Source organism: Macrosteles quadrilineatus, unplaced genomic scaffold, assembly GCF_028750875.1.
Source record: "Macrosteles quadrilineatus isolate MER2022 unplaced genomic scaffold, UCM_ALF_1.0 Scaffold_1__1_contigs__length_201487025, whole genome shotgun sequence".
Taxonomy (NCBI): Eukaryota; Metazoa; Arthropoda; class Insecta; order Hemiptera; family Cicadellidae; genus Macrosteles; species Macrosteles quadrilineatus.
Genome location: NW_026542594.1, coordinates 149,069,033 through 149,129,980, shown reverse-complemented (window position 1 = coordinate 149,129,980; position 60,948 = coordinate 149,069,033). Strand labels below are relative to the sequence as shown.

General features: G+C 34.5%; 1 protein-coding gene across 3 annotated transcripts; it reads left to right on the top strand.

Annotated features, from left to right (window-relative positions):
• The first annotated feature begins 8,086 nt into the window (after nt 1-8,086).
• LOC128987220 (heterogeneous nuclear ribonucleoprotein A1, A2/B1 homolog) lies at nt 8,087-49,927 on the top strand. Of its 3 annotated transcripts, XR_008490216.1 has the most exons (11): nt 8,087-8,241; nt 21,217-21,362; nt 28,031-28,151; nt 31,235-31,445; nt 32,645-33,079; nt 33,576-33,686; nt 34,361-34,441; nt 35,258-35,315; nt 43,902-44,057; nt 46,550-46,709; nt 49,810-49,927. XR_008490216.1 is itself a non-coding variant. In XM_054407981.1 (9 exons), exons 1-8 carry the CDS (start codon nt 8,218-8,220, stop codon nt 35,293-35,295), a joined length of 1,167 nt encoding a protein of 388 aa, XP_054263956.1. In that variant the 5' UTR covers nt 8,087-8,217; the 3' UTR covers nt 35,296-35,315; nt 43,902-44,067. The 3 variants fall into 3 exon arrangements, 2 of the variants coding, with proteins under 2 accessions (XP_054263956.1, XP_054263947.1); XM_054407981.1 differs by lacking the exons at nt 46,550-46,709; nt 49,810-49,927 and having other exon boundaries at nt 43,902-44,067; XM_054407972.1 differs by lacking the exons at nt 43,902-44,057; nt 46,550-46,709; nt 49,810-49,927 and having other exon boundaries at nt 35,258-35,601.
• The last annotated feature ends 11,021 nt before the right edge of the window (nt 49,928-60,948 follow it).

Genomic DNA, 60,948 nt, shown 5'->3' with positions numbered 1-60,948 from the left:
GGCGTTTAGGTAACGATTAACCTACCGTAACCTATCCTAGATTGCTGAAGTATATTCAGCATCCTAGTTAGCTGTGCAGGCTATCTATCCTTACCCTCTTGGTTGTATAGAGCGCATTTGCGTGGGGTTAGGGTAACGATCGGAGCGTAGCAAGGTTTAGTTTGATCCTATAACCTTTGATACCGATCCTAGTTTGCTCGAAGAACATTCAGCATCCTAACTAGCTGTACAAGCTATCGAACCTAATTCTTGAAATAGACTCTAACGCGAGAATTGAATTAACAGATAACACGACACATAGATTATACACGACAACGTTTTCTCTCGCGTCTGATAGGGTAACGATGATGAGTGAATAGCGACAACTGGTTCGCACATTTCACTGAGTTACCCTATCATTTTCAATAAAGGAATTTGATTGAACACAGACGATGGATACTTTAGATTATTCGAAACGAATTTAATATTGAGTGGAATTTCACATCAACAATATTTTGTTGGTTCACATCGACCCCTGGAAATTTAAACCCAGCATCGCTGAACTATTTTGGCAATAGGATAACGAAATCGACACACACACAGAAATTCCCTCACAACATTACCTACATAGAATAATTAAACCGTTGCAGTTTGCTTGTTTATGAACACATTTGTATGAAATTTGGCAAATAAATTTATTTAGTAATAATCTATTAACATTTTACAAATAAAATTACCCTTCGTTGTAGCAACTCGCGTGATAACTCATTAAACTTAGGTTAGTATTTAACTTCGGAATAAACATGACTATTTAAGGAGATATTTTGATGAAAATCCAATCGAGCAAATAGAAATTCACTTATTCCGCTGGTTTTCTGTGGCTGGGGTGATAAAACATTGATTAAGCAAATAAAATTATCCAACTATTGTAATACAGTGGAACAGTAAAGCGCTACTCATAAAACTCACACAGAAAAATAAAATAATACATTGTCGACTTAAGCGTACAGTGACACTAACGTCTTGAAACAAACATAAAAAATCGTTTTACAATAGGATGAAAAGTCTATAAGCTAATCGGCACAATAAATTCGGACACCTAGACTAAAATCTAAAACTACAAATAAAATTATTTGATCCAGAGGAATCATGGATCAGAGTTTCGGTAAAACATTATTAGATATTATTCTAGTTAGTTGTTTTTTATCTTTATGTTTTCCAACATGTTTTGCTTACGTTTATAGTTTAAGGTTGTGTAAATAGATTATTTTCATACACGATATGTTTATAAAGTAAATAAAATAGCTTATTTAAATTTTTATCTTTTTGAAAAAGCAGTTTCATTTTGTTTCCCTTTCGTTAAGGTTACCTCTCCTCAGATTATACCTCAGATTTCTCCACAGATAATTGACTTGATTGCCTCAATCATATTCATAAATATTATACACTACGATGTATTTTACAATTGGAATAGCTCAAAGTTGTTGTGATGTGCATAGAAAAAATATAATGCATTCTTATTTGTTGCAAGTTCCTATCAACCATATACATTTTGCCATATAACTTGGTAATTTAGAGGACTGCCTCAATCATACTTATACTGATTATTCTACACATTGTATATTACCATTAGAATACCTCAAAGTTGATGTGATGGGCTTAGGAAAAAGATTGTGCACTTTTCCTGACGCAAATTCCTATAAACCATATAGATTTTGCCTTATAGCTTCGTAATTCACTGGACTGCCGCAATCATACTCATACTGATTATTCTAAACATTGTGTATTACCATTAGAATAGCTCAAAGCTGATGTGATGGGCTTGGGAAAAAGATTATGCACTTTTTATGTTCGGAGTTTTAATTGTTCGCGTTATGTTAAGCCTTAGCTACGTATAATGTACAGTACGGTCTCAAATATGCCTTTTAAAATACGTCAATTAATTAGTTTTAACTTGTATACACGTTTTATCAATGTATAATTGACATTATATAAATATAAAAACATCATTTCGCACCGTATTGTCATTGAATTGTGTTTCCGACATCCCTGCAAAACACGTTTGTGGCGTCCGCAGGCGTGCCAATCCACATCTATTACAAACCGAAACTTTTCCTGACGCAAATTCCTATAGATTTTGCCTTATAGCTTTGTAATTCACTGGACTGCAGCAATCATATTTACCCTGAGTATTCTACACATTGTATATTACCATTAGAATACCTCAAAGTTGATGTGATGGGCTCAGGAAAAAGATTGTGCACTTTTCCTGATGCGAGTTCCTATCAACCATATACATTTTGCCATATAACTTCGTAATTTATTGGACTGCCGCAATCATACTCATACTGATTATTCTATACATTGTATATTAGCATTAGAATACCTCAAAGTTGATGTGATGGGCTTAGGAAAAAGATTGTGCTATTTTCCTGACGCAAATTCCTATCAACCATATAGATTTTGCCATACAACTTCATAATTCACTGGACTGCCGCAATCATACTCATACTGATTATTCTATACATTGTATATTAGCATTAGAATACCTCAAAGTTGATGTGATGGGCTTAGGAAAAAGATTGTGCACTTTTCCTGATGCGAGTTCCCATCAACCATATAGATTTTGCCTTATAGCTTCGTAATTCCAGGGCCGAACTTACCTAGGGGCGGACGGGGCGAGCGCCCGGGGCCCCCCGGCCTAGGGGGGCCCCGAAGGGGCCCCTTGCACAGTAGTTTTTATTAATATCTTCGAAAACTAATCAGACACTTACCGAATGATCTTCTTTTTTAACAGCTTTATTGTCGTTATCCTATATTTAAGGTTATTGTTAGATATGAACTTTAAGGTATTACTAGGACCAAAATTCTTGACTCTAAGGGACTTTTCCTCAGGGTTGCACTGGGCCCCGCGCTTAGACCTAGTTTACACGAGCATAGCTGCTAGGCTGTGACGGACCAGTTTGAGTTTCAATGAAGCCGTTCACACAAACCTACGGCCGCGGTGATCAAGTTGAAGGGGGCCCCTTCGCTTGGGGCAAAAAATACAATAAATAATATGAAAACTCTTGTCCTAACGTAGAACGTAACTTGTACAATTGTGTTGGGGTTAAATGGAGATTCAATTGAGATCTAATACGTTTGAAAAATAAAAACATTGTTTGAAAAATATGTTTTATTAGATGTTATTCTTTTACCTCTAAGTATATGCCATTCACGATTTTAAGGGGCAGAAGTATTATTATACCCATTCAATTAAAAGGTTTTATAAAATAGTAATTAAGTTATACGTCGAAATTCGGATCTTCAATTTAGTCGATAGAGTCAAAATCATACAGCGCCAGTAGGATAAAAAATCTATATAGACATTTTATGACAACTAGGGTCGTCTGATGTTAACAAAAATTACATTATTTGGGAGCGGGCGAGCGTTGTCGACTGAAATCGTAAAAAAGCGCTCAACAAGCAGCTGCAACAATAAATGATAATGAGCTGATAAGGGATCCTGTCTAGTCTTGTATGTCTCACGCACGCGCATACACTTACATACAATGCCTTATCGCCAATCCAAAACAATTTAAATCACTTTACTCCCAGTGTGTTTTTGGTTGACATTATCGTAGGCCTACTTTTGTGTTGTATTTTATTATTAATTCTGCAAACACTACAAAGAACAAATTAATGTTGTATTGAATGTTATGTTTGTGTTGTATTAATTTATATTGAATACATTTAAACATCTTTCAGTTTACTCATATAAATGGTTAGCTTGTGATTGGTTATTAGACTTGTATTGTAACATTTTACTCGTCAAGAAAAAACTCAAACTCGTTAAAGTTCTTAATGGTACTTTTCATGCTAGGACTTTTAACATATTATACAAACGAGAATTCCATGCCAAAACCACTATGAAAATAAACATAAGTCATAGTTTATGATTTTATAGTTTTAGTGCAGCCAAGAAATGTAGGAAAAGCAGGAGGTTTTAATTGCCATGCCAACGTGACCAACGTATCAGAGTAGGAAGTGACATTTATTTATAGGGAAAATAACTATGTTCTAAACTTTATAATGATTAATCTATAAAAAGTAAACTTTAAAATTGTTTTGACTTGTATCTTATAAACTTAGTACAGTAAAAGGTTTGTTAGTAAAATTATAGTAAGTTATAAAATATATTAAAGCTTTAAAAGTTTATGCATTATCTCTGACTTACATCACGTGTTTAAATATAACTTATTCCATTAATTAATGTTAGTTATTTTTCATTTGAGTTTTCATTCAAGCACCAAATAGAATGTGTATTACAGTAAAAAAATTAAATTAAACCTTTTACAAGTACGTGTTATTTTATTTTTATTTTATCTATAGTTTTCATTATTTGTTGCAAAGGATATTACATTTTAATGTATTGCAAAAAATGTGTAAGGTACCTGCTAGGTATATTAAAATTTTATAAATACAATTACAACAAGAACAAATCATAAAATAACACCGTACATTGTAGCTATTTTCAGACTTAAAATATTACATACAATTAGTTTATGCAAAATACAGCATTCTAACAGGTTTACATATTAATTCACCTTGAAATTAGCTATTTAAAATTAGTGTGCATGTAAATGCGTTACATTGTGTACCGTATATGTTCTCGTATAATCATACTGGGGGCCCCATCGGGAAATTCGCCCGGGGCCTCTGAAGTCCTAAGTCCGGCCCTGCGTAATTCACTGGACTGCCGCAATCATACTCATACTGATTATTCTACACATTGTATATTACCATTAGAATACATCAAAGTTGATGTGATGGACTAAGGAAAAAGATTGTGCACTTTTCCTGATGCGAGTTCCCATCAACCATATAGATTTTGCCTTATAGCTTCGTTATTCACTAGACTGCCGCAATCATACTCATACTGATTATTCTATACATTGTATATTAGCATTAGAATACCTCAAAGTTGATGTGATGGGCTTAGGAAAAAGATTGTGCACTTTTCCTGATGCGAGTTCCTATCAACCATATACATTTTGCCATATAACTTCGTAATTCACTGGACTGCCTCAATCATATGTATACTGAGTATTCTACACATTGTATATTACCATTAGAATACATCAAAGTTGATGTGATGGACTAAGGAAAATGATTGTGCACTTTTTCCTGATGCGAGCTCCTATCAACCATATAGATTTTGCCTTATAGCTTCGTAATTCACTGGACTGCCGCAATCATACTCATACTGATTATTCTAAACATTGTATATTATCATTAGAATACCTCAAAATTGATGTGATGTTCTTAGGAAAAAGAGTGTGCACTTTTCCTGACGCAAATTCCTATCAACCATATAGATTTTGCCTTATAGCTTCGTAATTCACTGGACTGCCGCAATCATACTCATACTGATTATTCTATACATTGTATATTAGCATTAGAATACATCAAAGTTGATGTGATGGGCTTAGGAAAAAGATTGTGCACTTTTCCCGATGCGAGTTCCTATCAACCATATACATTTTGCCATATAACTTCGTAATTTACAGGACTGCCGCAATCATACTCATACTGATTATTCTAAACATTGTATATTACCATTAGAATACCTCAAAGTTGATGTGATGGGTTCAGGAAAAAGATTGTGCACTTTTCCTGACGCGAGTTCCTATCAACCATATACATTATGCCATATAACTTCGTAATTTAAGGGACTGCCGCAATCATACTCATACTGATTATTCTAAACATTGTATATTACCATAAGAATACCTTTAAAGATGATGTGATGGGCTTAGGAAAAAGATTGTGCACTTTTCCTGACGCAAATTCCTATCAACCATATAGATTTTGCCTTATAGCTTCGTAATTCACTCGACTGCCGCAATCATACTCATACTGATTATTCTATACATTGTATATTAGCATTAGAATACATCAAAGTTGATGTGATGGGCTTAGGAAAAAGATTGTGCACTTTTCCTGATGCGAGTTCCTATCAACCATATACATTTTGCCATATAACTTCGTAATTTACTGGACTGCCGCAATCATACTCATACTGATTATTCTAAGCATTGTATATTACCATTAGAATACCTCAAAGTTGATGTGATGGGCTTAGGAAAAAGATTGTGCACTTTTCCTGACGCAAATTCCTATCAACCATATTGATTTTGCCTTATAGCTTCGTAATTCACGGGACTGCCGCAATCATACTCATACTGATTATTCTATACATTGTATATTAGCATTAGAATACCTCAGAGTTGATGTGATGGGCTTAGGAAAAAGATTGTGCTATTTTCCTGACGCAAATTCCTATCAACCATATAGATTTTGCCATATAACTTCGTAATTCACTGGACTGCCGCAATCATACTCATACCGATTATTCTAAACATTGTATATTACCATTAGAATACCTCAAAATTGATGTGATGGGCTTAGGAATAAGATTGTGCACTTTTCCTGACGCAAATTCCTATCAACCATATAGATTTTGCCTTATAGCTTCGTAATTCACTGGACTGCCGCAATCATACTCATACTGATTATTCTATACATTGTATATTAGCATTAGAATACCTCAAAGTTGATGTGATGGGCTTAGGAACAAGATTGTGCACTTTTCCTGATGCGAGTTCCTATCAACCATATACATTTTGCCATATAACTTCGTAATTCACTGGACTGCCGCAATCATACTTATACTGATTATTCTAAACATTGTATATTACCATTAGAATACCTCAAAGTTGATGTGATGGACTAAGGAAAAAGATTGTGCACTTTTTCCTGATGCGAGTTCCTATCAACCATATAGATTTTGCCTTATAGCTTCGTAATTCACTGGACTGCCTCAATCATATTTATACTGAGTATTCTACACATTGTATATTACCATTAGAATACATCAAAGTTGATGTGATGGACTAAGGAAAAAGATTGTGCACTTTTCCTGATGCGAGTTCCCATCAACCATATAGATTTTGCCTTATAGCTTCGTTATTCACTAGACTGCCGCAATCATACTCATACTGATTATTCTATACATTGTATATTAGCATTAGAATACCTCAAAGTTGATGTGATGGGCTTAGGAAAAAGATTGTGCACTTTTCCTGATGCGAGTTCCTATCAACCATATACATTTTGCCATATAACTTCGTAATTCACTGGACTGCCTCAATCATATGTATACTGAGTATTCTACACATTGTATATTACCATTAGAATACATCAAAGTTGATGTGATGGACTAAGGAAAATGATTGTGCACTTTTTCCTGATGCGAGCTCCTATCAACCATATAGATTTTGCCTTATAGCTTCGTAATTCACTGGACTGCCGCAATCATACTCATACTGATTATTCTAAACATTGTATATTACCATTAGAATACCTCAAAGTTGATGTGATGGGCTTAGGAAAAAGATTGTGCACTTTTCCTGACGCAAATTCTTATCAACCATATAGATTTTGCCTTATAGCTTCGTAATTCACTGGACTGCCTCAATCATATTTATACTGAGTATTCTACACATTGTACATTACCATTAGAATACCTCAAAGTTGATGTGATGGGCTTAGGAAAAAGATTGTACACTTTTTCCTGATACGAGTTACTATCAACCATATAGATTTTGCCTTATAGCTTCGTAATTCACTGGACTGCCTCAATCATATTTATACTGAGTATTCTACACATTGTGTATTACCATTAGAATAGCTCAAAGTTGATGTGATGGGCTTGGGAAAAAGATTATGCACTTTTTATGTTCGGAGTTTTAATTGTTCGCGTTATGTTAAGCCTTAGCTACGTATAATGTACAGTACGGTCTCAAATATGCCTTTTAAAATACGTCAAATAATTAAATTTAACTTGTATACACGTTTTATCAATGTATTATTGACATTATATAAATATAAAAACATCATTTCGCATCGTATTGTCATTGATTTGTGTTTCCGACATCCCTGCAAAACACGTTTGTGGCGTCCGCAGGCGTACCAACCCACATCTATTACAAACCGAAAAAGCGCCGATGAAAAGAGCCGCTAACTTCACGACGGTGAATCAGCCTCAGCCAGTCCATTGCCAGTGCCAGTCAGCGAGTCAGCCATTTTAATATTTTTACGATTGAACTGCAACTAACTCCCCTAGTCCACTGAAATCGTGTTGGTGTCGGTAATATTACTATTTTAGGAATAGGATAGGACATAAAAGTGAAAGCCATGCCGGGAAAGGGTGATAGAGATGTAAGCAATTTCATAATATCCTCCCTTAGGCCCAATTTTATTACAAAATTGTAAATTTATTTATTTTTCTCTGCCTTGCATGGCTTGCAGCATGTAGTTTTCATTTTTTTTATTTTTAGTTGCATGCATTGCTTTGCATGTTTTATATTGATTGAGATCCTGCATGTGTTTATTTCAGCTTTTAATTTAATTTTGTTAGTCAAGAATGCAAGAAGAAGCTTGGCATGTTATTTATTATTTATTGTATTGTTGACGTAGCCTATTGTCTTGTATGAACCGAATGGCCAAATAAATCATTTGAATCATTTAGGCCCTAAGCGAACTAACTTAGTTAAACACAACTTTGGAGGCGTAGGCCCTACCTAGTTATTTTTGGGTTTGGATGAGGCCTACCGGAATAAGTTTTCTATGTTTTTAAAATAGCCTAGTACAATAGGTGTTTATTTTTTCATTCAACCCCTCGGCAATGTCGTTTACAATAAGAACAACAGGAACATATTTACAGTCAGGCTAGGCCTATATAGGCCAACTTACGAAGGTGGCGGCAATGGTAGTAGGCCTAGGCTAAGTTAGCCTATTTGAAAAATAATTTAAGTTACAACTAAAGCCGGGCTTACACTATGCAGCAAAACCTGCTTTATAGCAGATTTGTGTAACATCTAGCAATTAGCCTATAAGTTATATAACTTAGGCAGAGGATACTTACGTGCCCGTTAACCGGATGTGGATTAACTTAGGCGTCTGGCAGTTACTATCATAACCTAACCTAACTACCAAACTTGCTGATGATGAAAAAACCGAATGAAGGTTAAATTATGTTGTATGTTGATAAAATAAAATTATAGGCCTAAAAAAATTATAGGCTCAAATTTGAAAAAAAGATAGGCCTAGGTACTGTTAAAAAGAAATGGCATTAGAAGTAAATTCTTTGACAAGAAGTAAGAAGGCTATTTACCACCGATCCGTGATTCGAACTAAGTTAAGAACCTCTTGAACATCAGCCAGGTAACTTACTCTATCCACTACACCACGAACACCGACGGGCAGTACATCGTATCGTGATAATGGTGTTCTGGGCCCCCACAACCTGGTGACGTCACTGCCGGAAGCGTACCGTACATCCTTTGCGTTAAAAACATTTGGTAGACGTAGAATAAGTAGGCCTACCGGTAACTTAAGTTAACTGTTCGAAAGTGCCATTACTAAGTAATAAGTAATTAATAAAGTAAGTAATTCCCAAAACACACTCGTACGTACTAGTGGTTAGAGCGTGGGACTCCGGTTCCTGGGGTCCTGTGTCCAAATAACGCCGAATCACCAATGGATATTATCTAAATGATAATGCTGTAACCCCTAGGTCTAGCCTGAAGTAATGTGAAAAACAATTCCGGGCTCGTGCCTAGCGTCCTAGGAAAAAAAGAAAAGAAAAAAATAGTAACGGTCCAATATAGGCTACCTACTAAATAATTTGTTGTTTTTTAAGCTCTACCGTACAAAATAGTTAGGAAAGAAATTGTCAACTTTTATGTTTTTTTTTTTTTTAAAGAGGTTGGCGAACTCTTTTAACCTTACATTTGCCCGTCCACATAGACTACAGATCTGTGCGTTGAACGTATTCAGCAAAGCAAGGGGTGAGCCAGTACAGTGACACGTAGGTGAACTGTACTGATAAATTTTAGTGGCAGTGACCAGGATCCGAACCCACAACATCGCTGCCTTGGGCCCAAAGTCCGTGACGCTACCAACTGAGCCACCGACTCACCAGGGTCAGTTTAGGCCAGGGGGGTTTTAGGGTCGAAAATGGGAAACCCCAATTTTTACCCCATAAATCCCCCTTTTCATAGTCCGATCATGCTGGTTAGTGAACTCGTTAGAATGAATGTAGGTTTAGACGCTTAATCACAAAATTTTATTAAAATCGGATCACTTTTGCTCGAGTTATTGTGCCAATGGACACACTTTATTTATATACTAGTGCACCTGTTGCTCGAATTGGAGCAATTGCAAATTATTACAGGCGTTATTTCAGAACAAATAACAGTCATACCGGTGGCTTAAAAGAGAGTCAACTTAAAGATAATGTAATCAATCACTCGACTCCAGTTATCGAAACTGAAAACAAATGCTCTTGTGTGTATCATGTGTTTACTATGAATAGCTGTAAACAAACTATTTGTCTGTTTTAGTATGTTAAACAAAATCTTTTCTTCATAAGAAATAAATTGGGATTTTGATGGCCTATAGGGCAAAGCCCAAGGTTTTTTATTACAGGAATTGGTGATTGGGGCATCTACACAAAACATGCTTAATTTTGACTTGTAAAAATCCGTCCATTATTAACGGAGGATTAGGGTTTCGCAGAAATAGTCCTCATGTGGACTAGTGCACCTGTTGCTCGAATTCGAGCAATTGCTAAGTATTACAGGCGTTATTTCAAAACGAATAATTCCCGATGACTTAAAAGAGTCAACTAAAAGATAATGTTATCAATCACTCCACTTCAGTTATTGAAACTGAAAACGAACTCACTCAAATGAACGCTCTTATTTAGGCCCTACATTATGGGTTTACTATAAACAGCTTTACTATAAAATATTTGTCCATTTAAGTAAACAAAATCTTTTCTTCATAAGAGATACATTGTGATTTTGATGGCCTGTGGGGCCTCAAAACCAAAAAATATGCAACAGTAATCATCTTAAATTAATCGGTCCCGGGTCCAGGTCTTAGCATGAGTACTACGGTAATAGCTTATTCCCTATGGGAAATTTGCTAAAAGCATAGGCCTAGGCTATGCTAATTAAAGCATAGCCTGATATAATAATTTAGCTGAATTAAAGCTAAACTTAAAATTGGCTAATTAACATTAAATAAGAATAAAATATAAGTTAAGTAAATAGGAAAAAGGGGCACAGTCCTGCAGAAGACCTGCGATATATTATCGAATGAATAACTATATTATATCAAAATGTATCCAGTTCGATGTTAATATTTCATGGATTATTTAGAACCATAATAAAAACAATAACAGAAACATTAAAGAAGATTTTTGTGTTTATTATCCTTAATTAATTATATGCTAAGTAATTACAATTAAAAATGGAGAAAACAATTAATTTTATAATCCTATGCAGTTATCATATTAGACCTAACAGTATTAAAAACTGAGTTGGTTTTCTGAAATAGGCTAACAACGTTTGATCCTGTAAAAAGCGAAATCATAGGCTTTTGTCTACAATCATATAGGCCTAGTTTGTGGTTTAAGTTTTTTTTTTAATTTTTCATTAAATATTAGGCCTATTTTTTATGGTAAAACGCTAAATCAGTTTTACTCTTTAATAAAAACTTACGATTTGACTTATGTATGTCCCTCACTCACGGTCGAACAAACAGGTAACACACTGATTCTGTCTCTTACCCATGGTTAACTTGACCAGCCGTTTACGCAAACATACAAGAGACTGAATAAAAAAAAGCACGAGTGCAAGAAATGATTCAGGCTGTTCCTAGAAAGATGTGTGAGGTACGGCAGCGATGAGTAGGCCTACTGCTGAAACCCGTTAAATACAAGTTTTACTAAAATTATTACCAACCCAGTATTTTTTTTAACAACCCATGGTTTAAAGATCCCTTTTTCGGGATAAAAATCCCGCATATGCAGTCAAGGGTCACACAGTACGCCTATTGGATTACTTACATCGATTGCTTCATTGCGTTCCACATTGGTAGTCGCATGGAATGTGAGGCCTGATTGTTATGCTGGCAAGAGGTGTCGGCATTCCGTGTAACTTGTATGACCGCCGAACTGGGAGGCGTGGGGCAGTCAGTCGAGTTAGAAGTGTCAGTCACTCACGGTTACACAATTCTTCTCTCCCCGCGGTTTCCTCGGGGTAGACATATTTTTCAAAATTCTATCAACTTATGTACCGCTAACTAACTTAAGTGATTAGTAGTAAGAAGTAGGCCTAACTTCAATCACTCCAAATTAACTCCTTCCAAATAATAAACCAAGTATTGGCTCAGGTTTCCCTTAACTTATTGAGTTTCCTGCCATCCCTGTGAGTGGTCGTCATAGTTAAGCTAAATCTAAGCGTAGGCTATATGCTAGACTTATGGAATGCTCTCCAATACAACGGGAGTGTTGCACGACGTCCAAGTGCCACGACGTCCAAAACATAATTTTTGAGTTGTTGCACGATGTCCAAGTGCCACGACGTCCAAAAGTACAGTAACTGCCAAAAATATAGTCTTTCTACAAGCTTTGGACGTCGTGGCACTTGGACGTCGTGAAACAGCGCACTGTAGAATTGTAAAGAAGTATCATTTGCACCACGTCCAAAGCCTCTGCCAGTTGCACGACGTCCAAGTGCCACGACGTCCAATCAATATTTGACTGTTGCACGACGTCCAAGTGCCACGACGTCCAAAGTGCCTGCACACTGTGAACACTTTTTGCCGACCTCAGTGCATACATACAGTTCGCATTGCAATTATTGAAGGCAACTAGGCCTAGTCAACTGTTTGAAAGTTGTCAACCGCTTCGTCTTCGATTAATGTTTAAATTATTCAATATTCAATGGTTCTAATAGAACTAATTATTGCATTAGCTTAATTTTTTTATATGTAAAATAAATACTATGTCACCGTAAAATGTAATGATGCAGGATTTCTGTTGTTATGATTGCATAATTGATTTATACAAAATAGAATATTTGAAAATTATTTACCATGGATACCATTATTTAATTATTTAAAATATTATTACCATGGATACCATCAATCAATATTTTAAAATCTCTCACCTCAAATTTTTTAAAGCCCACGGGGCAGAGCCCTAGGACAATAACGAAGAGGGAATAGTTGTATAATATGTATCCTCGGAGCTGTAGCTTCATTTGCGTGCAATTTGAGCCCAGTCGGTTCAGTACTTTTTGAGATTATCTCATACAAACACACAGACACACACACATACACAGACACCACCTCTTCTTTATAATAGTAAGATAGATAGATAGATAGATTACTATTATAGTATTATATATTGTCTGTGCTATAACTAAAATACGCTTTTAATTACTGCATCAGCTAGAGACACTCTCTGAATATCTATTTCAACCATTTGTTGTCAAACATTGATCTCGTAAAATAGTGAAATTATTTTTCGTATGCACTAATAGAGCAAGGTTTGTACTAAAAGAAAACCTTCTTTTAGTTTAAAAAATACATGTTTCACAGGAAAGATTTTTAACCATTGTAGTAACACCATTATAGCTTAAAAAGTTGATAAGTGATAGTTTACATAATATTTAGCACATTTGACGGATAATCCTTTTTTGAATCCGTCATATTATAAGTGTATGAAAATTCCTATATCTGTGTATCAATATCTACTTATCTCATTTCTGTTCAATGGAAGTTATACAATTTCAATGATACCGGTACTTAAATGGGAAGTCTTACAGCTGTTATAAAACTGTGCATACATTTTATATTACGAGTAAATTTGCTACCAATTGATATACGAGTAGTATGACAATTATATTCTACTGCAGTACTTAGAATTCTACCACTACTCACATTAAACCTACCATAATTACTTTTGGGCTAGTGATTAATTTATTGTATTAATCATACAATATAGTGAATAGTGTAGTCATTTATTTATTTCGTTTCTATGACATAGCTCTATTGGCTCTATAGTCTATGACATAACTCCATAGCCGAATTATAAATGTTACAATGCGAGTTCAAGCATTTTGTAACTATATGGGTAAGTTACATAGTATTTTTTAGGCTGCTGCTCAGTGCACTTTAAGAATATATATTTTAGAGATAAATTAAATAGTTTTTGTTGCTGAGTAGTGCTAGTAAACATGTACAACCCATTTCGTTATTCTAATAACATTAAAATGCTCTCTAAGAGTTCAAATTCTTATTTGTATACATATCTATATTATGTGATCACTATGATGAATGAATACTTTATAGCAACCTCTCTGAAAAGTCTGTAGTAAATTGCAGATTTACAGCTTAATGACTTTCTAAATCGTTCACATATTTCTACATAAATATTGTAAAATGTTTTATCCAGTTGCTGTAAACTACATTAATTTAACAAAATATGGACACGGCTCAAATGGACAACGTGCCCTTCTGCACAGGGCCGGATCTAGGAACCGCGAAACCCCGCAATGCGGGGGGGCCCAAGCCCTTAGGGGGCCCAAAGAGGTCGTAAAGATTAAAACTATTTAAATGCATATAAACATAATTGAATAGGACGGCAAGTTTAGTTTTGACAGACAAATAAATAAATATTGTCATCATCAAAACTAAAGTTAGAATTATTAAGTAAATTTATACTTGTGATTTTACTCGTCGACAACTCGGGACCTCGCCCTAGGTAGACATTTCAATCTCGCCACTTTCAGTAAGTCCATACTCAGTCAGCTCAGTCCAGTCAGCACGTCAGCTGCATGGCGAGCTTCACAGATCCACTACAGTCCGATCGGACCGAGCGACGTGGACGACGAAGTGTCAACTAGCACTAGCACTCTCACCTTGTTCATGCTTGTACTAATCTCAATCTGTAATCTTTGTAGCGTTATCTAATGACCTAATTCGAAGGCGTTTGGGACTCCGTCCAAACAGTAGTTTAAACTATTGCCACGACAAGCGCTGGGTGCAGCGAGCGATCTCAATTTTCTCAATCTGTCAACGCAATTATTTAGAGATCAGTCAAAATAGTGAATACTACTGTAGTTTTGTGAGATTATGTTTATCGTGCCGTGCCGCCGGTATTCTATAGTTGTTAAATTAAATAATTAATTAATATACACAGTTGTACCTGTACCTCTGTTTCTTTTCGTTATAAGTGTAGTTAAGTGCGAATTAATGAACAATGAATTAGGTGAAAAACATTTCTACGAAGTATGCCAGTGGTGAGGTTGTAAGTTTTGAACAGAGAGTTGAGTTAAAGCTGCTAGCTAGGCCCGCCAAAACCTGATTTAGTTTATAACCCAATCTCAAAAGTTATGCAAGAGTAGAAAAGGATTTTCTAGAAATTAGACTAAAACTAAAAATTAAAACTAGGTTTAAAAAGTGCAAGTTAAATTATGGAATAGAAACCACAATAGAGGATTAGTTGTTATGTTTTGCAATATCTATTCATATTTTAATATAGGCCTAGTTCTATTAGGATAATAAATCTGATCTATTAAATAAATTGGTAAAAACTATTTAAAAAATATACTTTACTCTGCTGTACTTATGTCTACTTGCTCGTGACAAACAACAGGTGAAATGGGAGTATTTGGACTATTATTGGACACAGTTTTAGGCGTTAAAAATTTCTTTGGAAAGTCACCAAACGGCTATAAAAATGTGAAATTAGCATTAATTCACCCCAGACCCCCTTTTCTCATGGGGGGTGCTCCACACCCCCCAAACCCCCCGGAGCCCCGTACGCAGCTGTAGGGGCCCTTGGAGGAATTTTGCAGGGGGGCCCTTATTTTGTAGATCCGGCCCTGCTTCTGCACTTGTATTTTTTTGTTTTGTATTACACATTCGACTATTTTTCCAATGATTGAAAACATGTATGGCAATAATCTCATGAACCTATGATGATCTGTAGAATAATATGATAAAATATAGGCAAAAGTGGTGAAAAAGGCAGACAACAACCCGTACAACAGATATTAGATAGTTCAATAAGAAATTATTGTAAGAGTTTTGTGATAAAAGGAATTTCCACTGATCTCATAATGAAACGTTATATTTAGGGATGGTCAAGTCTCGAAATTTCGGGAAATTTTCGGGAAATTTTAAATCTCGTTACACGAGACGAGATTTCTTTTTGGCCGAGATTTTTACCGAGACGGGAATAAAAAAAAAAAAAAAAAAATGCCTGCAGAAAGTCAACGCAATACCCGCAATACAGGAGCGTGTTGTAGTTGCGTTTCCTTTGTGAAGGCGTTCTTATTTAATTAATTCTTTAAATGTAAATATTACTTTAATTATTTTAATAATATTACATTAATAACATTTGAGAAGTTTTGTAAAGTGTAAGCAGTGTGAGGAATGTTTTATTACTATAACAAGTCAAAACAAGTAACTATTTTATAAAAATTAATATTGCTTTTATTTTATGATTTATTTTATTTTAGGATAAGTTGAACTCTATCCTAACTGATATCACTATGTTTCCTAATCGTAGGCATTTTTAATAAGTTAGGCGTGATTAATAAAAAAATGTTATGCTGATGTTTTTTAATAAAAGATTGTAAATATTCTTGCCTATTATCATTATTTTTGTATTTAAACAGTCATCTAACAATGTTACAAAATCAGGTAAAAATTTTGAACGTGCATTTCCCGTTGTGTATGAGAAGGGAAATCTCGTCTCGAAATTTTATGAGAAATAAAAAATCTCGTCTCGTCTCGTCTCGAACTAAAAATCCAATCTCGTCCATCCCTAGTTATATTGCAAAATATGACATGATACAGAAGAAAATAAATTTTAAAATCAGAAAATAACATTGCAAATACTTCTTCTGGACAACTCAGTAACTCCCAATAAATGTGTGCTGTTTAAAACACAATTTAAAAATTAACAGCTGTTTCATTAAAAAGTATTATATGGCCAAAATGTAAACAAAGCTGTCGAGGGATCTTTAAAGGCTTCTGGGGCAGAGCCCTAAGCGAATTTACTTCGTTTATCTTTTGATAATTCATCTACAGACCAAGACCTTTCTTTGGACACCTCTATCAAGTTTCTACGCCCAGACGTTCTCTCAAATTAGTGGAGAAAAAGTTTCGAATTCAACACTCCATAGTGTGTATGGGGCAGCAAAGTTTTAATTTTGAACAATAGTCCTGTGTGCCAGACTTTATCAAACGCCTGGGCTACGTCCAAAAAGCAGATGAACAAAAACATTTATTTTCAAGATCTTCCTTGATTACATTCACTATTCTATGCACTTGCTCAATGGTGGAATGCTTTCGGCGGAATCCAAACTGATGGGAAGGCAACAATTCTTTTTCGTCAATTATAATTTGGAGTCTTTTTAAAAAAGTTTTTCAAAAACTTTTGAAACCACAAGAAGAAGAGATATAGGCCAATACGAGGATGCTTGATTTAAAGGTTTACCAGGTTTCGGAATAACAACAATTTGTGAAACCTTCCACTGTATTGGGAAGTATTCGAGGCGTAAAACTGCATTGAAAAGTACTGTAAGGAATACTATTCCTTTTCTAGACAGCTCTTTCAACACTTTACCTGTTATCAGATCATAACCGGAGGCTTTTTTGCCGTTTAAATCTATTTGATTACTTTAGCTACTTCGGATGGTGTAAACAATTTTATCGGTAAATCAAGTTGATTTGGAGAATCGAGGAATTCCAAAATTTCTTGTTCAACATTTGAATTTATATTATATGGTTTGAACACTTCTTTGAAGAATGAAGCAAAGACATCTGCTTTCTCGATGTTGTTTTTGGCCCAAGAACCGTCTTCTTTTAGAATAGGTGGAATGCAAATTTGTGGACGTTTTAAGTTTTTTGTAACTTTCCAAAGGGAGTAGTCACTAGCTTCAGATGGAGAAAAGTTTGATGTGAAATCTTGAAATCTGTCATTGTTTAATTTAAACAGTAACCTTTTTAGTTGTTGAGTGGCCCTTTTTAGATTTCTTTTATCCGTCTGATCTCTAGAGTTTTGCCATATTCTACGGAGTCGGCGTTTTTCGGCAATTTTCCTATTAATTTCAATTGGATAGCTTATTCCTGATTTTATATTAAGTTTATTCTGGTCTGGAGTTGCTCTCCAAGTGGAGTCTTGAACTGTTTTGTTGAAATGTTCAACAGCAAGATTCAAATCTTCTTCGCTCTTCAAACACACAGAAATCTTTAAACTTTGATCCATTAATTCACGAAAATAATTCCAATCTGTATTTTTGTTACATAAATGTGGTGGAATAGGTTTGAATACAACAGTTGAAGCGATCGTTAAAATTACAGGTGAGTGGTCTGAGGAAAGGTCCAGAGATTGCTCGATTGTCACACAATCTCGGGATACACCTTTCGTAACGAAAAAATCAAGAAGGTCTGGTATTTTTTGACGATCAGAGGGCCAATATGTTGGTTCACCTAATTTAAATTTAAAAATGTAAACAACCAGAACTAACTAACTGTCAAATGAATTTTGATTTCACAATTCCACACAGCTGGTTAAAACATATTAAATAATGCACGAATATTAGAACAGAGAGGGTAAGGATTATAAATTTAAAATAATGATGTTACTAGCCCGAATGTAAACATTATTTTACATTACTTAAATGTAGCTGTCAAACCATATGTTAATGTAATTTAATTAGTATATGATATGATTCTTTTAGTTACTTCATTTGTTTATGTTTATGATCTATTATACTGAGTCTGTTCTATTTTTGTGAAATGCTGTAATAATATTTTACAGGGAATAATTTGTTTTAAAAGAAATCATTCATCATGGATATAGGAAATAATTTAGATTCTATAATCGTTGCCCTATCACCCTAGGCCCTTTTCCTGAGTGTTATGAGGTTTATGTTTTGAATTTTGATTTATTTTTGTGTAAACCGTAATATAATCCCCTGCCACATCAAATCTGTAGACTGAATTTCCATTTGCCTGATTATATAATTTCACTAAAATATGTTAGAAAATTACCCTATTTTCCATATTTATTTATATTTTCCTATTTTTCTATTTGTCGGTTTGGAACTATTGTGATAGTTTTATGTTTACAGTGCAAACCATGGATGGATGGATGGATGGATGTTTGTGACAAGCAAACGCGAAAAATACTAAACCGACAAGGTTGAAATTTGGTATGATGATAGATGACATCCCCGATTAACATATTCTTACCTCAAAAATTCTTTCAGTCTCCGCCCCGGTGGCTCTGGCTCTGGACTTTCTCATGTTAACCTTATGAGTATTCATATTTAAAGAAATTAAAGAATTTTGTCAGCCGTTTCAACTGTACAAGTTGGTTCTATGATATTAAACAGCATTAAAAAGTTATGGCTTGCCAAACAGGGTGCAGCACTATTATGTTGTTAGTTTGCATTAATGACCACAGCTAATTTGAACCAACTAGCAAAAAAAAAGTTGTGGTACACAATGAGAACTTTACTTTTTTCTATGGTTTAGGTGCAGTGGTAAGACCGTATAAATTAAAAAGACCAATTTTTTTTAAATCGTGTCCTCTCCCATAACTGCAATAAGCATTTACACTTATATGCCAACCCCGTACGAAGGACGGGCACTCTGCTAGTAACACAATAATACAAATACAGTATACTAATACAATAATACTGTAGGTTTCCGTAGTCTGTGGCCATAGGTTCGTCTGAACAGTCAATCAATTCTGAGAAATTCACAGTTGTAAAATCTTACTAGTCTTTTTCTAAGTTCACGTTGCACTCGCAATTAGTTCGGATATTTTATTTAGGAAAGCAGGTATGCCCTAAGTCATAGCAATTGTAGGTTAAGTATAATAATAACAAACCTGCTTATCGTAGGTTTGTAGGCATACTTGTAAGAATATACCGTAATAGGTTTTGTTTATAAATTATATTTTTGAATTCTTGTCTAATGACAATATTGATTTGTATTTGTGCGAAAATGTTAATTTATTTGTCAAGGGCATGAGCGGCCCTCTAGTCTATGTATGTTACATGAAGCACAACATGAAAAAAAATAAATTAAAGGAAGGTAAAAACGGATCAGTTGCTGAAGGTCTAAATCTCGGAAGGTCTAATCAGACCTTCGACACACATTTTGCAGTTTGTATGTGGTTTGTACTTTATGCTGAGGATCCCATGAATCCTGTACAAAATAAAAAAATGTTTCATTCAAACTACAAGTTTATTACTTTTCCGAGAACCTGCCTTTATCAGGACTTCCGCTCCCACGCTAGTTGGCAACATCAACTGTGCTATATGAAAACAATAAATCTTGAGTAAATATACTGTAATATTGAATTTTGAGGCTGTGTTGTTCCTTCGTAAACACATGCAATTATAATCTAGGATATGTAAATTTATTGTTATACGTTAACTTTATTGATATTCGATTTGCTACAGTACTATTAAAACCTTTAACATTTTCAATTCATGTGCGTTGTATTTTAGAGTTGGGGAAACAAAATAACCCTGTGTACAACTTATTTATATACTTATTCTCATTGGTTGCAATTTAAATTAAATCAATTTAAATTTTGGGGGTTTTTTTGTTGCAGTGGTGTAGCAAAACACAAACACAAAATTTATTGAAATAAAATTAAGTCAATGTTAAGTGAATACTATTAATAAACATATTTGCGGCATAAGAACATTTAATTGAAGCCTAAAAAACAGTTAGAAAAAGACATTCTATTCTTTATACTAGTAAAAATTAAAATGAGGGTATAAAAAATAGTTTTCAAAGATCATGTTGACCAATGTACATTCATCTAGTCTTGAAAAAATAAGTATTTAAAAGCTTACTCCAAACATAATGAAGTTTATCGGTTGTTAACAAAACGTCATCATTTTTCAAACCATGTAAACCTTATAGTTTTCCAACTGTTGCCTTGTTTATTTTTTTCTTTTTATGTTTTTTTTTACTTTATGATGTTTCAATTAATGGTACAAATATTCATAGTATATATATTTCTGAACAAGAACATATACCCATTTATATATAACTAATAAAGGTTCCATAAGCATTTTACACGAGATATAGTCTTTCTACAAGCTTTGGACGTCGTGCAACAACTCAAAAATTATGTTTTGGACGTCGTGGCACTGAATAAATGTTATTGGACGTCGTGGCACTTGGACGTCGTGCAATGCATCCAATACAACTGATGCACATTTATGTTGAATTTGCAGGAATAAGTTAACTAAGGCTAAATTTAGTTAGGTTATTTAAATAAGGTCAATTTGCTTCCAGGACATGGATTTGGAACCTGAACAGGTGCGGAAAATATTTATTGGAGGTTTGGATTATGGCACAACTGAAGAAACCCTTGAAGCCTATTTTGAGCGTTGGGGTGACATTGTTGATTTGGTCGTGATGAAAGATCCCTACACAAACAGGTAACTTATAAGTTAGCCTAATTAGTATTAAAAGCTAGCCTACAGGGTGACTACCAGTCGGGAAATTCAGGAAAAAGTCGGGGATTTCGAAAGGTTGGGAAAAGTCGTGAAAAAGTATATGAATTTCGGCCGAAGGTCGGGAATAAACTAACCTTTCAAAACTAGGGATAAACAGGTCCTAAAACTTTGAAAAAGTTTTCTGGATCGTGTATTTCCGATCATAGGGACGGGATTACATTTGAGGGGTGTGCGATGCATCGAATTCCGATTTGATTCAGTGATGGTCCAAATAATGATTCGAATCATGGGGAGTCAGTATCTATATACGTTATTGAATCCTCTAACCCGTATCTATATGTACGTTATTGAATCCGTATCCATAAACGTTATTGAATCTGTGTCCATATATACGTTATTGAATCAGTATCTATATACGTTATTGAATAAGTATTGAACCAGTATCCATATAAGTTATTGAATCAGTATCCGTATACGTTATTGAACCCGTATCCATATACGTTATTGAATCCGTATCCATCCTACGTTTTTGAATCAGTATCCATCCATACGTTATTCAATCAGTATCTATATATGGTATAGATCACTTTCACTCTGCAAATCAAAGCAGAAAACACCATTGAATTGGGTAAGCTGTGGTTTGAAAGTAATTTTCTTGAAATAAATCATGATAAAACAGAAAAAATTTGTTTTACGTTGCGTAATCTTGAAGCAGACAATGCAGTTTCAGTTAAACTACTTGGAATATCCATAGACTCTAAACTCACTTGGGAATACATATCAATAATATATTTTCAAAATTGTCAAGAGTATGTTGTTTGATAAGAAAACTTAAAAATTGTGTTTCTAAACCATCACTTATAATTGTTTACCACAGTTTATTTCACTCACACTTGCTGTATGGCAATATACTGTGGGGTAATAGCTCAGGAGCTCACCGGGTCTTTACATGGCAAAAGAAGACTCTGAGAATTATGTTTGAAATTCCAGATAGGGTTAGTTGCAAAGCATTTTTTGCTGAAAATAGAATAATGACACTCTAATATTTTCATTTTTAACAATTTAGTTTCCGTTAAAGTGAATCTAAATAAATTCGTTCCTTGCAACTCAATCCATGGGTATATCACCAGACAATCAAAAGATTTATGTACCTATTCCTCAAGCCAGGCTAACAGAATTTATCAAAAGTTACAAATATTTGCAAATAAAACTATTTAATAAACTTCCAATATATTTTAGAAACCAGGAAAGTATGCATTTGTATAGGTCAAAATTATCAGATTGGCTTACAAGTCGTGCTTTTTATTCAGTCGAGGAGTTTTTGCAGAATGTTGATTTTTCCACTCTTAAATGTGATGCCAAGCAGTCTTGATGATTATTTGTTCTTGTTATGGTCTTTTCCCTGTTAATTTGAAAGTTTGTTATTATTACTGATGCTTTATCCTTTTAAGATTATTTTAACTTTATTTTAACATTTTCTGTAGCCTATTTAATATTTTATATAACATATGTAACAAAATATGTTGACCTTGTCTATTGTAATGTTAATATTACCAAATGACTATAAAGATTTATTATTATTATTATTTATTGAATCAGTATTCATATACGTAGTTGAATGTTACATTGATAGGCCTACTGTTACTTTGACTATCAGTATCCATATAACTTATTGACATTATTCAAATTATTGACATTAGGCTAATTATATCAGTTATTCACTGAGACATTGTTTAGTCATACAAGTTATTACCATTCAAGTACATGGCAATCACTGAGACATTGCTTAGCCATACAAGTTATGTATACCTTGTAGTCCTGATTCTATCCTCTTATTTTATCAATGTAAACCAATTGAAAGATTCAGTATAAATCTTACAAAGGTTTTTATTTGTTTAGGCTTACACCAAAACATAATTTTTTGTAAAATCAATAAAATAAAATTGGTAACATGCTTAACAATATGATGCAAGTAAAAATTATGAGATAGGCAAGCAGCTCACTGACATATACAGCAATACTGGTTCTTCTAATATTTTATTGAAAACAAATAATTCACTCCATTGAAAAGTAGGCCTATGAATAGAATTATTCTGTGTTGCTTCGAATTGAAAATTTTTTAAATCGAATCGTTGCTTTGCAAAAATTTGTTTGCTGTTTTGTACACCTCTACATTTGATAAGGGATTTTCTCGGCACGTGATTCATTCCGATCGTTGGTGATTTCGCTGCGTCGCGAATGACAACTTGTTGACGAAGGTACTGTGACCGCGAGACGGAAAAAGGTGTATAGTAACATGGAGAATGGACCAAGTTTTTGGTCGGGATAAAAAAAATAGTAATTTGAAAATTCGGGAGAAAGTCGGGAATTTCATTTGAGAAATCTGGTAGATACCTTGGCCTAAATTTAATAGGCCTATTACTTAAGTTTGCTGCTTTAATGGAGGCAATAAATGTTTTTTCTGTGGAGTATTAGCTTAGTGTAAAATAAGAAACAGGACTTTTCTTTTAAAAACTTTTCCAAATGTAATCAATAAACGTCCATTAACATTCGAACCAAGTTTGTAAATTATTCTCCATATATGAATAACATGACAATATTAAATGTAGTTTTTTTTTGTAATTTTCTCTATAGGCTCTACCAATTAGTTTCAGAAGAATTTTAAAACGGCTTAGTGAGGATTGAAATTGAACAAAACCAAAATTTTTTCAAAGACCTACCTGTTATTTTGTTTTACTCAGATTGTGCTAGTTTGTGAACTCTATTGGAATAATGGTTGGTTTACAAGTTTGTACCAAATTGGATCAGAATTAGATAATTTTTACTCAAGCTAACTATATGAACCTGAAAGTACACAAATACGTCAAATAACACTTGTAATAATGTATTTACACTGATACTGAATACATATGTATACTCACAAGACGGTGAATACATAAAGGATGGTAAGTGGTGATCGATTGGACATTCCAATCATCATCAGACCCAATAGGCGAAATTGATTACCACTTACCATCCTATTATGTATTTATTGTCTTGTGAATAAACAGTAAAAGTGTAAATATATTATTACAAGTGTTATTTGACATATTTTTGTAGGTTCAGGTAATTTAATAACATGTACGATGCTGATCAAGAAGTTATTTAACTATATATCTTAAATATATATCTATATATCTATAAAATCTTTTTACAAATTTCCTGAATATTTACAAATTGTTTAGTTTTGAAGCATTATTTACTTAAGTTTTTTATAAATTTGTGTTAGAGCATTCAATCTTAGAATTTTAAATTTAAATATTAGGCCTGTATGTACAGTTTATGCAACAAAATGTTCAATGCTTCTTAAGATGATATAGATTTAAGCATGATGTCATATTTGTGTCCTGATTTCTAACGTTGTCTATTGTAATTTTATATTGCTGAATGACAATAAAGATTATTATTATTATTATTATTTATATCTTCTAACTCTATGTATGTCTTTAACTATATGTCTTCCTCCACCGTGAGTGTTGTAGTACCGCAGTGGCAGATCCAGGATAGGCTTAAGGGGGGGCTAGGCGTTTGGCGGGGAGGGGGTGAAAATACCGGGGGGGTTTGGGGGGCATGGAATACCCCTTATCAAGGTGGTGCCCCCCCCCCCCCCCCGGAAAGTTGTCAAAATTTAAGTCTAAAATTACACATTTTTAGAACGTTTTTAACTCTTTATTAATCACAGTTTAGTATAAAAATACTATGTTTGACTCAAGAATATTGACAAAGAAATAAAAGGATTTTGAAGCCATTAGAATGTTTCCATTCTATGTTAATGTTAAGTATGGTGGTATGGTACGTTTTGATGCATTAACATATTATCATAAGACCCTTTCACCAAGAATTTGAACGTTGAAAGCTATTACCTTTTTATTTCAAGTATACGAAAATACCTTTATTACTGATATTACTATTTTTCAAATAATTAAGTTTTTAAAATAATTAACCTGTACCTATGTACAATTTTAGTTATTCTAACTTATACAGTAGAACCTTGATAACAAGACTCTCATGGGTATCATAAAATAAGTATGGTTATCAAGGTTGACTTCTTATTGAGGTTTGCAATAGCATGTGTTTGGAGGTAAAATAAATTCAAGGGGATTTTAAAAATACACTTGTTATCAAGAGTGACTTGTTATCTAGGGTCTTCTTATTTAGGTCCTAATGTAATAAGTTTCTATTCTATAATACATTAATGCATTACTTATTACATTTATTATAAAAGGTCTAAAAAGCAGAAGTATTGTATAGGTTTCAGCTAGTTTACTCTTATCCTGAATTTAAAGGGTAACAGTTCAAAACAAAGAAATAAGTTGACTTTTTAAAGGACAGTAATATTGTAACAAAAAACCTATTCAAAAGAAACTTTAATGTTACAACTTTTTTAACAGGACAATGCTTAAGTTATTGAATGGCCCAATTTGACAAACACATTCGTCTTGGTTTTGACTGGCTAAAACTATGTAGTCTAAGACTTTATCTACATCGATTTCCAGTGTTGGGGAAGCTACTTTTAAAATGTAGCTAGCTACAACTACTGCTACATTTCCAAAAAAGTAGCTTAGCTACAGCTACAGCTACAGTTCCGAAAAAGTAGCTAGCTACAACTACAACTACAATGAAATGTAGCTACAGCTACAATTTTAGCTACTTTTCCAAAGACGTTAATTTTTATTCCACGCACATTAGGTAAATGTAAAATTAATTGCAACTACATTTTTATTGAACAAACATTTTAAAAAATGTCAGTATTGTATCTAACATTACTTGGAAAACAAATTATTCCTAGATTGTATTTAATTTGTTGGCATTATAAACCTAACATTACAACAACAGAACCAAATAGTTGGGTGTCCCATCATATTTAGTAATTATTTTTAAATATTGCATTATTTTAAAGCATCTTAAAATGTAATTTTCATTAAGTTCAAAGGACATACAACCAAACTATATTTTAAAAGCTAATTTTATTAATTTAATATAGATTCATTTATAGATGTTTTATATCAACAATTAAGACCAATAAAACTGCAAAAAGATTATTTAAAAATACTTTTTGTGTTACAGAGCCTAGCCTACTGAAATTGGAGTTTATTGCCTTTCTTTACTTTTAATGTTAAAAACAACATTGCTATAGATTTTAAAGTGATAAATTACTTATTCTACGAATAACACTTTTCAATGTCAAGAAATCGTCCTTTATTGTCATTATGCATAGGGCAAATTGTGCTTCAACCTAGTTGGTAGAGAAAACAGTATTCAGCAACTTATCCTGAAATCGGCTTTTAATTTAAACATGATGAAATTTGTAAAGTAAAAATAACATGTAGGCCTACTTGGCTATGTAACAAGTTGGCTATAGTAGGCTTGTTCTTGCAAGGACTAAACAGATATATTCATAATAATTGAACTTGGTATTCGTCTTAAACCATAGCCTCTAGCAGGAGCAAACTATGCTATTTTTTCTATGTAAGTTTCATGTTATATGGAGATTTTTCATTACAATTATCATGTAGTCTAGGCATATCTTAAATCTCATCAGGTAATTTCCTCTTTGCTAATTTAGTAAACCTTTGAAAAATCTTCGTAATCTAACTAAGGAAGGGCTTGTGATGATAAACCACAATCAACAGCTGAAGCAAAGGTTGATAGACCAGCTTTCTCATTATTTCAAGGTGTGTTGGTTTCTATTAAACCCCAAGTTGAAGCATTATCGATATAATAAAGAAACTAAATTGATTACTAATTCCCCTGTCCTGTCAATCACTTGCAAGCATTCAATTCAATAGCTTCTCTTGTCACCGGTACCGTTTAAATGTCGTCTGCATCTAGCGATTTTATTTTATCTGACAGTAATCATAGAGTAGTAAATTAAGGAAATGAGAGCCAACAATGTGGATAACAGTCATTTAATGGCCTCCATGTCCACACAACGTTGTAATAGGGAATGAAACGGCTGCAACCAGCTGTTTGAAGCAAAGAAAGTAGGCCTAATTTTTTTGAAAATCTCAGTTTGAAAGAGGTTGTTTCACGTAAGGTTGAGGTTATGATAAAAATCACTATCTCAAACAAATGTTAATGTAGCGAGAAAAGTAGCTAAAATTCCGCTACAACTACTTTAAAAATGTAGCTAGCTACAGCTAAAGCTACAAAATCTTAAAAGTAGCGTAGCTACAGCTAACGCTACAAAAAAAGTAGTGCGCTACTGTAGCGTCGCTACTTGTAGCGCGCTACTTCCCAACACTGTCAATTTCCCGTTGCCGGTGCAATCCCGATCAATCGGTCTTCTTTCATGGTTGACCTGAGATAAGTTTTTATTCTTCTCAGTAAAGATTACCCATTTTATCTAGTGTAAATTGGAGACCCAAAGGGGGGGGGGGGGCTATAGCCCCTCTCTGGATCCGCCACTGGAGTACCTTAGGGCGTAGGGGGTGGTGTTGGAATTTTCCCTAGACACCAGCACTAGTGCTAGACACCACTTAAGTTTACCATTGAATGTTTCCACTGTACATTACCTTTTTTCTATGTGGGTAAAATTAAATTGTTGTGATAAGCTTTTAACTAAGACTCCATTTTGAATAAATCATGACTCATCCTTTGTTTTATTTTAGGTCAAGAGGTTTTGGCTTTGTAACCTATTCTCACTCGGATATGGTAGATGAAGCTATGTCCCACCGTCCTCACACCATAGATGGACGTGAAGTGGAAACTAAAAGAGCCATTCCTAAAACTGTGAGTTTCAGTTTAGGCCTATATTAATTTTGCTGCTTCCTGACAAAAAAATAATTAAAGATTCCACTTTACTAAATGTAGGCTAGCCTATACATCTACATCATTATCAGTCAAACATTGTATCCAGTCGACCTGGAAACTGGGAATTGTGCGATATATTATCACAGTTATTGCCACGATCGTGAGGAGTAATCAAAGGTGACATGATCAACTGATGTTGCTGTGGTAGATACATGATCATGTGATTGCGAGAGATAATCACGGATTATGCCGCAATCACAACTAATGATGGAATTGCTGTAATTGCAGTGATAATCATCACTAATTTTGCGGCAATTTCTAGATATGTTCACAGATGTCCGATATTGCGAGAAGGCATCACGGATGTTGCCACGATTGGGGGAAATCATCACAAATTTTGCCACGATCGAAAGATATAATCACTGATCTGGCTTCAATTGCATGAAATTTTTACATAAGTTACAGAAGGGGCTTTAATTTACTTCTTGCAGGAATAAATAAATAAGTTTTTTTTTTTAGGGGCAAGTTTTGTTCTGGAAATTTAGATTTTCATCCTTGAAAACCTGGAATTTGTCTTTGAATTGTATTTTGATGGGATGTTCTGTTAAAGTACAGTAACTGACTGCATGTATTTGTTGGTCAAGGTCAGTGGCGTAACAGTTTTTTTCGGGGTCCCCTCCCATGAGTTTTTTTTAGCCCCCTCATACAACAAATCAAATCAACATAATCAAACACCCTCCCCCCTCACTAGGACCTACTGTGTTTTTTGGACCACCGATACAATGATCAAACAGTTAACAGTTAATTGAGTGGTTAATAAATTTATGATGAAACAACTGTTTGATCATTGCATTCTCAGTTAAAGAAATAAAATTTATGATTACTGTAATATTGCCTGACACAAGTGTTCAGTTTTTATATATTACTGATTAAATAATCCGAAAAATAAAAACTAATCCTTAAACATGCAATTTATCAAAAACTTCTTAAAAATAGTGATATGTCGATACCGTACCAACATTTTTGGAATCTCTGTACAGACACCTGAAAAATAGATTTGTAATACTGATAATTTCAATTTTAGCAAATTTTCTGTAATGATTACTACACCAACCCCTGTCTTTACATGTACTTTCATATAGTATGTAATTTTGGAGTTATAGGTTGTTTCTCAAGTGACCTACAAAAATAATTAATGCAAAAATTACAAAAATTTCACGTAGCCAATTTAAATTTTAAACCCTTCTAAACACATATACCACGTTAAAGGTAAATGAAGATATTATAAAATATAAAAAAAAAAACTTTCTAGAAGTGTGTCATTTTGTAATTTTTGGACAAGATAAACACGAGGTTGAATCGTGAACATTTAACACTGTCGTAGGGACACCATCATCGTTTTCTGTGATAACTGAAAAATCCTGAATATCTCACTCAGTAACAGAAACATCACCACTGTCTTTCGTGGTCGTGACAAAATTCTGATATTTTTCAGAGGTAGGCCTAGGTAACGGAAACATTATAATCCTTTTCCGTGGTCACGAAAACGTCATTGTCGTCTCCCGCGGTCACGGAAACGTCATCGTCATCTCCCGCAATCACGGAAACGTCATCGTCTGCTCCCGCGGTCACAGAAACGTCATCGTCTGCTCCCGCAGTCACGAAACGTCATCGCCGTCATGCGTGATCGCAGCAAAATCACTAACAAATCCCAAATCCCACGGATGATTGTGGAACAATCGTCCGGCAATCCACGGGTGGTGGTTGTTTGGACATCATCGTCGTTTCCCGCGGTCACGGAAACGTTTGCCCAATCCACTTGTCCGGATTTCCCAGGTGTCCACCCACCGGGAATATCGGGAATTATGCGTGAATTTTGTATTTTACTGGGAATTTTCAATTTGCCACGATCGCGCATGAAGATAACGTTTCCGTGACCGCAGGAGACGACGATGATGTCCAAACGGCCGTGGGATTTGTTAGTGATTTCGTTGCGATCACGCATGACGACGATGACGTATCCGTGACCACGGGAGACGACGATGACGTTTCCGTGACCGCGGGAGATGACGTTTCCGTGACCGCGGGTGACGACGATGACGTTTCTGTGAACGCGGGAGAGGATTATAATTTTGAAAAAGAAAAAAATGTTCAACAAAAATGATTCTCGGTCCTGGTACTTTTCCCAAGAACCGGTGGAACAGACATTTGACGTTAAGTACCGACCGATCACTAATTTGTAGGCTTTTAGGTATTTTTTTTAACCTCTTTGAACAAATCAAACACCTCGAGCAATGCTCCCCTTGGGCCCCTGTTTCTATTATATGTATACCGGTATCTAATTTTTCTGCTGTGTGGAATTGTGATTTAAAGTGCATTTGACAGTTCTGCTTGTGCCATAGCAAAATGTAAAACATTGTGAGTGTTCTCATTGCAGCCATGGAGACTAATCAATATTTAATATAAAAATCCTCACCTCATAACTTAAGAAACCAAAGGGACAAAACCCTTGGTCAGTATCCGAGCGTGATAATTTCTTAAGGGATAATTGGTATAGTAGCTATTTTTTTGTAAAATTTAAGCCCAGGCGGTTTAGTAGTTTTTACTTGATTGAGTAACAAACATACAGACGGTCACCATTAGATTTGTAGGTATTGAATTAATGATCAATTAATTATTAGATTATTGACAAGCCAAATTCTCTGCAGATTCATTGTTCTTAAATCAACCGTTGATAATTATTATTACAAACTTAGTTTTTTACAGAACCTTTTTTTATTGTAGTAGGCTAGCTCCTTAATGTCATAACTATTATACACCCCCCAATTTATTATACTACTATCCATTGGGCTACTGCACTAGTCCATAGAAAGGGTTGACGTATGTTTTTAATGACACAATTAATTGTATTACAAAATAAAATTAAAATTAAGTAGGCTAAAAGAAAATTGAAAAGCATTGATGTTAATATCACTGATATTAAGTTATACCAGTTATTGATTTTAATTAGTTTTTAGGTACCTTTGTTCATAATAATAATTACGGTAATTGTTGTTTTTCAGGAAATTGAAAATATTCCACAACAAGCATTGGATGTTAAGAAACTTTTTGTTGGAGGGCTAAAACATCTTGAAGAGCCAGATCTCCATGATCATTTCAGTCAATTTGGAGCTATTATCTCCTGTGATATTATCCTTAACAGAGACACAGGCGACAAGAGAGGATTTGCTTTTATTGAATTTGACGATACAGACGCTGTAGACAAAGTCATTTGTAAGTAGTAGCCTACCACACTTACTATTCCATGTGTATTTCGTACCTTTAGTTACAAATAAGTTTGTTTACTATTCTTTAAATATAAAGAACTAGCTGTACCCGCGGGCTTTGCCCCGTTTAACTTCATATGTGAGCTCGTTCGCATGGCTCAATCACGTCCTGGTTGAAGTTCGTTCGCTACGCTCACTCACCTTTAGGTTGGAGCTCGTTCGCTGCGCTCACACGTCCTGGTTGAAGTTCGTTCGCTAGCTCACTCACCTTTAGGTTGGAGCTCGTTCGCTGCGCTCACTTGCCTTCAGGTTAGCTCGTTCGCTACGCTAACTCGCCTCCGGGTTGAAGTTCATTCGCTACGCTCACTCACCTTTTGGTTGCAAATTAGCTGTTGCCATAAATTAAAAAAAAATAATAGTGCTGCACTCTGTTGGTAATCCTTGTAAATTTAATGCTATTGAACATCACAGAACAGAACCAACTTGTTTAATTGAAACAGCTGTTATGATTCATTAATTCCATTTAAATATGAGTACTCATTAGGTTAACATGGGAAACTCCAGAGCCACTGGGGCGGAGCCCGAGAGTCCGATCAGAATAAAAACCACTTAGTTTTCCTATTTAATGCCTAAAGAATCAGTGTACCAAATTTCAGCCCCCTAGGTAAGTGGGAAGTGGGAGAATTAGTGATGAGTGAGTGAGTCAGTCAGTCAGTCAGTCAGTCAGTCAGTCAGTCAGTGAGGGCTTTGCCTTTTATATATATAGATAGTACTGAAGAATTTTAAACTGCATTTTGATTTTTTTTTTCCTTCAAATGTGCATGGTTTTAACCTGATTTATTTAACTTTTTTATTTTGTCTGCTGGTTTACTTTAAACTAAGCATGGTTTGATTTTATTGTTAACCAATCTCTGATGATGATTGTATTTTTATTTAATTAAAGCCTGAATGGGACACTGCCAGATGCGATTGAAGAGCGAATTTATTTTTAAGCGGTAGTGGGTAAGCAGTACTGATAGGCCCTACCATGCTGTGATCTGTGGCATGCTAACTCTCCTAACACTGACTTAATTGAACAAGGGTTTTTTAGTCACTTATGTCGTTATGATGAATTATATTTTTTGTCATACAGCACCATTCTTTGAGCTAGAGCTAGAAAAATTGCATAGACCAATATTATCTTATTAGTGTATTTTTAATTTTCAGTACATAAGAAACATGAAATCAAAGGAGTCAGGCTGTTTGTGAAGAAGGCTGTTGAATGGAATGAGATCAAGAAAGGACCAGGAGGTGGCTTCAGAGGTGGATCTCGTGGTGGAGGCTTCAGAGGAGGAAGAGGCAGCAGGGGGGGGCGAGGTGGAGACGAGTTTTATGAGAGGCATGGTGGGGGCTACGGCAGAGATAGCTATGAAGGCGGCAGACGAGGTAGAGGGGGGCGTGGGGGCTACAGGGGTGGATACCAACGAGATGAGGGGTATGACTCTGGATATCGAAGTGGAGGTCGACGTGGAGGATTTAGAGATGATGACGACTGGGAGGAAAGACCAAGTCGCAGAGAGTTCAGTCGCAAAGATGATGATTGGGAGGTTGAGAGGCCAAGCCGCCGGTTCAGAGAAGATAGCATGGAACGAGGATATGGTGGTGAGTTATTTAGACTTGTTATGGTTATTTCATATAGCCTAGGCTACTTGCCTACTGTACAGTACAATAACAGGGTTCCCACGGACCTGGAAAGTCAGGGGAACAGGTATAGGGTCAGGGAAGGTTAGGGAAAGTTTTTAAAAAAGTACGTAAGTCAGGGAAAATTTTTGAAAATAAATTAAAGTCAGGGAAGTTTATTAAAAACTTAACTTATATAGATCGCATTATGGTCTATGAACTTGCTGAGAGACTACTTATTTTTGTTATTTTTATCACATATTTTTTGTCTAGTTTAGAGCTCTAAGTATTACCAAACCAATAATAACCAATAAGCAAGTGAACATTACTCAACTTCAATTATACTGTCTTGATCTAAGCCAAAAAATATTTCTGTCGGTCTTAATGTACAAATGTGCCTTTCAGCGTATTCCCTAAGCCACTTTTTTACGTCCAGACAATATTCTGCTAACTCATCAGTGTATTGTATTACCTACAGGTGGTGGTGGCCGCTGGGACGATGGTCCATCCAGCAAGAAGAGTTGGGGAGGAGGAGGAGGAGACTCGTGGCGGCGTGGCTCTCCCGAGAGATCTAGCCGAGGAGGCAGAGGTATAACAAATCCACTCTTTGTGAGAGGGTTTACATAGAAAGCAAAGAGATCTTCAGTTGTATAGGTCACCTTTGTCTCTCTCTCAACCCTCCAGGCCTAGGCACCTTCCCTGTTGTTGCAGCAGTCCCTCAACTTCTCACAGCTATCTTTCCCTTTCTAATTGTCCAAACAAGTAACAATCTAAGTGACCAACCATTGTGTCACGTATTTTTGTGTTAAGATTTTTTTAATCATAGGTAGAAATACATTTTTCTAGTGTTATTATAAGTTTTTCACTTACAATAAATTCATTGTTGAGCCCCTGAGCTGTAGATAATTATTGTAAGAATATATTACTTACGTCAATTTAGCTCAAAATTCTGGATGTTAAAATCAGGACATGTTTCGACACTTCGACACTAATGTGTCGAAACATGTCCTGATTTCACCATTCAGAATTTTGATCTGAATTGACGTTTTAAGTAATATTATATTCTTACAATAATTTTCACTTACAATCAGACATAAATCATAAACATTTTTTTCTGCATGCTCAATGCAACAGTTTAATTATCATAGCCGCTGTTTTGTAGCATTATAGGAAACCTAATGAGTAAATAAATATAAAGCAAATCAACTAGGCTGCAACCAATAAGTAATAAGTACCTTATAAACAGTTATATTTGTGTTTTAGGTGGCTACAGAGGTGATAGGTTCGGTGGTGGAGGTGGTCCGATTCGCTCCAGTTTCAGCTCTGGTCGTAGTGCACCATATGGTAAGGTGTTTATGTGGTTCATTTTGTATTTACAGTTCTCGTTAATAGTAGGCCTACTTAATTTTATGAAAATTGTTTCAAATGAGTCCCTTAAAATTGTTCTCTTACAATTCTTTGGATATAATTTGCTGATCGTTGTTAATTTTCTTTAAGTTTAGTCCAAATTTTCAGCTGTTATCACTTTGTCACTTTGGATCCTGCTGCTAAATTTTTACTTACTCAACTTTTTTTACAGTTAGATGATACTTCTGAAGTTAAATTCTTTCTCTACAGCTATGTAATTGTTCTTTGAATTAACCTAAATTCTTCCTCATTGAAGCTAACTCACAACACAGTCCTTTCAAACAGTAAACTTCTAATACTAAAAACATATCATGAGCACAAATTAATAATTTAGCCATTGATACAATTACAAAGTTTCTCTTGTTACCTCAACAATCAGTCACACACATACACACTGCATCCAAACCGAATGCAACCCACCCCCACTAGTCTTACATTTTTAGAATTTTTCTAACAAGTGTGGCATTTTACTCCAAAAGTGGAAAACCCTACCCGAAATAAAGCTAAATATGAATAAAAAAGATGTACACACCTAAAATAATTGTATTTTAACAGAAAAATTAACGAGTCAACTTTATTTTGAACTGTCACAATTAGTGTAGCATATACTCTTGTATACCTATGAACTTTTGAGAAATCACAAGTCTCACTCCCATTTAGCATTTACTTAGATTCTTCATCTTGGTGAGAAACTTAAACTTATTCACAGTTCTACTTGACTTCCACATTGTCAACTCTATGTATTTGTTCCAGACACAACTTACCCTCTAAATCGTCGTGGAAGATACTGAATGCCATTCAATATGATCATGTAAGTGATCTTTTTTAAAGTGATCAGTGTAGACATTCTCACTTGTTACAGAAAGTCAGTTTGATTTTCATGTTCCATTTTATCCACTTGTGTAAATCATTTAATTTAGTTGGTTTTCATAACATTAAGTTTGTAATGAAGTACTAATGTTCTCCTTAGTATGTGAATCGATGTTAAACAGTATTTTATGACTCTTGTATTGAAAGTGTGATTTTTCATATGCTATTAGCTTCAATAAAGTGTTCTGAAAGTTTTGGTTTCAATTAAATAGATGATGAACCAAAGATTGTTGTGAGATTATTTTCACAATGTATAACTTGCTTCCTGATTTATATCTTAAGAATTTTTATGTTCATCACTAAACATGGACATAAATATAAAGTGAATAATATGTCATGCCAAATGAGTGCTCATAAAAAATCTGTAGGGATGGACAAGATTGGATTTTTAGTTTGAGACGAGACGAGATTTTTTATTCCTCATAAAAGTTTGAGACCGGATTTTCCTTCTCATACATAACAGGAAATGCACGTTTGACATTTTTACCTGCTTTTGTAACATTGTTAGATGACTGTTTAAATTAGTGATGGTCAGATCCGGATATCGGACTACCGGATCCACCGGATCTGAGCTAGAACCGACACCCGATCGGATCCACAAAAAATCGGATCTTGGGCTGGATCCGGTTTTAATGGATCCGATTTTTTTTATACTATTAACACAAAACGGGCGAGTATTTGAGATTTCGAGTTCCAGTAGAGTACGGCCTTGAAATTCGAGCTTATCTTTGAACTCGCCAGTTTGGTTTGAAATTGTAAATAATCAATATTTGTTGAAATGTAACTTGTGTTTACATAAAATGATGAATAATTTGTAATGTAACTTGTGTTTACATAAAATGATGAATAATTTGTATTACTGTAGATTCTACAGGAATACAAATATAGAAATAAGCAAGAGGTAGTTGTCCTAACCTATTTTTATAGCTGTCAGTGCTGTCACGACAGAATAGGTCAACTCAAAACAGTCGCCGGCGACTGACTGGCAATGGTATACTGACTTGACGCAGAATAGAATGACATGATCGGTAGTGATTTTGTTTTAAAGTAGGCCTACTGTTTCACAATAGAAAATTCCACTACTGAACTGTTGTAAACAATAAATTTATGTTTATAAAATCAGAATAGAAACACTATAAAGGCAAAACAATAGAAGGGAGGGAGGAGTTGTGCAATAACCTCGAGCAACATTGAGTAGGGGGTTGGGGGGGGGGAAGGGAAGGGTGAGCCTTTGAGCTATATTTAGACGACTTTCACACTTCCCAAATGGCTGGGTACGGGGATTACAATAGCCGATTTTTTCCTTGCCTGGTTTGACTTTTATCTTTTTGTGTAGGAGATTTGAATAATCAAAAATATAATTTGAATTTACCACAATTATTTAGCATTGATAATACAATTTGCAAGGGACGACGAGGAAATAGACCAAAACACTAAAATTAATAGAATAACACACAAAGTAAACAAGAAATGAAATACAGAACAGCGATTTAACACTGTCACTGTCACTCAATTTTGTTGTCTAGAAGGGTCGGTGAACTAATCAATAAAATAGCCAAAACCAGTTTCCTCCCCCCCTCTTCTCTCTCAGTCTCACCACCACCCCTCCCCCCCTGAGCCCAGCACTTTGTCCTTGAAACACCCTAGCCTCTGAAACAATAAACCCTTACACCCGCGTTGCTGTTTTGACAACAGGGTTATGAATGCATTCACTATTTTTCATTTTCCAGAATTACCTATCAATTATTATTATTTGTAAGTTACAAATAAGGAAACTACATGACATTATGGTATTCAATGACCCATGTATTATCAAAAATTAATAATTCATTACTTATTTTGAGAATAAAAAGCATTTATTACAGCACGCAGCACTTATTGATATATATAATCATCAAAGTAACTGTTACTTCATACAAAATAAAATAGGTACAAAATTGTGTGGCCAGTTAAACTTTATAAACAAACATTTTATTCTATAAAATACAGATGGTAAATAGGGGTTGGTTCAAAGGAAATAAAATACAAAACAGATTAATTAATTATTTTGATAAGCAATAGAAAGGTTGTGGGATTGATTGAACTAAAATAACCGCAGGGAAGTAGAAAAGTCGTCAACCACAATCTGTTTAATCAGTACATCGTTAGAGAGAGAGGGGGAGAGAGAGAGAGATAGCAGATAGGGGCATTTGATAGGGAATCTGAAAAAGTAAACGAACAAGGAACAACGACGTGACAATACTCTTTATAGCCTTATTGTCTTGCCCAATACATTTTACACACGTGACCACTTTTTGTTTCTTACTTATCTTTCATCCGTCCCAAAATGGAATTCCTGAAATAGTTTGTTGGTATAATCTTCCCTCCCACAAAAGGCGCAGTACTCAGTGCGCACTGTAGGTTGTCACGGCAACCGTGTGTCGTCATAGCGACTAGCCAATCACGCTCTCGCACTGCGTTGTAGATTATGATACAAATAGCTGTGTTAGAAAGACAACGCGATAGGTGGTAGTTTGTCTCTTTCGTATCGATCGATAATCAGATAATCATCGTAGAATTGTGATGACTTTGATTTCAATAACACCACATAAGTGTTTTTATATGGACACAATTAGTCTTTGACATTGCCTAGCCATATGAATTATTTTACTTAAAAACCCACCCTTGAAAAAAGAAAAAAATGTATTTGTATTTGGATCCGAAGATCCGGATCCGATTTTTTCAAGATCCGGATCCGGTACCGACATTTTCTTGGATCCGCCCATCACTAGTTTAAATAATAAAAAAATAATAATAATAGGCAAAAATATCTCAAATCTTTTATTAACAAACGTCAGTATAACAAATAATGTATATTAATTACGCCTAACTTATTAAAAATAAAGCTTACGCTTAGGAAACATGGTGATATCAGTTAGGATAGAGTTAAACTCAGGGTGTCTAGTAGTCGGGAAAGTCGGGAATTAGTATTGAATTTCAAAATGGTCTTGAAAAGTCGGGATTTAGTCTTAAATTTGATTTCAAAGTCGGGAATTTTCATGATTTTGCCGCGATCGTCGTCTTGCGTTTACGTAACCGCAAAAGCCAATGATGATGTCTACAGGGCCTCGGGAAACGTTCACGATTTTGCCGCGATAGTGGACGACGACGATGACGTTTCCCAAACCACGATAGACGACGATGACGTTTCTGTGACAGCGGGAGATTACGATAACGTTTCCGTGACCGCGGGAGACGATGATGATGCCTACACGGCCACGGGAAAGGTTCATGATTTTGCCGTGATTGCGACGACGATGATAACGTTTCCTTGACCGCGGGAGATGACGGTGATGTCTAAACAGCCGCGGGAAATGTTCATGATTTTGCCGCGATCGCGGACGACGACGATGACGTTTCCGTGACCGCGGGAGACGACGATGATATCTGCTCGGCTGCGGGAAATGTTCATGATTTTGCCGCGATTGAGGGAGATGACGATGACATTTACGTGACCGCAGGAGACGACGATGATGTCTGCTCGGCCGCGGGAAATGTTCCTGATTTTGTCGCGATCGCGGACGACGACGATGACGTTTCCGTGACCGCGGGAGATGACGATGACGTTTCCGTGACCGCGGGAGACGACGATGACGTTTCCGTGCCCGCGGGAGACGACGATGACGTTTCCGTGACCGCGGGAGACGATGATGACGTTTCCGTGACCGCGCGAGACGACAATGATGTCTACACGGCCGCGGGAAATGTTCATGATTTTGCCGCGATCGCGGACGATGGTGATGACGTTTCTGAGACCTCGGGAGACGACGATGATGTCATTGATGTCTACAAGGCCGCGGGAAATGTTCATGATTTTGCTGTGATCACGGACGACGACGATTATTTGCTGCATTATTTCTTTACTTGAAAACACCACATTGTTATAATATTACTTTATGACAAAGACAGGGGTTGGTATAGTATTATTCAGAAAATTTGGTATAAATAATTTGCTATAAAAATTGGTATCAGTATCAAGAATTGAGAATTGATACAGTTTGGTATCAACACCCACTAATTGTTGAAAAAACTAGTCTTGAAAAATCTGGAATTTCCCAAAATTTCAAGACTTGTCCATCTCTAAAATCTGATTGGCAATGTTACTAAAAAAGAGTAGCTTTTCAAAATTATTTGATTGTGATCCATTGGTGTACAATTTTGTAGTTTTTTACTGAATATCGACTATCCTTATTATTATTTTAGCAAATTTCCCCAATGAAGACTCTAGAGTCTATTACTATAGGTGGCATACAAGATTAGATGTGCACTTAAAGTTATGTATTACTCTAGTTAATTTCCTAAAGAACTATATTATTGTTTACTTGTATAATATTTGACTGTAGCCATTTTTTTATGCAGACTAAATGGATAAAACAATTAAAACCTTATGAATGGTGCATCTCCAAAATGCACATTACTCTTTGCCTTTTATTTTGCTACTGGTACAACCTTCTAGCGAGATCTTTTGAAACTTTGATCATAGCACTGTAGTACTGTAGTGGATAAAAACTTGAACATAATAAGTGTTATTTTTATCACCAAAGCTCCCTGAACATATTCATTTTGTTCAGATGCCACTGGTTGTTTTTTCATAGCATTATATTTGTAAGGATGATACATGATATTTTAGATTGTGCTGTCGCTTTAATGTTATTTACCTTGTTTATGTTAACTACAGGGTGGCGCAGATGGATCGGGTGGTTTTAAAATACTTGTCAAACTGTCAATTTTAAAGGTATTGGATTGAAATAAAGTGCAAAACGTGTAGTTACAATGGAAGTTTATTGACAAAAATTAGTTAAGTTAGTTTTTAAAAATTACATCCATCAAATGCCTTCCTTCTCGAGCGACGCATTCTTGGAGTCGGTCCTTGAGGTTCCGCTCAAGCACATCACCAGGAATTGATGTGATTTCGTTGTGAATTGCAGCCTTCAACTCCTGAATGGTTCAATTCCTGGTGATGTGCTTGAGCGAGCAATGCGGAACCTCAAGGACCGACTCCAAGAATGCGTCGCTCGAGAAGGAAGGCATTTGATGGATTTAATTTTTAAAAACTAACTTAACTAATTTTTTGTCAATAAACTTCCATTGTAACTACACGTTTTGCACTTTATTTCAATCCAATACCTTTAAAATTTACAGTTTGACAAGTATTTTAAAACCACCCGATCCATCTGCGCCACCCTGTAGAAACATAGGAATTATGTTACAGAACTGGGAATGATTTTAATCACTCTGAATAGCATTACTCAATTTCACCTTTCAACAAATCTTCATGCTGCAATATAATTTTGTAGATGTCCATAGAAGTTTTTAAATAAGGATGAAATAAAACTAGGGATGGTCAAGTCTCGAAATTTCGGGAAATTTTCGGGAAATTTTCAATCTCGTTACATGAGACGAGATTTTTATCCGAGAATAAAAAAAAAAAAAAAAAAAAAAAAAAAAAATTAAAAACGCCTGCAGAAAGTCAATGCAATACCCGCAATACAGGAGCGTGTTGTAGTTGCGTTTCCTTTTCGAAGGCGTTCTTATTTAATTAATTCTTTTAATGTAAATATTACTTTAATTCTTTTAATGTAAATATTACTTTCATTATTTTAATAATATTACTTTAATAACATTTGAGAAGTTTTGTTAAGTGTAAGCAGTGTGAGGAATGTTTTATTACTATAAAAAAGTCAAAACAAGTAACTATTTTATAAAAATTAATATTGCTTTTATTTTATGATTTATTTTATTTTAGGATAAGTAGAAATCTATCCTAACTGATATCACCATGTTTCCTAATCGTAGGCATTTTCAATAAGTTAGGCGTGATTAATAAAAAAATGTTATGCTGATGTTATTTAATAAAAGATTGTAAATATTCTTGCCTATTATCATTATTTTAGTATTTAAACAGTCATCTAACAATGTTACAAAATCAGGTAAAAATTTCGAACGTACATTTCCCGTTGTGTATGAGAAGAGAAATCTCGTCTCGAAATTTTATGAGAAATAAAAAATCTCGTCTCGTCTCGTCTCGAACTAAAAATCCAATCTCGTCCATCCCTAAATAAAACCTTAAATACAATACCTGATACAACAGTTAGCATTGTTCATAAAACTAATTGTAAAATATCCCAAGCTCGTGAGTGATAAATAATGGATTCACTTTACAAAGTATTATTCAAATATTGATGATACAACGAACATTAAAACTATTTTAACCAGGTATTAAAATTGGTATCCCCGTTTTGAGTTGTATCAAAACCAACCGGAATTGTGCGGATATAACAGTCCAATAAGGTGTATACTTACAGTTGGCACTATTACCACAAGGTGAATTGTTTCATACACTATAAAGTAACAGCCAGGAATATTATGGAGTATGAAGGATTTTAATTGGTCTGTATTCGATTGCTTTTTAGAGTACTCACAATGATACATTGATTGTGGTATTTAACAAGATTATTACAAATTTTTTTGTCTATTTGAAATCAGTACATCTGGGGTTCTTGACACAAGTGATTACTTAAATTTTGATTTCTCTTCCCTATGGAAGTGGATTTAAATGGTCTTCGTTACACTAAATATTTTGGCAATGCTAATTCTACTTGTGTTCTACATGTAACACAATTTTTCAAAACCTTCCTTAACCCTTTGAGGTCAAATTTTTGTCCCATTTTTCGCCAAGTATGGTTTGCCATTAGATCAGTCGGGGAAAATGGTGCCTGGTGACCTATACTCGCCATTCAACAGCAAAAATAAAATTTAGATTTTTTTTTTTTTTAGTAGGCCTATAAATAGGTTGCTATTATTGCATTCTTTAACACTAGTTGGCACTCTTACTGACTTAAATTAAGGGGAGCGAGCTGGTCTAGTGGTTAGAGCGCGGGACTACGGTTCCTGGGGTCCCGGGTTCAAATCCCGCCAAATCACCAATGGATTTTGTCTAAGTGATAATGCAGTAACCCCTAGGTCTAGCCTGAAGTAATGTGAAAAACAATTCCGGACTCGTGCCTAGCGTCTTAGGACAAAAAAAAAAACTGACTTAAATTAATTTCTGGCTAGTGGGCAATGCTCAACAGTTAATTTAATCTTACCATTTTCTATTGCATATATTTTTAAAACTGAACTGTTTAGTGTAATTGTGAGGTATATTACGATGCAAAACTTGAAACACAAGTTGTAGTTTTCAGATAACATTGATACAATTTTAAAGGATCAACCTTTTATTTGCTCTGATGCGACAATGCCTTGGGTTAGATTACATACAATGGAATGAAGAATTGGTTTTTATAGTAATACGAGGCAAATCCATGGTCATAATAAAATATAGGAAAGAGCTTGAGAATTAAGGGTGAATTAAAGAAGTTCCTATAAGTCTTGTATTGGAATTAAGCATTGTTGGAGATATTTTGATGAGGCAGATTCTACCTAATGTGACTATATATTGTCACTCTTGAAAAAATGAATTTTGAAAAAAAAAATTATACTAAAAAGACTATGAAAAAGGATTTTGAGGGTTTGGGTCTAGGTTAAGATTAAAAGGACATGTTTCGTGAATATTTCATGGATGGATTTTTATGAGGGGCTCAAAGGATTTTTAGGAAATGCTATAATGTAGATCTATGCTGCTGTTACTTGTTGAAAGGTTTTTAGAAGGAAACAAGGTAAAAGGTGGCCAGTAGGAAGGAGACCAAAAGCAGAGGAGGTTGAGGAAGGAAAGGTGGAAGGATTTTCAGGAAGATAGGAGATTAGAAGAGGTGAGGTTCTTGAAGGATAGATAGCGTCAGAATGAGGTAGGCTTGTCATTCATCAGGTATGGGCTTTGATGTAGTGGAATGTGTTCAGAGAATTGATTATGCAATATTAGTTATAAAAAAATGTTTTAATTCTTTGTCTATAATATAACCAACAGGAGCACTGCTGATCCAATGGTTAAAGTGGATCTCTATTGTAAAGACCTAGGTTTATATTCTACTAACCACCAATCATAATCAAATTTTTTGTAGTTTACATTAAAATTTTGGTTTATCTACCGACAGAACAAAATTAAAGAAAGGATAGGTCTCCTAGGCAAGGAAAATATAAATATCAACATCTGTGTTGCATCTAGAACTGTTCCAAATGTGGATCTAATTGCAGACCTTGTAATACGCTTATTCAGGATAGAAGGGTTTACTGACTGAAAATCTGGTCATAATAAAGCAAAATGTTACTTAGAAAGAAAAATTGTGTGCCAAAGTTTTGACTATGACAATATTTTAACTGCATAGTATTATTATTATTTTACTTTAAGAAATGTTCTGACAAAATTGCCAATATTCACGCGTTTTATAGCTAAGTAGTGCAATTTTTCCAAATTATTAGTTATTAGTTCCAAATTGGTCAATTTATCATAAAGTTCATGCTCTATAAATTTTTTGCAATTAAAAAACCTCCATTGAATGTATCACCTCCTCGGTTGTTTATAAACTAATCCAATTATTTGTTATTTTAGGTATTACATTATACATCAAGCCTGCTTGACTGGACTGTACATCACCTTGACTTGGTGGAACGACCAAGACTTGGAGTTGGAACCAAGAAGGGTGAATCGAGTGAACAGAAAGGAGAACAACAAGAAACAATTGATATAATAAAAAACTTTTAAAAGGTCCGTTCAGGTGAATATAATTTCTCACACAAATGACTAGTCCACTTTTATCACCCCCAAGCAATTTCTCCCACATTGGAAAAGAACATAGTTAATATTCTAATATTGATGACCATTTTGTAAATAAAAATGTTTTAATTTCTAGAATGATTTGAACAAAAATATCAATTTCCAATGTGAAAAAAAGTTTGCGTTTGATTTTGAAATACTTACTTAATATGTTGTTTAACACATTCAGTGCGGCATACCTTCAAATAGGCGCTCGCCAATGGCGGCAAGGCCCGGGCGAAGTCCCGCTGTGCAACTGAATTGGTGAACACAATTGGCATTCAAATATTTCAGTCTGACGAATAAAAAAAGAGCAGCGGTGATTGTGCTGCGTTAGCCCGAGAGTGGACGTAGTTCACTGAAACACCCAAAGGTAGCAGCACTGCCTGGATCCGTAGCCAGCGTCTTTGTAAAGTGGCTCGAAAAGAGAAAATTGCCGGAACCGGGACAAAAGCATTGCCAGACTGGATTTTACGGGAAATTTTAGTACCAACCTACACCAGACTAAAGCTTATATTCTGAGCTACAGACTGGCAACAATTATACCGTTCCCCGACAATGGCTGAGCTCACATTGAAGCAAGGTTGTTGGCATTGGAGAAGGACGATGTTTCCCGCCCGCACCAGTGGTGCCGGTACCGCGCAGCGTGAATTCCCGCCCCTAGCACTGAACGTGTTAATAAGATTTGGAAACTGCTAACAGTTCCCTGAGATTTTAATTTTTTGTCTGCATTGTTTAAACTAGGTTTCATTGGCCTATCACTTGAAATCTTCCGTCGAATTAACTGACAATGCCTAAACCAAAGGCAGTTGAACAGTTTAATATTTCTCAAAAAGTTATTTGTGAAAATATTTTTTGTAAATTTTAGAGCTAGGTGACTTATCCAGCTCTTTTGATAAGTTTGTAGAGATTCTCCTGAACAGAAATCTACTGGGCAAGTTATTATAGTGGTTTCTTTTGAGAAGTGACCAAATCATTGGTTAAAGTAGCTCTCCGTCATAAAGACCTAGACCTAGACCTGTGGATATTCGACTAACCACCGATAATAATACAATTTTTTGTAGTTTACATACAAATTTTGGTTTATCTACCGACAGAACAAAATTAAAGAATGGATAGGTCTCATAGGCAAGGAAAATGTAAATAACAACATCTGTGTTGCTTACTTAGAAAGGAAAATTGTGTGCCAAAGTTTTGACTATGACAATATTTTAACTGCATAGTATAATTATTATTTTACTTTAAGAAATGTTCTTACAAAATTGCCAATATTCACACGTTTTGTAGCTAAGTAGTGCCATTTTATTTCAAATTATTAGTTATTAGTTCCAAATTGGTCAATTTATCATAAAGTCCATGCTTAATACATTTTTTGCAATAAAAAAAACTCCATTGAATGTATCACCTCCTCGGTTATTTATAAACGTAAGATAATTTAATATAGATAATTACAAGACAAATAAATCTAAATTTACAGATATTGCTAAAAATTTTGATTCTTTCAATAAATATGTTGGATGCCTGCCCCATCTTCGAATTCTCGAGCAGATCTCCATTTTTTTCGAGATCTTCTCAGGCACATACTTGTTGCCCTTAAAATTGAGCAAGTCGGTCTCGTTCTGATCCAATTGGGGAGTCGCTACTGAAACTAGTGATTTTTAATAAAATCCTTTTAAAAATTATCATATATACTTTTTTAAGTTCATTTAGTCTTAGAAAAAGATTTACTGCCGTTAAAGTAAAAAAAAAAAAAATTTACATACTTTTTGGAGTTTTTATAACTATTTAACTACTGAACCAATTTTATTGTTCGATATCTTATTTTAAAGAGCAAGGAAAGCACATACTTTCTGTGCATACTCATGTTATTTTCTCAATTAGTTTATAAGTTATGGCTTCAAAAATAAGTTTTTGAAAAATTTATAGGTTATAAATTTTTATAAATTTTTTTTCATGTACTTTTATTTACCCAATAACAATATCCATGCACAGAAAGTTGATTTATAGTATAAACAATGTGTGGTAAAAATTTCATTCATATAGCTGTAATATTTAAAAAGTTATAAGAGCTTATATATAAAAAAAAAAAAAAATTTTAAAGTCGCGGAAAACAGCGGTTGAAGTTTATACGTTGGTTTATACTAGGCCTAGTTGATGCCCCAAAAGAGGTGTGCGCGCTTCACTTCAAATATTTTTTTCACAGTGACAAAAATATATATTATACCAAATGTTATGTTTTTCTGAAACCTTACAATCCATAGAACAAGATAAAAAAATAATAAAAAAATCAAGTTTTTTACAAAATTGGTAGTTTTTCAGTAGCGACTCCCCTTAACTACCAGAGGCTGTAAGGCTTAACCCATTTTTCTGACAATCTCTCAGCTAGTGCTCTTATTAGTGTTTGAAAACTATTTATAAACTAATCCAATTATTTGTTATTTTAGGTATTACATTATACATAAGCCTGCTTGACTGGACTGTACATCACCTCGACTTGATGGAACGACCAAGACTTGGAGTTGGAACCAAGAAGGGTGAATCGAGTGAGTGAACAGCCAGGAGAACAACAAGAAACAATTGACATAATAAATAAACTTTTAAAAGGTCCGTTCAGGTGAATATAATTTCTCACACAAATGATTGGTACACTTTTATCACTCCCAAGCAATTTCTCTACATTGGAAAAGAACATAGTTAATATTCTAATATTGATGAACATTTTGTAAATAAAAATGTTTTAATGTCTAGAATGATTTGAACAAAAATGTCAACTTCCAATGTGAAAAAATGTTGTGTTTGTTTTTGAAATACTTACTTAATATGTTGTTTAAAAAGTTTTGGAAACTGCTAACAGTTCCTTGAGTTTTTATTTCTTTTGTCTGCATAAACATTGTTTAACCCATTGGCGCCGACTTACGAGTGCCGCTCGTGTCACCGTTAGGCAGCGCCATTAGTTAATTAGTTATTATTATTTTTGCCCTTTTTGTTTCTTCTTACTATTATAATGTTTATAAATATCTTGCTTCTTGATTTGCGTATTTACTCATTTATTTTAGCGAATAACAAAGAATTTTGTGTTGCCATGGAAACCACATATCACCGAAAATCAGCTGCGGTAAGGTAAACAAACAATAAAAAAAAAATGTTATTACTTATAAAAGTACACAACTTTTAATTTTTCTACGTAGGGAATCGATTGAACTTTATAATAGTAGTGTTCAAAATATTGTTTTAAAATTTGTATTTTTATAATCTTTATATATATATTTTTTTAGTTTAGAACTTTGACTATCCAATTACCACTTTTCTGTAGACAATTTTACTGTGAACAAAATGGTGAAAGAATTATTAATTTATTACCTAAGGTATTCTTTCTATAGCAGTTAGAGTAAAAGTTTACAAATTCGGTAAAATTAATTGCCGCCAGAGGGTGCTGCAGGTAGCGCATTAATTCCTTCCCCAATGGGTTAAACTAGGTTTCATTGGCCTGTCGTGGTTTTGCTCCTGACTTACAATCACATCCGATGCTTTTTTGTAAGATTGTGCATACGGGTTAACAGAAAGTACGATTGATAACTTTGACAGTATCTATTGTTTTATATCTTGGTTTTCCTTCCGTTGGAGTCCATATGAAGGCAACTCTCCGTTTCGGGGTAGTAAGTCAGAAATATATCTATGAATTTGTCCCAGAATTTTAAAACATTAAGGCCCATTTCCCAAAATCTCTTTTTGTGTAGCAGAAAGTGACGCAAAAGTCATTGCACTGTTGTATTGCCTTATGTTTTTATGAGGTTAGAATCATGTAAAAACAGTTATTTTTGTTTGTCATTTACTTGTGCTTGTGACATGTTAATGAGTCTATTGTGGCAACATGCGTCGAAATGTCCATTTGTAGCCTCCTCTGCGAAGTGAAATGCACCACAATGCATGTAAGTGCTGTTAAGAGGACCTAGATAGGTAGAAACAACACTCATATAATTTTCCAGCGTTTTCCTAAAGGCAGGTTGTAAACCAGCTTGTGGATTTCTTAAACATTATTTAACAACATTGACTTTCGGAATAAATGCAAACATTGCAAATAAATGAGTAACAGCTGGTTAGAATGCAGACATTTTTCAGTTCCCATGCTTTTCTTATGGTGGATATAAAAATATTTTTAACTTTTTTCCGATATAGGGTGTGCCAAAAACTGAGGGTCACTAGTTCAAATCTCAGAATTTTCAAATGTAAACATATGTCATGTTTTACATCATTTTAAAGGTATTTAATAGAAACATTTAGAGAAAACATATTTAGAGAAAACAGAAATGAATGATCTTTTTCTGTTTAAAAATGGCAGCAGTTTATTTGGAAAAATCAATATGTTTTTAATACTCTGTGTTTCCTATACAGTAGAGTCCCGCAAACTCGGCGTAATGTGGACTGGAAGGGTGCCGAGTTTGTGAAATGCCGGGTTAACAGAAACTAGGGTTAAAAATAAGAACAATACAATTTTTAAGCTTTTTGATTGCCTTTTTTATTTATATTTATTTTACAAGTCAGTATTAAGTCATCAGATATAGTACATCAAATCCTTGGTACGAGTTGTGAATGATTTGACTTGAGCTGGCTTGAGTCCATGTTTAACTCAGACCCAAAAATCACTAATTTTCTGAGCCAGGTGATGGCCGAGTTATCCAGACTGCCGGGTTATCGAGTGCCGAGTTTGCGGGACTCTACTGTACCAATGCACTTAGCCCCTCTCCAGTTGAATTTTTTTACTCGTTATAAAATAATCTTTACTGTGATATGCTCTAAGTAACAATTTTGTGAAATAGTAAAAATTAAAAAAAAAATTGATTTTTGAAAATTTGCAAATGCCCATTATTTAATGTTTTCAAATAGCAACAATTTAGGGCCCAAATATCATGCATTTGATATGGAGAAATTAGGTTTTTTTGTTATTTTACACAAAAATTAAAAGAGATACGAAGTAAGTGTAAAATACAAAGTTGTTAAGAATTTAAAAAACCTATAAAACAATGTGCCACTTGACCTATGTTGCTATTTGAAAATTTTGAACAGTGGGCATTTGCGAACTTTAAAAAAATTAATTTTTTTAAATTTTTATTATTTAAAAAATGTTAGTTGTAGCATACCACAGTACTGTAAAGCTAATTTCATAACAAGTAAGAAAATTTGACCGGAGAAGAGCTAAGTGCATTGGTATAGGAAACACAGAGTATTAAAAACATATTGATTTTTTCCAAATAAACTGCCACCATTTTGAAACAGAAAAGGATAATTGGTTTCTGTTTTCGCCAAAATATTAGTCTATTTCTATTAAATACCTTTAAAATGATATACAACATGACATATGTTTACATTTGAAAATTCCGAGATTCGAACTAGTGACCCTCAGTTTTGGCACACCCTGTATCGAAAGTATATTTATATATATTCAAATATATTTTTACGTTATTCCTTGGGGTCGATTTAGCGGGAAATAATTTTACTTCATCCTTGTACGTTAAGCCGTTTTTCCATAATCAATTTGAGACACCTTATGTGGGACACCCTAATGAACTTGGTCATTGGGATGGTTAAAATTTAAAAAATTTAAAGTATTAGTCAAACTCATTTTAAAACAATTCTTAAACTATCTTTAGTAAATTTGTGCCTGACTTGAGCTGATTATGTTTAACAGGGGTTTTCTTCTTTCCAGGAGTGAAAAGAGCTTTGTCAAGCAATATCCAAAACAAAGATTACAGCTGTCTAGCAAGTAAGAAAATAAATCTGAGATGAATCAAAATACTTGTCTATGTTTTATTTACCAAAAGAAACATATTCTTTCTCAACTATGTTACGTTTCTTTCACACTGTACGTTATTTTTTTGCCGTCCGGTTGAAAACAGTACCATTTTACGCCGTTTCTATGTTTCAGAATTTGTTAACGTCACAATAAACATAAATAAAATCCAATTGACAGGTCAGATTGTAAATGATTAATGGCAACAATTGATCTAGTTGCTGCTTTGGCTGGTGGGCTCCCTTTGATTAAAAACTGATCAGTATAAAAGTTTGTATTTATTTCAATCAATTCTGCCATCGCTATTACTGTGTAGTGTAGATCATGCAAGCTCTCTTCTTAACACTACTAAAAACCGAAAAAATGTAAATCGTATAGTGTGAAAGGAGCGTTACTCATACTCAAGATGTACAAAATAATACCAAGATGTTCTTTAAGCTAATGTATCAGGTGATACATCTTGCAGCCTAACATTTTGAAGAGTTAAGATTTGTTTGCATTTCACCACACAACTTTTATAAGGGTTGACATTATAGTCTACCAATAGTTCTTAAATTGCAGGAACATTATCTCCAAGTCTTTTAAGGGTTGTAGATTTCTTGCTTAGAAGCAATAATTCAGAATATTATTTTTTTTGTTTTAATTGGCACGTTTTGTACATTCTTAAAGAAATTTTAATCCATATAAAAACAGTCACAACAAGACAGGTGTGAAGCCAGTTTAAGTTATCCATCACTTTGGGAGAGTAGGAAGTACAATCAATTTGTGAAGAATTTGAATTTATTGGTATTTTTTTCACTCTTTATCTAAGGAATGATTGTGGGATTTTACCACACTTATATTATGTGATAGTGATGTGTGAAAACCGAATCTCAAAACCATCAAAACTTATGAAAAGTTTCAGTTTCAAGATTCGATTGGCGAGTTTCGAGATTCAAAAGTTTTAAAATTGAATTTTTGGCAGTTTTGGTTTTAAATCTGCAGACATTATGGAGTCATTAAGATTAGGTATCATAAATGTTAATAATGCAACAACATAAAATGTCAGTGTAATTTTAAATCTTTAAACAATATCTTCCCATTAGTTAGAGAGATTATTATTCAGTTTTAACAACCTTAGACAACTGGCATCTAAAATTTTCAAGGTTTGCATGCGTCAATTTAATGCCAGACAAGAATTATTGCATGCCATATTAAAATAGACAGTTTTTAGTTGTTCTCCTAAGTTTAGGAAAATGTTATAGGTATAGGATTAAGATATATCTTATTTATTAACAAATATGCCAAACATGTTTAATATACAAATATATACACATAACTCTACTCAACTAGCCCAATTTACATAAATATCATAATCTTGATATTTTATTCTTCCTTAGCTAAATATTGATTTGGTCCATCCCCTTGTTGTCCCAAAACAATAATATTTTCATCCATCCGCTTCTGCTGTCTTTCAATGTCTTTTAAAACGCCTTCATGTAATCTTTCTCTGCAAAATTAAAATTCTCACAATAATATTCACTCATGCAGTGTGGTTTACAAAGAAAGAAATTAATTCTTTGTATGTGAAGAAATTGAAATAACTATACAAATCCAATGCTAATTTACTTAGGACAATTAATATTTTATATAAAAACTAGCTGACCCGGCGAACTTCGTATCGCCTAAGTTATAGGTTTCCCCTAAGACAGACCGACCCGGCAGACGTTGTCTTGCCTTTGACTATTTATAATTTAAGTACAGTTACATTTAATTTTCAAGATGATCTCGTTCGCATTGCTCAATCACGTCCTGGTTGAAGTTCGTTTGCTACGCTCACTCACCTTTGGGTTGGAGCTCGTTCGCTACGCTCACTCACCTTTAGGTTGGAGCTCGTTCGCTGCGCTCACTTGCCTTCAGGTTAGCTCGTTCGCTACGCTAACTCGCCTCCAGGTTGAAGTTCGTTCGCTACGCTCACTCAACTTTTGGTTGCAAATTAGCTGTTGTCATAAATGTAAAAGAAATAATAGTGCTGCACCCTGTTGGTAATCCTTGTAACTTTAGTGCTATTGAACATCATAGAACAAAACCAACTTGTTTAATTAAAACAGCTGTTAAGATTCATTAATTCCATTTCTCATAAGGTTAACATGGGAAACTCCAGAGCCACTGGGGCGGAGCCCTTTTAAGAATTTCGAAACGGGAAATAGTTTACGTTCGATTCGCATACCTACAGAATTTACACACCAAATTTCATAACGATCGGTGAAGTCGTTCCGGAGGAGTTTGCAGACAAACACTGTGACACGAGAATTTTATATATTAGATATCAATAGAATAACAATTTTTAAATCTAAAAACAGTGGTGAGTCACATTCAGATCCAGCTCTCATTGGATGGGGAAATGGACTCAATCCATAAATACACCCCAATGTTTGGTGCGAAGGTTAGGTTTCTCGGAAACAAGGACCTGACCACATGCTTTTCCCAATAAATTCTCGTGAGCTGAATCATCAATACATGAAGCAGGGGCTATAACATTGGAGCAAAACGTTGCGAAAAATGCATATTACTACTAGTAGAATGTAAAAAAAATTATCTTTTTAATTACCATTCACCCTTGTGCTACATCATAAGCTTTAAAATTGCAACTCACATTGGTAAAAATAATATCACACATCATTAAAGCTTGTAACCTTGAAAAAATATAGGATGTAGGCCTACCTACTGTTTGTAATTACAACCTTGAAAAGAAGTATGCTTTGCATAATAAATACAACAGTGATTCACCACATTTCCTACTACTTTACTCACTTACGATTAGCAAGAACTAACAATAGGCCTATCATATGTATTCAAATTAAAGTTATAGGGCTCCAGGCTCCACTTTTTATTATCAACTACATTTTTGATATAGCATATTTGTTTCTATGTTAAAGTATTTAGATCTCTTCGACCACCTTTGATCACTAGCTGCTACTGCCTAAAAGCTACTTTAACTTACCTCTCAATTATTTGCTTGATATGAACATATCCAATAATCCCAACCGAAATGCCACAAGATACTATAAACGTCACCTTAGCAGTAGCTGACATCATGTCTAAAACATATTAGGCCTAATCAATTTTACAGCATAGCTATACATTCACTATTGAGGTGTACCTCACTTCACTTTATAGGCTAGTACCATGGTGGAAGGAAAAAACATAGGTGTGCTATTCCCACAAATTCTGACGTCACTCGGATTGCAAACAAAAGATCACCTGATTGTAACTGTCAAATTAGTATGTATTTGTTTTGATTGGATTGTTATTGTTTTTATAATAATAAAAACAATAACAACCAAATCAAAACAAATACATATACGAATTTGACAGTTACAATCAGGTGATCTTTTGTTTGCAATCCGAGTGACGTCAGAATATGTGGGAATAGCACACCTATGTTTTTTCCTTCCACCATGGGCTAGTACTAGGGGACCGAGTGTTGCTCGTTGGCGTATAATTTATTTGGAATGTAAAAAATATATATCATAGGCTACATATGTATGATTTTCAACAGATTTTTGTTTTCTTTATGAACAAGAATATTATAAATTGCTGCCTAAAAAATGTAATAAAACGAATACTATCTAGCATATTTTTGAAAAATTGGTCGTGTTAAAGTTAAAGCTGGAATTAGTTGACATGCGGATTGCGGATGTCAGTTGTCTAAGCATTATCAATTACATAAGGTTGTCAATATAATCTATTGTAATGTTAGGTGTAGTGGAAAACATTTTTAGTGAGTTTCACTACAAGTGTTTTCCACTACACCTAACATTTTGGCTTTTATTCTTGAACTGTGTTAGGGGCTCGTTCTCGTTCATATGGTTGTGCGTAGCAGATTGGCTACAAATAATGCAAATGACAAAGCAATGCTGCATTTCTAAAAATCTAACCCTGTAAATTGGCTGTTACGTAAATAGTGACGTTTACATGCATTGTTGATCTTATAAAGGATAATGAGATCTATTTTAAAAGGAACATGACCTTTCTGTCTTGACAGTAGCTGCTTAAATGGTAATTATTCTTTGTGTTATTTTTTACAGTCAAAGTGTTATGTTACTTTAAAAATCTCACGAGCAAGTTGGCCATGGTCCGTAATAGGCCACTGCAAATCATCTATCAAGATAGGTACTATTTAGGCTAGGTTTCTGTGTTTGGATGTTATTAGACATGATAAGAGCACAATGAACTTTTTCTGCAGATGAATAGTCTGTTGGTTAAGCAAAATATAAACCGAATTATAAATGTCACATTCCAAGCACATTAAAATGACTGTGAACTGAACTTTTTTGTAGTATCAAGTTTACGCATTTTTTTACGTAGCTGTAAGCTACATGGTATGTTTTTAGGCTGCTGCTCGTTGCACTTTGAGAATATTTTTTTAGAGATAAAATAGCCTAAATGGTCTTTGTTGCTGAGTAGCACTAGTAAACATACACAGCCCTTTTCGTTAGTTTTTAATATAATTCAAAGGTTCTCTAATAGTTTAACTTCTTATTTGTAGGCTATACATATCTATATTATGTTTTCACTATGCTGAATGAATTTCTCGAAGTAACATCTCTGAAAACTCTGCAGTAAATTGCAATATTCCAGCATAATGACTTTCTAAATCCTGCACATATGAATTCTACATGAAAATTATAAAAAATGTAATACAGTTGCTGTAAACCACGATTAATTTAACAAAATACAGTATAGACACGGATCATATGGGCAAGGTGCCCTTCTGCACTTGTATTAGTTTTTATTGTATTACACAATCGAATATTTTTAATGATTTAAAACATGTGAAAAAACAAACAAATTATACGTCTTATAACACTAGTAATAATATATTTACACTTATATACTGTTGAATCACAAGACGGTAAATACATATGAAAGATGTTAAGTGGATTAAGTGGGTTACTGGGATATTAAGATTTTCCACTGCTTTCGTAATGGAAAGTTTTATTGCAAAACATGACATGATGCAGAAAAAAAATAATTTAAAATCAGAAAATAACATTGCAAATACTTTTCTTTTTGACTACCTAATTCAACTCCCTAATGTGTGTTAAAAATACAATTTAATTATTAACAGCTGTTTCATTAAAAAGTAATGAAAAATTATCCATGTGGCCATAATGTAAACAAATCTGGGAAGTGAACTTTAAAGGTCACTGGAGCAGAGCCCTGAAGGAATTAACTTAGTTTTTCTTTTTATGGCACATCTAAAGACGAAGACCTTTCTATAGACATCTCTACCGAGCTTCTACGCCCAGCCGTTCTCTCAAATTAGTGGAGACAAATTTTCCAATTCAATAAATAGATTCCTCCATGTAAACCTTCTGGGAGAAAACCATAATGGATTCCTCCCTCCACAATGGAATGGAAGATCCTGCCTCAACTAATAAAGATTTCAATGCCACTTTCCAAAACTACAGATCAGGGCCATTTTTTGACACTTTAATCATCAAAATCGGTAAAAAAATTAGGGAGGAGTTCTGTTTACAAAAATCGGCTTAGCGTATTATATATTTAGATAGATTAGCTTTAACAACTACCAAGGTTTGCTGCTACAGGAAGAGTAATAAAGTGAGTTTTTAGTAAAATATGAATAACTTGGTTTAAAATAAATAAGTTTGCCAAGTTTGATCAAAATATGTCCATAAACAAGCAAACTACAACAGTTTACAAAGTTCTCCACAAGAATCACATGGAAATTTTAAACTTAGGCTATTCAATTTTCTCTGTAACCAATAGTCACACAAAAACACTAAAAAATACAAAATTATTTGCTTTTTTAAGCTCTTTGAAATGGTATAGACCTAAAGAGAAATTTAGAAATATTATGTTTTGAGGGTCAAAAATTAGAAAACCCTATTACCCCATGTTTCCGCAATCCAATCATGCTGGTTCGCAAACCGATTCAAGTCTTATCCCGCCCTACAGTTTCAAGCCAAATTTCATACTGTGTACAGCCATCAGTGTTTGTGGTGTAAGAGTACTCGGCTGTTGTACAAGAAGTATCTAGATCGAACTCCATCGGCGACACTAACTTTTGCTAAGAATGCCATTTCTTCTTAACTGTAAATCTTTTGTTAGAACTTGTGGCATTTAACTTAATTGTATTTTATGAACAGAATTTAACCTTCATTCGATTTTTTCATTATCACCAAGTTTGGTTAGTTAGGTTAGATTATGAAACTATCTGCCGGACGCTTATCCACGTCCGGTTACTGGACACATATCCTCTGCCTTATTCTAGCCTATAGCTAACCTCTAACCTTGGTTAGGGATTCCAGGAAGGTAATAAGGTAATAATAATGCATGGGGGGTTCACCCCCTCCTCTCAAAATTGTAAATATTCAATAACAACTTAGTAGACCTAAAAATGTTTAGATAATCAATAAGAAACACTGTGGCCTATAGCCTCGGCACAGAAAAGTAAATAGGTAGGCAAAGATGAGAAACTAGGGAAAAATAAGTTACATACAGTAAAAACACCTAGTGGAGATAAAGTAATGATAGATACACATCCTACTTACAAAACGTTTATGACATTTTTGTTTTGGCCTATTTTCTAAACGTCTAACCTAACCTTACAATTTTAATTTTACAAACACACCAGAAGTTTAAGCTATGACTAAATTTTTTTTGACTTCGCTTTTTCTTATCTTTTTACTGCCAGTTGATTGGCTGGCTTGATCAATGATGATCATGAAGCCAAATGATTTACACTTTAAAATGTATTTTGTTTGTTTTCCTGGTCAATGAGTACACATTTCAGTACAGGCATAGATAAAACCATAGATAAAACGTTAGTCTATGATAAAACATACTACAGGTTAGGAACATCATGAACATAGACGGAATGAGGGTAAGGTATGTTTTATGGTTTTATCATTGACTTTATATCTACACGTAGATATTAAGTCAATGGTTTTATCTATGGCATGACTTGGTATGAGATACCTTCTCTGCAAGGACAGGTCACTTACTCGACAGATCATGGTCTATACGAGCTTTGTAAATAATATTATAAATAGTATATATAATAGAAGTTTCACTTGCACTACATCGAAAATATAAAACAAATGAAGAGGGTTCACTTGCTCTACAGATCATAGTGCCTATGAGCCTCGTGTCTTATATTTAAAAAAACGGTAGGAAGGTTCACTTACTCTACAGATCATAGTGACTATGAGCCACGAGCCTGCGGTAAAATCACGGCCGCCTTTAATTACAGGCCGCGGCCTGGTAGAATTGGCAACGTAGCAAGTGGTGTTGTTCAGCGACAGACGTCCCATAAGATAACATGGCAGACAGGTGACATCAGCTCATTAATTCGCATTTTATTGATTTAAATTTATGAACATGAATTTATTAAAATATTGAAAATAAAACCCACAGAATTGAAAACCGAAACAATATGAATTAAAATCTATATCTGTAAATTTTTAAGCAGAGTCAATATTGTCATAGTCCAGTAACCAATCTTTTGTAAATACACAAATATCATTAGCTGCTTCCAAACAAAAACAGCTGTTACAACACCACTTGCGACGTTGCCAGTTCGAAGACCGCGGCCTGTAGTTAAAGGCTGCCGTGGGTAAAATATTATATGGTTCACTTACACTAAAGCTCATTTAGCTACACGTTGCGCGGGTTGCATTCGTGAAACTCTAGGCGCTATGCCCGACATCGACTGATGCGGCCTACATAAGTGTATTGCTTGACCTCAATTATTTATCATCGCAAAATAAATATGTAGGCTTACGCGCGGGCAAATTTATTACATTTTTGTACTGAATACTTATAAAAATTGAGGGAGCGTGATTTTTATGTTAAATTTAATGAAACAGTATAGAATAAAACACATTTTGAGTAATATCAGGTTATATACTAGATTTTTTATTATTTTAAGATTGTTAAATAGATTGGTGGTATGGATTGTTTTACATTGTTTTCATAGATTCTTTATATATTGTTTATAGTTAGTTTTTATGAATAGTTTATTAGTATTAAGGACAAGAGTGTTTTGAAAAGCAGAAATATTGTATCTGAAAAACGCTTGCTAAATAAAGACATTATTATTATTATTATTATTTATATAATACACATTTGTATGATCCAGATAAGACAAACATCTTCTTGTAATTGTTCATTAAGCATTGTACTGTGAATAATTAAGTTTGTTACAAAATGGACGGATAAACTGTTTAAAAAATACAAATATACGTATTTGTCGAATCTGTACTTTTACGTACTACTCTATTGGTTTACGATAAACGCCTGCAACGATGCGCTGCAAGCCACGTGACGTGTTGCTAAATATCAAATATCAAAATATACTTTATGTTCGATGTTAGTAATTAAGTAATAATTATGAGAGAATAAAGTAGGGTCAAGTCTGCCTGTACTCTGCTTTGATTAGGAGTTCTAATTCATCTACACCCCACTCTATCAGACAGCCAGTGATGCATTTTTTGAAAATAGTAATCGATGGAGAATGAAACAAATGATAAGAATTACAACGGGAGATAACATTACGAAAATAAACTGTAGTGTAAGTGAGCCGTCTTTAATCCTGAATTACAAAATAATTCATACGCTTGGCTCATAGGCACTATGATCTGTAGAGTAAGTGAACCTTCCTACTGTATTTTTAAATATAAGACACGAGGCTCATAGGCACTATGATCTGTAGAGTGAGTGAACCTTCTATACTATTTACGAGGCTCGTATAGACTATGATCTGTAGAGTAAGTGAGCCACGTGTTTTAAGAATTACATATTTGGAGGCTCATAGTGTCTATGATTTATAGTGTAAGTGAACCCTAACCTCCTCTGCCAGGGGTCCGCACTCCGCAGGCCTTTTCTAACCCGAAGGCCGAAATAGGATACAGGCAGGCCATGGAATGAAGAAGAAGAACTCAAGATCCAGGAGGAGTGTCTTTAATTTGTGTTTACCTAGTATAGTTCTAACTAGTACTAGTGGAACTCGTCCTGTAGAACAAACATTGGCCTAAGGTTCAGTTGGTTTATAGTCAATATGGAACAATTATATACTTATACTGTAACTGTACTAGCTGTAGACCCGTCCTACAATTAATTGTACCACGGTCACCTTTAACTACAGGCCGCGGCCTGTTAGAATTGGCAACGTTGCACGTACAGTTGGATTTTTTTTAGCTAGAAGCAGTTGAGGTGTGGTGGAATATCATTGAAGATGAACCTACTTGGCTGTAGTGCAATCATGTGATCATACTGTCAAAATGTGAGAGGTTAAATCAAAACAAACTGGAATGTTGTCAATAATTATGGGCCATGTTTTATTACTTACGAAAGAATGCTCATTTGAGAAAGAATGTAATCATTTAGTATATTTCATTGACCAATTTATTATCCCAGTCACAGCAACCACATTATTCTATTAATGATCGACATTTATTTTGCAAGAAGATTCAATATTTTTATATTTGCTCATGTCAATTCATTATTTTCAAAGCAACCACAAACCATCACTTAAAATTTGGAGACAATTTATTTAATATCAACTTATTCATTATTGATTTTATTGATTGACATTATTGATTTTATTTTGTTGAATATATTGACAACATTCCAGTTTCTTTTGTTTTGTTTTGATTTAACCTAAAATTTTGACAGTATGATCACATGATTGCACTACAGCCAAATAGGTTCATCTTTAAAGATATTCCACCACACCTCAACTGCTTCTAGCTAAAAAATCCTACTGTAATATAGGTGTGAAAAAATTTGCATTTGCTGAGAATAAATTATAAGAAGTAAAAATCAGTATGTTATTTTTTCTTTACAAAAAGTGATAGCACTGCAAATTGAGAGATCTGGTTAAGGAAGCAGATTGGCATTGGTACCAGGCAGGTTTTGGCATTGCGATAAGGATATCAATTCTTATCTCTAAGACAATTATCCACATTGATATTTCTGTGTTTGTTTACTTGTTTATTTATTTGTGCCATATCCGTCCATCAGAGATGATTTATTTATATGTGTACAGCAATAGTTTTCATTTTTGATTCGAATAGGGCCAAACTGAGGTCGAGTGTGTTTTGCAATTTTTTGTGATAGCTATTTTTTACAACAAATGCAAGTGACATAGTTAACAGGAAGGATGACGAATAGAGGTCACATTCCAGTTGTGGTGGGGCGAGTGTAGTTACCTACCCGCAGAGACAGGCAAACAGCGGCTCGTCAACAACAATGCCCTCCGCCCCCTCGCCACTCCAATGGCAACAGCTGATCGTGGGGCCGGGTCGCTGTCAATGCGCCACGGGGCCGTCGACTGCACTTCTGATTATGAATGGACTGTTGTCGTCTACACAACGTTGAATGCTGGGAATCCCAAAGTGTGTAATGCATGCGCGTATTCACCATTCAAACTGTTGGTGGATATAGGTGGTCATCTGTTCATGAGACAAGGTGTCATAAACCTTTGCCAAAAGACTGTGCTGAAAGTGTGCTCACGTGAATCATTATTAAAAAAAAGTATGCCCCCGACATATATTACCATGGCATATAACTCTCAGGGCCATGAGAGCACAGGGTACTCGCACTATGAATTGGTCTTCGGACGTAAAATGGAGGTTCCTCTCAAAGCAGACTTGACAATAACTGACGAGACGGAAGTGTATGATAACCATATTGAGAGTAACGGGTGCGACACCCTTTTTTTTATTAATGATTCCTGTGAGCACACTATCAGCACAGTTTTTGATTCAGCCAGCTGTGATTCTGGCCCGCCCAAATACAATTTTTTAATCATAATTATTAGAAGAGCACGCTTTTTTAAAGCTGTTATAAAGAGCGCACTTTTTTGTATGTTTTTAAAAAAAGTGTGCTGGAATAGGCGGGCCAGCTTCACGTCGCTGACCATTGCACGATAATTTGTTTGTTTACTGATGATCGATCAGGTGTTCCATCCGCTATGACGAAATTCCCGCGCGTTATTATAAGCTATGCTACGTTTTGAAAATGGCAGAGGATATTCGCACGTCT

What these genes read in the sequence shown, in the direction of transcription:
- LOC128987220 (XM_054407981.1), top strand. Translation starts at nt 8,218, where the DNA reads ATGCCGGGAAAGGGTGATAGAGAT. An exon ending in AAAGAGCCATTCCTAAAACT is followed by an intron (nt 28,152 to 31,234) that starts GTGAGTTTCAGT and finishes GTTGTTTTTCAG; the next exon opens with GAAATTGAAAATATTCCACA. An exon ending in TGGTCGTAGTGCACCATATG is followed by an intron (nt 34,442 to 35,257) that starts GTAAGGTGTTTA and finishes TATTTGTTCCAG; the next exon opens with ACACAACTTACCCTCTAAAT.